This window comes from Malaya genurostris, chromosome 2 (assembly GCF_030247185.1).
Source record: "Malaya genurostris strain Urasoe2022 chromosome 2, Malgen_1.1, whole genome shotgun sequence".
Classification (NCBI taxonomy): domain Eukaryota; kingdom Metazoa; phylum Arthropoda; class Insecta; order Diptera; family Culicidae; genus Malaya; species Malaya genurostris.
In genome coordinates, this window is record NC_080571.1 from 227,500,086 (window position 1) to 227,572,174 (window position 72,089).

Below are 72,089 nucleotides of genomic sequence, written 5' to 3' on the forward strand. Positions count from 1 at the left end.
CAGTGAGGGTCCGCATGATCTCTCAGCATGTCCCACCTACAAATTGCGTGGAGATAAGCTAAAGCACTCTTTGAGGGAACGCTCCAAGCGCACATTTGCAGAAATGCTAAAGAGTGCTACACCACCAAGCCCATCTGCAAATCCCTATGCTTGCTTGTCAACAGACGAGTGCGATTCAGACGACCCTCTCGAAGGCACATCTTCGGCCATCCCTCGTAGCAACAGGAAAAGGAGAAATATTTCCTCTCATAAGCTACCTAGTAAGGGTTCGAAGGTTGCCCTTGAGGGGCCTCCAAAAGTAACAGCTAATGGTAGTGTTAGTAAAACACCGAAGCAAAGAATAGCTCCTGATCTAGAAAAACTGAGATCTGATAAGGAGTTTCCAACACTTCCTAAGACAAACAAAAACTCAATTGCCCCTAAAGACCAGTCAAAGAATCAACCAAATGCTGGATTTATTAAATTCTCTGATATAGTGGACTGGATTTTTAAAACTTTCAATATCTCTGACCCCTTGAAAGGTATTTTGATGACCTTTGTACCCGTAGCTGAGACGTTTTTGAAACAGTTGACTGTAAAATGGCCCCTTCTTTCAGCGATTGTATCCTTCGATGGCTAATTTATCCAATGAGGTCAAGGATTTGATCACTGTTTTACAATGGAATTGCAGAAGTATCATCCCAAAAATTGATTCCTTCAAACATTTATTATATACCACGAATTGCGATGCATTTGCATTGTGCGAAACTTGGTTAACTTCTGAAATATCTCTCAACTTCCACAATTTTAATATTATTCGTTTGGATCGAGAAACCCTCTATGGAGGAGTACTTTTGGGAATCAAAAAGTGCTATTCCTTTTATCGAATTAACCTCCTCTCGATACCAGGTATTGAAGTTGTCGCATGTCATGTTACAATAAAAGGTAAGGACCTTTGTATTGCTTCCATCTACATTCCCCCTAGAGCCTCGGTTGGGCATCAGCGGCTCAGTGATATCATAGAACTCCTTCCCGCACCAACGTTGGTTTTAGGAGACTTTAACTCACACGGTACGGGATGGGGTTGTCTTCATGACGATAACAGATCAGCTATGATCCATGATATTTGTGACAACTTCAATATGACAATATTGAATACGGGAGAAATGACACGGATTCCTGCACCACCAGCAAGACCAAGTGCGCTGGATTTATCCCTTTGCTCGACATCGCTACGGTTGGATTGCAAGTGGAAGGTAATCCCCGATCCCCACGGTAGCGATCATCTACCTATCGTAATTTCAATCGCCAACGGATTAAGACCATCGGAGACAATCAATGTTTCGTATGACCTCACACGAAATATTGATTGGAAATATTACGCAAATTCGATGTCTGAGAAACTGGAAACAACACAAGAACTTCCTCCGGAGGAAGAGTACACGCTTTTGGCTGGCTTGATTCTCGACTCCGCGATTCAAGCTCAGACGAAACGTGTACCCGGCGCGAAAACTAACATCCTTCCCCCCAATCCGTGGTGGGACAAAGAGTGCTCATCACTGAACGCGGAAAGATCTTTAGCATTCAAAAAGTTCAGAAAATATGGAACACCTGATAATTATAGAAATTACGCAGCGCTAGATAAGCAAATGAAGAACTTAGTTAAAGCAAAGAAACTAGGTTACTGGCGACGGTTTGTTGACGGATTAACAAAAGAAACATCGATGAGCACTCTTTGGAACACAGCCCGACGAATGCGCAACCAAAACACAACGAACGAAAGCGAGGAATATTCTAACCGCTGGATATTCGATTTCGCTAAAAAAGTATGTCCTGATTCTGTTCCGGAACAGAAGATATCCCGCGCCGCGACTTCGAATACAAACGAAACACCGTTTTCGATGGTAGAGTTCTCACTTGCGCTCTTGTCGTGTAACAATAAGGCCCCGGGGTTAGACAGAATTAAATTCAACTTGTTGAAAAAGCTTCCTGACTCTGCCAAAAGGCGCTTGCTGAATTTGTTTAACAAGTTCCTCGAGGATAATATTGTTCCACACGACTGGAGACAAGTGAGAGTTATCGCCATTCAAAAACCTGGGAAACCAGCCTCCGATCACAATTCGTATCGGCCGATTGCTATGCTTTCCTGTATCCGGAAGTTGTTCGAAAAAATGATTCTCTTCCGTCTAGACAATTGGGTCGAAACTAATGGCTTTCTTTCAGATACACAATTTGGTTTCCGCAGGGGTAAAGGAACGAACGATTGTCTTGCGTTGCTCTCAACAGAAATTCAAATGGCATTTGCTCGTAAAGAACAAATGGCATCAGTATTTCTAGACATCAAGGGGGCTTTTGATTCAGTTTCTATAAATATCCTATCTAAGAAGCTGCACCAGCATGGTCTTTCGCCGGTTTTGAACACCTTTTTATATAATCTATTGTCCGAGAAACACATGTATTTCGCACATGGTGATTTGTCGACAATACGATTTAGCTACATGGGTCTTCCTCAGGGCTCATGCTTAAGCCCCCTTTTATACAATTTTTACGTAAAAGATATCGATGAATATATCAACACATCTTGCACGCTAAGACAACTTGCCGACGACAGCGTTGTGTCCATTATAGGATCCAAAACTGCCGATCTGCAAGGACCATTACAAGATACACTCCACAACTTGTCCACGTGGGCTCTTCAACTTGGTATCGACTTCTCTACGGAGAAAACTGAGCTGGTTGTATTTTCAAGGAAGCGAGAACCAGCACAACTACAGCTTCAACTAAGGGGTGAAACCATAGCTCAGGTCTTCACATTCAAATATCTCGGGGTCTGGTTCGACTTCAAAGGCACCTGGGGATGTCATATTGGGTATCTGAAACAAAAATGCCAACAGAGAATTAACTTTCTTCGTACAATAACCGGATCATGGTGGGGTGCCCACCCAGGAGACCTGATCAGGTTGTATCAAACAACGATATTGTCCGTAATGGAATATGGATGCTTCTGCTTCCGATCCGCCGCGAACACCCATTTCATTAAACTGGAAAGAATTCAGTATCGTTGTTTGCGTATTGCCTTAGGTTGCATGCAGTCGACTCATACGATGAGTCTCGAAGTGCTTGCGGGCGTCTTACCGTTGAAAAATCGATTCTGGGATCTCTCATATCGATTGCTAATCCGATGCGATATCTTAAATCCGATGGTGATTGAAAACTTCGAAAGGCTTGTCGAGCTCAATTCTCAGACCCGTTATATGTCCTTGTATTTTGATTACATGGCTCAGAATATTAATCCTTCTTCGTTTGTTTCCAACCGTGCTCATTTGTTGGATACTTCTGATTCTACTGTGTTTTTCGACACATCCATGAGAGAAGAGATTCGTGGAATTCCGGAACACGTGCGCCCTCAAGTGGCCCCAAATATTTTTTATAATAAATTTAGAACAGTCAACTGTGAAAAGATGTTTTACACTGACGGATCAAACATCAACGAGTCCACAGGCTTCGGCATCTTCAATCAGAACATCACCGCTTCGTACAAACTCAGTGATCCGGCTTCAGTTTACGTCGCAGAATTAGCTGCTATTCAGTACACCCTCGAGATCATTGAAACGTTGCCCAAAGACCATTACTTCATTGTCACGGACAGTCTAAGCTCAATAGAAGCTCTCCGGGCAATGAAGCCAGGAAAGTATCCCCCATATTTTCTGGGGAAAATACGGGAACACTTGCGAACTTTATCTGAACGGTCTTATTCAATATCTTTAGTCTGGGTCCCTTCACATTGTTCCATTCCGGGAAATGAAAAGGCAGACTCATTGGCTAAAGTGGGCGCATTAGAAGGTGATATTTATGAAAGACCAATCTGCTTCAATGAATTTTTCAGTATTTCTCGTCGAAGAGCACTTGAAAGTTGGCAAACTTCATGGAGTAATGACGAACTGGGACGATGGCTACATTCCATTATCCCTAGGGTATCGACGAAACCTTGGTTCAGGAGGATGAACGTGAGTCGCGATTTCATTCGTGTTATGTCTCGGCTCATGTCTAATCACTACACATTCAACGCACATCTTCGGCGTATTGGGGTCATGGAGAGCGGTCTCTGCACCTGTGGCAACGGTTATCAGGACATCGAGCATGTCGTATGGTCATGTGTGGGGTATTGTGACGCCAGGTCTGTTTTAAAGGACTCCCTCAGGGCCCGAGGTAGACCACCTGATGTTCCGGTTCGAGATGTGTTGGCGAGTCGGGATATTTCATATATGTTGCTCATATATAAATTCCTTAAACACATTAATATACAAGTGTAATCTGCGTTAGTTACCCCTGTTCCTCGACTGATGCTAAGAAGAAACTCCACCCACAGGTTCGACACTAACATCCGCCCGAATCTCCCCATCCCTCGTCTGTCCACCATCTTCATTGGAACTAACAAGATCTTCCTGCTGTCACTAAATTTTCTGCTTCCCCCTCCCACGTTTTTTCACCATCTCGATGTCAACTAATTAGATCTTTGTCGTTCTTAGTCATTTTGTTCCCATATCCCCTTTTTACTCTGTTCTCCGTAATATTTACTTCTCTGTATATATTTCTTTTTTTTCATTTTCCTCCGTAACATCATCATCATTGCCCACGGACGGCCGCTGTAGTCTATGAGATGAATATGGGCCACCCGCCTGGTATTCGTAGCCTGGGGGTGTTCCCCGCGAACCCACACGGACAGAAAAAAGCGGCTAATACCAAGATACTTACCAACGTGTTACATTCAGTACGCCGGCCGGTGCCGATTGCCAGCTGAAGGCGGGATCTGCCAAAGTCATTACATTATCTTAATATACTATCCTAGTTTTAAGTTATTTGTTAATTAAAATTAGAAAAAGCCCTTGGCATCTTAGAGCTTAAGCAGTGTGCCTTAATAAATTATATAATTGAAAAAAAAAAAAAATTAATAGAGAGTAGATCTGGCTTTGCTATGAAAAATTTGCAAGGAAAACCGAAAATTTTACGATAAATTGTTTTATTTTGCTGATTTTGCGTGTCCACGCTTCATCTACGAAAACCATACAGCAGAGTGCTCACCGGCGTGTGCACCTCTGTGAAAGTATCTGCATCCACCTCAGAGAATTTATTAGCTAATACTCTAGCACTTTGGTGCGATTCAGTGGAAGAGGTAAAAGGAAATAAACAAACGCACTCTTGATGCGTGCACACTTACACAACAGTGGTGTATAAATGTGAAAGAAAAGAGCTCTCGTTGAAGTTGTCAGTGCGAGGGGAGAAATTTTGCTTGCTCTTCGTCACACAGAGGAGATAGACATCTCTGCCTGTGAGGACCAAGCTCACCTTGTGACGACCTTGATATTTAGTTAAAAGATTATTTTAAAAGTGATGACTTATAAAGAGAACAAATTTATATGTTGCGCAGTGGTACATGGTACTCATAATAAACCCTATAATATAATATAATACAATACAATATACTACAATATAACATAATATAATATAATACAATGTAATATGATATAATGCAATGCAGTATAATAATATACAACATATATAATAACATAAAATAATGTAAGACGATAATAAATGAAATAATATGCTATGATACAATATAACAGTAATAATAATAATTATAATAATAATAAAAATAAAAATAATAATAATAATACACGATGCAATAAACAACAGAATTATATGTTGTAATATACTATGATAAATACTTTAGGATCGGCTTTAACTTATAAGTCATTTCGCCCCCTCTCATTCTGCTACTAACGCAGAAGGCGATAGCACCCAGTCGATGCCGTTCTATTGACCAAATGTCATCATAGACACACGGGGAGGCATGAGATAGGAATTTGGGAGGACTTAGTTATCTCACCATTTGACGACCAATAGTCAAAACATTCAACATCCACATAAACTGAACGCGAAAACTGTTAGAGAACCTGATGCTTAGCGTACTTAACGTACCCCATAGAACAATGTTGACGTCAAATTTACTTCTCATATCTAGTTCCTGAAGATGGTCCTTCTGTGGCTGCCTATCACCGAGATGGAAATGCCCAAGCCGCTACTCGTCCTCGAAAGAGAATAAGACCTTTTGACTGGATCTGGCGATGTGTGGTTCTACACCAATAATCTCGTGATAAAAAATTATTAGTGTAAAAGCTGCAAAAATTTCAAAGCATTTTTATAAAACGTCACATAGAATTGAAGAAATAATTGTTCCATTGAAATTTACTTTTGCATTTTTGTTTCACCTTATGAAATTAGTCCTTTTTTAATGCATTCATGGGGTTGTTGCTTTTAATATTATCATTTCTGGAGTTTAAGTTCGTGCTCGCATCTCATTCGACACAGTTGAAAATTGCTTACGGTCGAGACGATAGAAACAAAGACAATACAGTGTAGTGAACAATAGAGTGTACTGAATGGTCAAATACGATTTAACAAAGCCTGAAACTTGCCCTACAAGACCAAATTCAATTTGTGTTGATTTCAAGCACTGCAAAGTTAGACCAGCAGCAACCGAAATTGAAATTTTGCTTAAGGAACGAATGCATCTAAACGTTAATGATGAAAGTGAGATTCAATTCAACAAGGCGTCGAACTGTGTGTACATTATGTTCAAACGTGAAAGAGATGCAATTGCATTTGCTTCGGTTAATAAGGGGGTGCACAGTGTTGATCATGATAATGTTGAATATAAAATCCCTGTGTACTTGGTGGATAATGCCATAGAAGTACGCGTGCATGACCTCCCCCGTTCGGGAAAGTATGTCGCAGTACGGTGAAGTTCTTTCCATCGAAAGGGAAGTATGGCGGAATTTTTTTCCGGGTATCCGGAATGGCGTGCGAGTGGTATGTATGCAACTACGTAAAGCAAATCCATCTTACATCATTTGTGATCAAGACGGGATACGCTGATTACGTATGAAAATCAACTGGTTACATGTCAGTTTTGTGAACAACCTGCACACTATGGCAAACCTTGCACTGAAACTGCGAAAAGGACATCTTCAAACAAAAACAAGGACAACCGCCCAACAATGGAAACTAGTGAGCGCAGTACTTATGTTGTACCATCAAACCAACCAGCAACTGCAATTAATGCACAACAAGGCGCGTCTACAGCAACTAACAATGAACCCAAGACTGCGAATTACAAGGAAAACGAAGAAAAAACGGAGCCAACAACGATACCACCGATGCGGCAATGGAGGACGAGACGAGCCACGGACAAAGTGCCCCTCAATCATCGCAAGATAAAAATGGAAGCTCTTCTCCCCCTAGAAAAAGGGTGACAATGAGATCCAACGGTAAAAAATTATTTTATCTAATAAAAACATGGCTCATTCGGCCACGTAAAGCTTGTACGCGAATTGGCCTGAATTAAAAAAAAATGTATAAAAAAAAATTTCTGGAGTTACACAAAACTTTTGCTAACCTAATGTAATATCAATTTAAACGTCTATGAGCTGAAATCATATTAGGATTTCCATCTGATGTTGCATCATAATAGAATTTCGATTTGTTCTCATTTTGATGTTTGACTTTACTCGGGATGTCAGTCAAGAAGCTCCCAGTCTGAAGTCTCTAGCGTTCTATAAAACATCCTTGGGATGTAGGTCTCAAATATTTATGACATTCGATTCATTGGTGTGTTAGATTTTGAACTTTCAGAAACACTACTTTTGAAAAATTTTATGTAGAAAAAAATTCCGTCTGTAGATAAAACACTTTTTTCCTAATTGTAAAAATACAATGCAATCAAAGAAATAGTTTTCGGCGATTGTCTGGTATGATGAGCTTAAACGCGACCGACGATGCACAACGCTCTGATTGTCCAAATAAGGAAGTTCCCGATTAGATGCACATAACTAAATCATAACACAAGTATATCAACAGTTGATATGTATAACAATTTGTGTTATTTTGTGATATTTAACAAATGAAAACTTTTGAAAGTTAAAACTTATGATAACAGTATAATAACAAATTCAGTTATGATGTGTTATTTTCACTTGCAAGACTCATGACAACGATAATTTTAAGAAAAAAATAGTTCTTCCGTTGCTTTATATCGAACAATAATGAACAGAATTTCAAAAAACTAATAGAAGAAATCAGATCACTAACTAAATTATTGCTAAAAGTTGGCTGTGATATAGTTTTTATGTGTTCAATTTGTTATCTAATTTATTACAACTATTGTTATAAATTCCTGCTTTCGGGCTTCTGTAGTTATATAAAATTCAATAATAATTGTGATACAAACGTTTCTGTTACGATTTTGTTCCCGCAAGAGTCTTTTTTGTTATGATTTTTGTTATTTTAACAGCTTACCAGCCAGAAATATTTCAAAATTTGTTACAAAATATTTCTGAAATAAATTACTCCAGTTGTTATAATTCTGTTATTCCCATCTGATCGGGTTGATCTGTAAATCGTCTCAATAGTCTATCCTAACTAGTTAATAGAAGTGAGGTTGCATGAGATAAGATAAAGATAGCAAAAGGAAGTTTATTCACATTTTTACATGAAAACTTAAACAATGCATGCCAAGAGAGTGCAGCGTTTTCTCACAGCTGATCTCAATCTCAGCTCCCAGCGACTTTTCTTCATTATCAAATTTCACTGAGAAGCTTGCTAGAAAGTGAATTGCATTGAATGAAGAGGTCATCTCTGAGACTGCGCCTTTTATGTTTGAGTCCAAGGAAAAACCGTTCTATAAAAGTAGTATTGAAATTTTGTATTGCCCTTGAAGTGATTTTAAACGAATTTTTACTCATGAAGAGTGATTTTTATCAAACAAAAATAGGTTGGAAAAGATTGCTCTTTAGATTTGCAAATCACACAGAAATTTCTTTTGACTTCTTCCATTAAGTTTTGCACAGACTCTCTGGTCCCTGTCCTCGTTGCAGAACTATATTTTGCATTTTGGTTCCATTGGACGATGTCCCAATATTTTTCCTATTGGACGGAGCTTTGGCGGGTTGGAAGGACTCATATCATTGCCATCACCTGAACATTGTTCCTAGTATATTATTCCATGGACTTTTTTCTGAAACGACAAGAAGCCAAATTCCACCAAAATAGAACGGAACTGTTTGGTTGCTCATACGCATAAATTTCCTGGTTGATGGTCCAGGTCGCTAAGCGAGTGTGACTTTTATTCGATGCCTTGATGGGCTTGAAAATCTCCGCCACCTCTCCTCTTCCGGTTGCCTTCCAGTATTCCATCTCAGAAAACTTTTCAAAGTGTCTTACGTAGTTGTTCCATCATCCCGTACAACATACTCAAACGTTGTAGGCATCTTTATATAGTTACAGCTATCGCGTTCGTATTCCAAGTGACTTATCATAATTAGTCGATAATTCGACTCGTTTTACCTTTTTTTATATATATAAAAAATAGGAATAGAATTCGCTCAAACTTCGGAAAAATTTTCCGAGGCCCGGAGGGCCGAATGTCATATACCAATCGATTCAGCTCGACGAACTGAGCAAATGTCTGTCTGTGTCTGTGTGTCTGTATGTGTGTTGTCTCAGATCTCAGAGATGGCTGGACCGATTTTGATCAAACTAGTCGCAAATGAAAGGTCTCCCTGTCACCCAAAACGCTATTGAATGATTTTGAGATAGGATGTTTACTTTTTGAGTTATACGGAATTTTATGTCAAAATTTTCAGTTTTTTGACAGTATCTGTCACAATTGACATTGAAAACAAAATATGTTTTTAGGCTTCGATTCCACACGATAATAGCTATCCAATAAGCCATAGTTTGTTAAAATCCGTCCATTATTAACGGAGATATCAATATTTTTGTGTAAACGACTTTTTCCCCTATTCCAGCAGTAGAAGTTTTGAGCACTGTATGACAAAGAAATGCTTGGGAGCAACGGAAAACACGATTTTTATACTGTGACATACAATTGTTTCTAAGTGCCCAAAATACTGTGTACAGCATCCTTTTTCATGACAATTTGCCTTGGACCGATTTTAGCACGGTTCGTTTTTGGCAACATAATAGTTCGAATATGGCATTTATAAACCAGATGATATCAGCATTTTCGAGTTGAAAGTAATTCCATAATTATATTGATTTAAACTACTTACAGCAATAAAAGCTGGAAGAACATAACTTCCATATACCATACGACTCAGTTCGTCTAGATCAGCAAATGCGTGAGTGACAAATAATTTCACTCAATTTTTTCGGAGATGGCTAAACCGTTTTCTACAAGTCAGATTCATATGAAAACTAGTATACTTCCAAATTTGGATCCGACTTCTGATTTCGGAACCACAGGATGACATGTGAAGCGAAATTAAAATAATGCAATTCATTTTTCTCGTAGATGGCTGAACCGATCTAAGATTCAAATGAAATCTAAGAATCATCTATGATTCAAATGAGAGGTCTTAAAATCCTATAAAAATTAGTCAGATCCGATTTCTGGTTTAGGAGATACAGGGTGATTAGTATAAAAATGTCCATTTCACATAAATTAATCAGGTTTATCGGGTTTGCAAATTTGGATAGTCGATTACCAAATAAATTTATTTCAGTTTAAGCGGTATTCTTTTTTGGATTCGGAATGTACCCCCAAATTTTAATTCGCACTACAATTTCTCAAAGATGTCTACACACTCCTCAGGTGAATTTATCTGATTTCGGCTACACCGATCTTAAAACTCCGGATCCAGTTTCGAATCGTTTCTCAAAGTTTAATCATTTTTTCAAAAAGGCCAAATCGAACTTCAAAAACAAAAATTCAAATTAAAGGACTTAAGGTCCCATACAAAATTGGTGAATTTTATCCGATTCTGGAATTACAGATGATGAATTTTTAAAATTCATACCGATATAGAAGATGTAAATTGTTTGGCGTATTAATTTATGGCCATTCGAATCATTTTGGGTTAGGCTAGTTCCTGAATACCAGCTCTGGAAGTACCATAAATAATGACGAAAAACTCTAAAGTGGAACTTACTTCGACATCTCATGGAATGTTCAATCGAATGTCACACGTTAAGATTGAAATTAGATACGATTTGCAGATTCGAAATTACAGGGATTAAAATCTCAATTTGCCGTTTGAAACGACGATAATTATAATAATGTCATGAGAACTAAAACACCTAAGAACAGTGTTGCATCCAGTATGCGTAAACAGATAATATTCACTGACGGACACAAGCGTTCCAACAGGCATCGTTTCTCTTGCAAGCTCTCTCACTGAGAAGCTGCATGTACTGTCGTTACTAATGTATGAGTTTCACTGAGAGAGATATTCCGTCAGTTCAGTCTGATGCTCACTTGGAGACGAATCAACATGACTGAAAACTTAGAATAACGGTCAATTTTCAAAATTTCCGTCGTGATCATCAATTGCAAGGACAACGTTTTCTCGGTTTGACTTAGTTCTTAGAAGGAAAATAAAAGTGCATTCGCAATGATTTGATGTCAGAAAATGATAATGATGATCGAAGTATTATCATTTTCAATTTTCTATAAAACTATAAACAGACCGTTTTAAAAACAAACAGAAAATGATCGATCTGTTCTCTCATTCGAAATATTTGACTCTCTGCGTGTTGCCACTCTCGCGTCACTGTTGTTCGTGTTCGCCATACGCTACCCATGGCATGAATTCGATCAACGTTGAATGACGATCATTTTGGTTCGTGACGGAACTACTTCGTATGATTTGACTTGTGGATGATGATCACGACTCAGTGCAACTCTGCCTAAGAATATCCATGCAAAAATACACATGCGGATTGATAAAAAAAGGTATCATCTCACTGCTAGGTGGATTAATCACGTTTTTCAGTATGATTCAGCTTGGTTATAGACGACTCTCCTAGCTAGCTTACGACTTCTCAAACGGAGATTATCACTACCCATTTTTGTCCAAAAATTCAATTCAGAGAGACCTGTAGAAAAGAACGGAATTAATAAAGTTCAACACACATTTTCATCCACATTAGAGCCATGTTTCCTTAAGGAATAGGTAGGTTGTAATAATGGCGAAATCGAATCAAATATTTCACTCACGATTCGAATCTCGGCGCTTCACAGCAATTTAGTGGGCTGGTTTTCAAGGAAGAAACCCTTAAATGTACACAGTTTGGGAAGCGGACTTCAACCTTCCAGTTATTTTGTTTTCGTACAAATCTACTAAAAAAATACTTCTAGGGATGTTCATTTCGAAAAAATTTCGGTACTCAGAAGGGCAAAAATATTAAAATCTGCAATTTATGCCTAATGGATGAATCCATTGTTGCATTAGAGTGCTAACAAAACTTGAAACTAATTGCGCCTTACTTAAGCATTCACAAAAGTTCAAATTACGAACCTACCAAACGACGTGAGTAAAGTGCATAAATTTGGTCTTTTTTAGCACATCCTTCCTAACTATATACAGAAAGTCGGAATGGTGTTGTTGCCGTTGAACTCCTTCCTTATGTTCTACCGTGTTGTTCCAGAACCTAGCCAAAACATGAGGGTGAACCAACAAGCTGTTTCCTCCAGACTACAGACGACGACGACGACGACGACGATCGTAACGACGAAGCTGCGGGGCAAATTAAGGGTTGCGCTATACGTGATGAATCTCGGCCCGGCATAGTCGCCAAACTGAATCGAAATGGAAGAAATTTTATTTCTCGTTTCATTTCGGACGATTTTGCCGGAGATGGAGAAAGGCCCAGGGAGAAAATGTCCCGAAGCCATATGAGAATTGTATTCCTCACGGTAAACACATTAGCCTTTCACCATTCAACATGGCTTCGAGTAGTGTTATGCTTGGTTGGTTTGTGCTGGTAAATTAAGGGTAGCGATAAAATTTGAAAACAAACAGAAAAATAGCCCGAAAGTGTTTTGAAAGTGCTGATGTAAGGCAAACAACGTACTTTGTGTGTTATGAGCTAGATTACAGTTGCCAGATTGGTTGTTATTTTTTTGTTTGTTTTTGTTCTATGCGGAGGAATTTGTGGAGAACTGAAATAACTTTCAAACGTAAACAACATTCTAATTCTTTTGAATTACCAACTCAAAATGTAGATGGGACAGTAAAATAATGTACACAATGCTTAAGGGGAAAATGCACCTATAAAATTTTTAACACTGATAGAAGTATCAAGTGATACAATTAACTCATTTGAGTTCCAAAATTTGAACCAAATGCATTGATTATATTTTGTATTGAAGATGGTGGGAAACAGAACATCTCTATTAGAAATCTTTTCCAAACGAAATTATCCTATGTATGTGTCTACCATATCTCAGGGTGGTGGAAACGGTAAAGCTCGTAGACCTCGGAACGTATCTTTGCTCCAAAAAATCATTGTTTCTTCAAGTTTTCCATTAATTTGATTGTTTCAATCTATGTTTCCACTCATTTCAACATTTTGACTATTTTCCTTGAAAAAGATTTACGCTAAAGACCGAAACGTCGGATGGTAAACAACGTTCCCTTTTTATCGGTTTTCTTGGAAGATTGCAACAAATTCGTCGCCACCGCCGATACAGGATGGTTTGAAATTGTTTCTTGCTGTTCGATTTGTTAATTGTTCGATTCCGCTCGACCACCCCTTCGTTCTCTCCACCATCTCCATTGAAAACTAATAAATTCGCTCGTTGTAACTAATCCTGTTGTATCTCCTCTTCTCCGCTCTTAATCGTTCTTCTCTTATCTTTTTGAACACTAATTAGATCTATATGTCGGTTCTAACCTCGTTTGCTAGCCCTCTTTTTTTATCCGTCTTCCACCATCTTTTCGACCACTAATTAGATCTACATGCCGAACCTAACCCCGTTTCGTTCGCCAACTCTCATTCACCACTCCCTCCTTCTACCTCCCATTTTAAAGCATATTTCTTTTCTTCTTTAGTTTTAATGGAAAATCACCATCGTTTACCCAATGGGTTTAGTGTCAGAGTTAGTTAGCTTGGATTAGTTTTAATTGATAGTATTAAGTACATACATGTATCTGTTGGATTGTTGTAATCTGTTGAGAGGTTGTGAGAGATTATTATTTCAGCTCCATTGGGCTTTTTCATGCTTCAAATAAATAAATAAATAAATAAATAAAGTATCATTTGATCTTGTTTGAACCCCCCAGCGTTTTTATGATACCTTTCTCATATAACTCATGGATTCGTTAATATTACTAAGAGATCCTTTAAAAAAAAACGTGTATTGAATATAAACAATAAACCTTGTTTTGGACATATACTAGTATAACCTTCTAAGTTTTTAATATATTTGACCCAAATTGATGGGAATATTTCGTTTGCTCTAAATGACTGCTTAAAACTTTAAATACATCTCACCCTGTTGCTCCGGAACCGGAAGTCAGATCCGAACAAAAGTCGAGAGCAGTCTAAAGTTTTATTGACGTAGACGTTTTTATTTGAGTTAATGTGATGTGTGCTTATGTGGCTCAGACGATTAACGGTCGTACTTTGAGATTGAATGATTCACAGTTCAAGACGCGGGAGTCGCTATCGGTGATTATTTATTTTTTGCAATGAATTTTCATGTCATGTAATTTTCAAATCACTCAATAATACATATTCTTGCACATAAATTTGCGTGAACTGCGACGCTCCATTTATGTGCATCTTATAATATGTAAAATCACAGGGTTTTTCCGAAGTGTGTTGTTCAAAATTAATAATTAAATATTATACTTAAAATACGAAAGAGATGTAACTTAACACCCTGGAAATTGGATCCGGATAAAATTCAACCTCATTCAATAGGGTAAAACCTTTTTTATCCACCTAGTGGTGTAATGATTCCTTTCTCATATTGCTTATATTTCCAAAAATATCACTAGATGATTTTGTCAGAAAAATTTAAATGACTAAAAGAACTTTACCCTATAGATCTGGAACCGGAAGTCAGACCCGGATGAAATTAAACAGCAACCTCTGAGACTATAGCAACTTTTATTTGAGTATAAGTTTGTGGAAATCGATCAAATCATCTCTGAGAAAATTGAGTGCGTCCGTTTTAGAGTTTTTGACTACTATTGATTTGTTAGTTTATGAGTGATATTATTTGACACATACTCATTGCTCAGCTCGATGAACTGTGTTGAATGGTACAGAACACTTAGCCCTCCGGACCAATTTTCACTAGTCAATTTTTCAAGTAATTGCATAAACTTTCTACATGAAAAAGGCAAAGAATGTACTTTTATAGAAAAGCATCGTTATCATGATTTTGTAATAACACTAACAAGTACTCAAAAATTGAATTAAAGTTTTTCAAATTTACATATTTTTCACCTGAAAAATATAAATTTAAATGTGACAACCCTGCACGCTATACAAAATTGAACAAAGCACGCTGCGAACGGACTGCGAAACCGCACGTACCATCGCGTACTAGTTTTGCATCGTCATTTTGAATGATGATCTGAATGTCTCGACAATCATCGCCCTATAATTTCGGAACCGAAAGTCGGATCCGGATGAAATAATTGCACAGCATATTTGTGGACAATTAGACCTTTAATTTGAATCATGATTCGTGAAAATCGGTTTACCCGTTGCTGAGAAATCGAAGTGAGTCGAAGCAACTATATAATGAAAACCGCGAAAATATTACCACAAAGACGGGAGTCGAACCCATTGCTAGCTCCTAACCGGGGTAATTGTTTTTCCAATTGAACTACCATGGATATGAAAACACACGAAGAGATAGCCTAATTAACAAGAAGAACCAAACATGCTTCGCTTTACTTGGCTGACACGGCATTCAATTAAAGTGGAAACCAATCCAATAGAAAACAAACACACAATGGTCACAGATCTATCTTTTCACTTTCTGCTTCGTCGTCGAACACTGATTTGAGTTTTGTTTTTGTCGCTTTTGCTGCCTATGGGGTACAACAGCGTCATCATCTACTTCCATGATCTCAGCTGATGTGTGGTAGCAGAGGTGACGATTGTGATCTCGAACACGATATGTTGAAGGGCAAATCAAACCTCCGATTGACTTTTGATGATTTGTTTAAATCTTTTTAAGACTTAGAACCGTCTTGAGCTAGTTTTAAATTTGATTAGTATCTAACGAGCAAAACATATTGAAAAAATGACCGCGAAAATGTTACCGCAGAGAAGGACTCGAACCAGTAGCTAGTTCCTAACCGGGAAAATTGTTTTGCGAATTAAACTACCCTGCATATGAAAACACACGAAGAAATAGCCTAATTGATTAGAATAATTGTGAAAAGATGAAAAGATAGATTTGTGGCGCAGTGTGTGTTTGTTTTCTGTTGGATTAGTTTCCATAGAGATAGGCTTATAATTGAATACCGTGACGACCAAGTAAATCGAAGCATGTTCTTCTAATCAATCAGGTTATCTCATCATGTGTTATCATATGCAGGATAGTATAATTGACAAAACGATTTCTCCAGTTAGGACCTACCTACGGATTCGAGTTCCGTCTCTGCGATAACAATTTCGCGGTTATCATTACATAGATGCATTCGCTTGTTATTTTTTCAATCTGTTTTCCTCGTTAGATATTGACCAAACTTAAAACTAGCTGAATACGGCTATACGTCTTAACAAGACCTAAACAAACCATTAATAATTTTGAATACTCATTATAGAGACAAAATCTTTGTTTTAATTCCTGTTGTTTGACTTACCTTTCATGCTCTATTTCGATTAAACTAATTATTCGAAAACAATCGAATCAAGCTAAATTCTGCACTTCTGTTACTTTTATATATGAAATTTAAGTTCAACAAGGGTATTGACTTTGAATCAGCTGCATAAAACATATTTCGTGATTGGATTGTTAATTGAAATTTTGGTAACATTATGTATGTAAACATTACTTACAGTTTTCATCAACATCACAACAACACCGGTCATATATTACGGTACTACCGGCTGTAAAAATTTCATATACATCGCAAAGCATTCAATTCCGACACATATATCTGTTCAAATGAACATGAATCCATTGAAATTATTACTTTCCTTCGTACGCACATCTCGTAAAGTAGCTACAATTTGTCTCTATCTCAACACCGTGTTCAACCAAAATCATACACCGGTAACAGACATTCGTACCTGCGCCGTGATTCTGATTTATTCAAAACGGTAAATAACTCGTGTACATGTGTGCTTGGTGTCAATGGACTCGCCTTGTTGTTTACAAACCGAACTTCGGTGTTGGTTATCCTTTTCTCTACCGAGTGTACGAAATCGAACACCCCACGCTGTGTGCTTCGTTCGTAGAGGCAGTATTTTTTTTTTGTTCCGTACAGGTGCGCTTCATATGAAGGTTTGAAATTTTTGACACTCGGAATCGGGATGAAATTCCGTATGGAATCATACAACCTTTCATTAGAATCTAATTTTGGTCAAGCCATCGCTGAGAAACGTGAGTTCGATTTCAAAGTTCATAATCAATGTTCCCGGTACTTCCGGAATATGAAGCCAGAGACTCGTATGGCCGAAGTCGATTCGCTTGGCCGTAAAGTGACAAAGCCTATCGATTGCAATTTGTTTGAGCCCATTTTGAAATATGTTTTCGTGTTTTGCATCACCACTCTGTAAAACTGTTTGAAATTTTAAAGACTCTTCATCCTGTAACTCCGGAACCAGAAGTCGGATCCGAATGAAATTCAAAAGTTTTGTATGGAACCATGAGGCCTTTCATTTGAACCTAAATTTGTTAAAACCTGAATTAAATGTTTTGCAACACTCGGCCCTCTGGGCCTCGATTCAAATGTCGGGTTTCACACTGAAAAAAGCAGAAATGCGAAGAGACAGGATTCGGCCTTGTGGCTATTCACTTATCCGAGCTAATCGTTTTGCCAATTAAACTGCTCTTCTTGTGAAACACGCGAAGGAACTGTCTACTTGAACAGAAGACGCACGAAAGCAACCTAGTAATCAGTCCACCTGTCTAATTCACTCTTCGCGTCTACCGCCAGACACTTATTTGAGTTTTTAGGATTTGCAAAATGAATTCTCATCGGATAGAAGAAAGCTCCCCGTCTCAGAGGTGCTTTTAGCGAATAATTTTATTCGTGAAATTGGCTATAATTTTATTCGTGAAATTGGCGACATTTATCACACCAATCATTTGTTTGTTTATTGCTCTATATTAACAAAGTCCAATATTCAAAAACATTACAGTATTTCAGCACGAAAAATTCGAAACATCTAATATTTGTTGAGACAAAAAAATAGAAACACTCCCCCGAACAATGGCTCCCTTGTGACTGAGGAATTTTCTCTTGTAATAGCTATGAATGGGTTGTACTTGCGATTCATTCCAAAGCAAAATAATTTATTTTTCTCATCGTATTGCAGACTTTGATCCCGGTGGATAATTAGACGCGACCATGGACCCTTGATGATCCCATCACATGAATATCCCACAGGAACACACGAGTTAACACCATCTGAAGGCGAACAGAAACAAAAGATGAAAGCACCTCATTTCCCACTTAGTTCATTATGTGCAAATCCCATTCCACAAGAGGAAATGTTCCACACTCTCACACACATACACACATGCACTGTTCGGCTTCTTGTTGTTTTGTGCCGTCTAGAATGAGGACGCTCTTTGCGCACAAGATTCCAGCCGTAGACCGCCCAGCCAAGATCCAAGGGCCTCTCAGTAAGTGTTCCTGGCGTCACGCTGTGGGTTCGTAAAACAAAAACCGTGGTGTTGAATCTGAATACCTGGAAAACTGTTTAATTGAGTTCAATTTTCCTTCTTTCTTTCTTTCTTCTCGTCACAGTTTTTCCTCGAGATTTCTGTTTTAATTATACGTAAGTGGAGGACCATTCGAGGCGTCAGCTTTCATCTTTGGCTGGTTGCTACTGAATATCACTTCTTGTACTGCAGCTTTCTACATTTTTTTCCTTTCATTTTACAGGGAAACAACCGCCGAACGAGTTGGTACTAGGCAAATTACACATAATTAATGTTATACTTTACGGTTATTTAGTAGCATCAGCTGTGAGGGTTAACGCCAAAAAGTAAAGGCGCTCTCAGGATGGTCACGAGCTGGAACTCAAGGGCCCAATTAGCAGTGTGAGATGCGTTGCAGTTCGTCGTTCTGTTATCCTTCCATCCATCCACCTAGCTAGCTTAGAGGTGTGATACCAGAACTAATTAGAATTGCTTGAACCACTGCCAGACTCGAACGACATCAAAGTTCGCGATTCGAAGTGATTGTCTGCATACTCATGGTGACACATGCGTCTTCAATGCATACGGTTCTCGAAATTGCGTAAATGAGATGTGGTATTGACAGACGTTACACAGAGAAACAGTTGCTGCTTTGCTCCTAATGAGATAATTGGGACGATGAATACTAATTAAGGGATCCTACAATGCTGTCTAGTGGATTGTCGATTGCATCAAATTAGAACATTGCCACTTGAATGCCCCTTTTGCAGCTCTGACGGACGGAATTTGCAATTATAGACAAACAAAGGAGTAATGGATCGCAGTCGGGTAGTAACAATCAAATATATCGCCGGTGGGTTAAAGTCAAGTGCATAAATTTGACTTTCTAACAACTTTAGGATATTGTGCTAATTATTAAAATTCTCTGTTGTTATTGATCCTGTCGACTGATAGTGTTGATTGGGTCCTCAATAAATTTAAACACTCCGAGAAATGTAATCACAACTTTGAAGCTTGTTCTGATATTCATATTCATATTCAAGATCAATTGATTTTCGAATTTTTTGGGCAATACCTGAGTCGAAGATATCACAACAACGCCGTTTAAATGGTTGCCTTTGTCGGTTTTGTTTATTGATATTTATTTCATGAATGTACCTAACCCACCGAAGCCCATGACAAGAGTTTTCCATGAGCAATGGTAATCAGAAATCAGTATCATCGATTTCTATCAATACAGACTGTGCGCTACAAGCATTTTACTGTGTCATTGTGTGTGTTCGATGGTAGACTATAGCTTCACTTATTTGTTGATTTGCCCGATACTGGAATTTCTTCCGACAGTGCGGTGCACAAATTTCCTAGATTCGATCCTCGTACACAACTGATGGGGCCGGGTGGCGCGATATCAATACGGGAAAGTAAAATCAGACCCACAGTAGAATGAACGGATAATGGGGAAATTCAAAGTGTCGACAATTGTTACCGGCGCGGTAATGTCGGAAAAGGAATAACGACAGATAATGATGACTACTAGCGCCCGGGTGTCGATGATAATGGCAGCGTAATGTTGACGATGATTTACACACCACAGTTTATGCCAGCTGCCTTCGCAGTCAGTGTGAACATATGGGGAAAACGTCTGGGGGGGGTTGGTAATCCATACGACAATAATCTTTCTGAACTAAGATTTTCGTTTTTGAACGAAGTTAATTCTACTATGAGATTTGTACAGAGTTACTAGTTAGAACTCACTCTGAAATGTTGAACGATATGCTGTCTGAAACAATTTCGATTTGACCATCGATACCCAGAAAGCAAATTTGTCTTAGACACCAACCTTCACCTTTTTAGCTATACCCAAAGAGAAATCAAAAGTTGTTTTAATAAAAAAGTGAAAAATAGGCTTCTCATTCAGTAATTGTTTCTTCATTTGAGTTGAATTTCTTACCGGCGTGCATTTCTTTGGATCAGCGAATAGCCGGTAGTCATTGAGGGCCAGATCTGGACTATAAGGTGGATGAGAAAGCAATTCGAAGTGTAATTAACCATCGTTGACATTTACTAGTTAACCAGCATTATGTGTCTAAATTCTGGACCTGAATTTTGAATCTGAATTATGAATCTGAACCTGTATCCCAAACCTGAACCTGAATTCTTAAATCTAATCCTGAACCTGAATACCGAACCGAGATTTTGGATCTGGTTTCTGAATCTGAATTCTGGATTCTGAACCTGAATTTTGGTTCTAAACTCTGGACCTGGATATGGACTTTGCACCATCACTTGGATTCAGAACCTCTCCACTCTTCTTTCAACGATTGTGCGATTGAAAAAGCGCAGTTTGCTTGTATGATGTGCAACAAATTTCTTCTTTGATATGTTTCATAGAAGTAATATTTGTTAAGTAGAAACCGAAAATGAAACAGCTCAAATGAACTTATTGTAGAATCAGTAAAATAATCCGATGTAAAATTCAATCCTTTTAGGTTTTTGATTTGGTTTCACAAGCAGTAATATGAATGATTTTTACATTTGTTACAAAAACATGTAAAATCTTTTTTCAAACATATCTAACATGAAGAACCGTTCGGTAGCATTGTAAAACATGCATATTTTAACAAATTTTAATTGCTACTTGGGAGATGACTCTAAATTCTAGACCAAGATTCTGGAACTAGATTCTATATATGAATTTGAAACTGAACCTTAAGCCTGAATTCTCAAACAAAATTCTAGAACTGAATTTGGGATCTGAGTTCTGAAACTCAATTCTGGAACTGAACTCTGAGGGGCTGGGGTTCACTAGGAGATTGATTCTTCCGGACAACACCAGCCTAGGTGTCGTGTGGATTCAGGTGGAAAAAATGAACCAAGAATAGATCCACTGGGTTCCTGCTTCCATGTCGTAAAAGGCGATAATTGATGGAGTGTCTTTTTTCCCTGCAGTTATCAGATTTCTTCAACGTTTCACATCTGATTACTCTTTTTTACTAAACTATCTCTTCATTCAACTTATCTGTTTCCGGTTAGCTTCGGAGAAAAGATTTATTTGGTATTTTTTCCATGTTATTGCTTCTCTTTCAAGATTATAAATTGAATGCTAAAAATCAACTATTACTCAAATCCGTTAATATTACTATGTTAATACCAGAGATAAAATATATCGGTATATTGAATAAATAGAAGTAAAATGCTTGATTGTTTGATAAATAAATAATTTTTCGCCCAGATCAACCAATAATAACCAATTAAAAAAAATTTTAATAATAACGTGAAAATAATAAACAATCAAGACGCGCGTGAAATCTGTTGACCTTTGTTTAGTGATTTGAAAAGATTTGATCTACTGTATAGAATATGTCACTATAATGAATCAACTATTTTATCTAAATCCTATTCACTCGTTTATTTTGTAGCAGGTAATTTCATTTAGAAAAACTAGAAATGTTTTTATTCGTTACGCGATAGTATTTCAAATTTTCCTTCAGTTTCTTCGAACGAGAACTGTGAAACAAAGTGTGAGTTTAGTGCTGCACTCGTGCATCTTGAAACCGGAGCGTACAAATATCCTTCTCTGCTGTGACACTTGTGGAGTGCACAGTAGTGTATACGGCTTCTAGTAACAAGTGTTGGACTAACATCGCTTTCCGTTCCTTAATCGATTTTCGTTCGGGTCTGGCCAGCACCGGTATTGATCAAGAAACTCTGGGGTTACCAGAAGTTGTACATTGAAGGTCATAGGTCCGATCATCTAGGAATTCTTTGTACAATTTCAGTTAATCCCGATCAGTAATGGAGTAGCTACCAGGGGTGGTCGCTCAAGCTCAATTCTGGAAGTGAATTCTGCATCTTGAATCTGGAACTGAAATGTGGAATTGAAGTCTGAACCTGGATTTTGGACCTGATTTCGGGAACTTATTCCTGAGCCTGCGAGCTGGACCTGAATTCAAAACCTGAGTTCTAGATTAAAACTTTGGAACTGAACCCAAAAGCCTAACTCTGAAACTATGTTCCGGACCGAGATTTAAGATCTGATTTCTGGATCTGAATTCTGAACCTGAACCGTGATTCTGGACCTGAATTTTAATTTTAAACTCTATGCCTGAACTTGAATTCTGTACCAGAACTTGGATTCAGGACCTGAATTCTAGACCGAGGTACTGGAACTGGATTCTACATCTGAATTTTGGTACAGAGTCCCGAACCTGAATTCAGAACCAATATTCTGGATCTGCATTCGGGATCTGTGTTCTGAAACTTAATTCTGGTACTGAATTTGGCATCTTGAATCTGGAACTGAATTCGGGAATTCCTGATTTGAGCAATTTATTCCTGAACCTGCCAACTGGCCCTGGATTCGAAACCTGAGGTCTAGATCTAAATTCCTTAACTTAATTCTGAAATCTAATCCTAAACCTATGTTTCGGACCGAGATTTTAGATCTGGTTTCTGAATCTGAATTCCGGACCAGGACCCTGATTCTGAAACTAAATTTTGGTTCTAAATTCTGTTCCTGGATTCTGTACCAGAACTTGGATTCAGCACCCGAATTCTGAAGGTGGATCTAAATTCCGACATACTGGAGCTGGATTCTACATCTGAATACTGCATCTGAATTCTGAACAGCGATGCCAACTCTACGGATTTGTCCGTAGATCTACGGATTTTTGCCTTTTCCACGGATCTTCGGATGAACCTCTTGAAATCTACGGATTTTTCATTATTTCTCCGGGAAATGATGAAATCTCGCGTTTTTTTCTGAAAATGACCAATGACTCATCTGTCAAAATTCACTTTGAAGAAAGATTCTGGATGAAAAATTATAACAGTAATAACAGTAATCGAAAAGGAAATGTTTTATCTTTCATCCAATAGATTTCAATATTTCTGAAATTGCTCTTCAAAGTAGATGTTGACAAATGACGTACTGGTCATTATCCGTAAAAACACTTGAAATATTGTTCCGCCATCTTCATAATTTTTTTGGATTGTCTAATTATTTAAGTAATCTTACCCCTATTCGCCACCGATTACTTTTTTTTTTTTGAAGTCTGTCTTTACGGCTCAGAGCCCCAAGCTATTAATTTTACGCATGGGATTAAATAAACGACACAATAATAATAATAATTTTATGCAAATATGTTAATATGAGTATACTTGCAACCAAATCTACGGATTTCACCTCAAGGGAAAAGAGGCATCATTGACTCTGAACATGACTTCAGAACCAAAATTCTGGATCTGGTTTCTAGACCTGAACTGATCTTGTTTTAGATTCTGAAGCTGAATTCTGAAGCTGAATTCAGGAACTGAACTGAGGACCTGGATCTGGACCATCCAAAATAATGTGCTTATGGTGCACTGGCTAAAATTTACTGCTTAGTCATCTGCATAAGCTAGAATTAATGTAACGGATCAAATTTCCGAATGTCATATACCATTCGATTCAGCTCGATGAATTCTCTGTATGTGTTACAAATATTGTTACTTACTTTTCTCTATTGAGATGATTGAACCGATTTTCACAAACTTAGATTCAAATGATAGGATTTATGATTCAATACAAAATTCCTGAATATCATTTGGAACCAACTTCCGGTTTTCGGAGTTACAGGGCGATATGCGCCAAAAATGTGAAAATAATGTCACTTACTTTTTTCGGAGATGGCTAAGTCGATTTTAACCATCCTAGTTTTAACGAAAACATTCACAGATGCCTACCTGAAGTGGAATAACCCAATTTTCATTCGGATAAAACCCCTGGCTTCGGAGGTAGGGTGTTAAGTGTAAAAACGTAAATTTCAAGAATATTTTTTTTTCATAAGTTACCTCTTTATATTGGCTAGTGAATTTCTCTAGTTTGCAGATCATGAGAGTCTGTATTCAAATAAACCATTGATCGTCCCATAAATGATTTTATTCAAGTCCCACTACCTATTCATTTTTTTCCAAATCGTTATAGAGAATGTGACAAAATGGATTTCACTTCACTTTCTCTACATATGATTGAGTAGATTTTCACTAGCTTAAGTTCAAATGTAGTTTATCAATGTAGCAGTATTATGTAAAAGAAATCTTCAAAACTCTTTAAAACTTTTTTGAATTGTAGTATTCCGGGGAATTTATTGTTGTGATATATAAGAGAAAATGAATAATATGAGAAAGACATCGTTTTTCAACTAGGTGGAAAAACAGGGTTTCTTTTTATTTTTGAAAATCAATAATTCGACCGTATCCCGTGTGGTAAAACCATTCTTGGAGACTCTGACGACCTGACAACGGAAGAAAAGCAGAGAAATGCAGCTCAGGGAACGCAAGGAAAATGAGTGATTGGTTCAAACACAAACCTAACGGGCCATGATCAAGAAGTGGAGTTTTAGAACTCAGGTCTCAAATTCACTTTCAGAATTTAGATTTTGAATTCAGGTTCAGAATTTAGGATCAGAATTAAAATGTATAATCCGGCTCCAGTATATAGGTGTAGAATTCAGGTCCAGGTCGAGGACTGAACACATGTTCAGAAACAAGGTTCAAGCCAATAATTCAGATCCAGAATCCAGATCTTGAGTCTCGGTCCAGAATTCATTTTCGGCTTAAAGTTTCAGAATTCAAGTCCAGATTTAAGTTTCAGAAATAAATTCATGAATTCCGTTCCAGGCGGAAAATTCTCCTAATTCGTCCAGCAGATTATAAAATGTATCGAACTTCATGTCTTCAAGGTAAGGAAGGCACCTAACCGAACCTATGAACAGAAAAACGGTGGCCAAATCCCGTGCCACTAGCTGTTCCAAAAAGCAGTTGGTCTGGCATAGAGTTAATCGGGTAAGCATTTTTTTTAACACGAAACCGATCCGTACCCGATCGAAAATAAAATACTTTTACCCGTACTCGGTCGGAACCCGAGATTAATTTCTCTTCAAAACCCGAACCCAGCCATTACCCGACTCGAACTCGAAAGAAGTCCCGAAATACGAACAAACCCGAACCCGACCAAATTTTTTAACCCGATCCCTACCCGTACTCGTCCTTACTATAGTGTGAAAACGATAATATTTGCCTACTGAAGAATTTTTGACACAGAACAGTCCTATGCTCCCATATAAGGTTTCTGAATTTCAGTTGGATCTGACTTCTGCTTCCGGAACAACAGAATAATTTATGTAATAAAATAAAAATAATGTCACTCATTTCTATAGTAGATGGCTGAATCGATTTAGTCCTTCTAACATTCCAATAAAAGGTCTTAAGGTCCCATATAAACTGAAGATTCGACTTCCGGTTCAGGAAATAGAGGGTGATTAGTGTAAAAATTTCACATAAATTTATCGGGTTTATCGGGTTCACAGATTTGAGAGTCGACGACCAAATAAACTTATTTTAGTTTTACTGGTATTCGGTTTTCGATCCCGGAAGATACCCAAAAATTCTATGTAGTATGCACTACGATTTCTCTAAGGCTACACCGGTTTTCAAAAATTTTGAATCTAAAGAATTGTTTAACAATCCATTAAGAGAATTTAACTGACTTCGACTAAACCATAACAATACAAAGAATCTTCAAAGTTGAGCTCAAAACTATTTCAAAATATTCGTTACGAGGAAGTACCATAAATAATGACCAAAATTTAAAGTACTTAAAGTTCTACATTTCATAGAATGCTTAACCGATTGTCACACGCTTAGATAAAAAGGCATAATTTTAGGATTTTATACAATTTCTATCTTCGATTCGTCTTGCAGTTCCAAAATTTTAATTACAATTCATTTATAACGACGGTCAATTTCATGAAAACTAAACATTACGAATAATATTCACGCGAAAAACAAATGCTGATTGATGAAAAAAGGTATCATCTCACTGCTAGGAGGATTAAGTACGTTTTTTAAAATGAAATAGCCATTTGAGCATTAGAATAGGTTCCTCCACATCAAAAGCAATAAATTTGCTCCAGAAGTAGCCGTTCACGTGATATTTTGAAATAAATTCTAAAGAACTGAAGGTTCTTGTTGACTTGTTTATCATATGAGCTAAAATATTAAAACTGATTTTAGAAAGGATATGAACTGCCTCTTACTGATAAGATGTTCTTTATAAAAAATACAAATATTCAGAATAGACACGCAAAACCAAACTTTATCAGCAGTCCTAAAAACATACCACTTTTTCCCAGGCCATATTTCTTGTCATAAAACCTTAACAAAAGGGTTTAGCTTTCAGCGTGCATGTTATGAGTTACAAGGAACGAAAAAAAGGGATTCGCACTAGATACCATTCCTATGTACGAACGTGAACCAAAAGAATACAGCATGCGGTATGTGGAACATGAATTGCGTTATTCTAAGTTGGCATGTAAGTAAATGTGCGCTATCATAAATCATGCGGATTCTGACACCGCGAATATTGAGAACCCGGCGGAAAGCGGCCTTTACAGGTTTCCCCGGCGGGTGTGAATATTAGTACAGCAGGATTATCTTGGCTCCGGTGTTGAGCTCAAATATTTAAATGGAAATCCCACCGGATGCCTATAATTTCTAGAAAAGCTGGCTTTAGAAATGTTCCTGCTCGTACACTTTTAAAATAACTGAATTGAATTGCGGACAAGCATGTCTCCAATGTTGTTATGATTTTATATCAAATCTCATGAGAACAAGGAAAAATCATTGCTCAAAGTGCTGCTTCAGTGTAAGTAGGAAAAACAAGAACCACTCATATTATTTCACTCTAATTAAACCAACCTGCAGCTTAGTGGTCTCTTGAGCGCTTGAGCGCTTGACGCAAATTAAAAATTACTTCTCGAAGAATGCTCGACACCACACAGCGCACAGTGCGGGGCAATGCCGAAACAGGACATTGTGAGGAAAACGTGAGTCCAATAGAAAAACAATTTTACCATATCTCGTGCTACTTTTTTTTCTCGGAGCACCTCTGACGGGTTATAAGTATATGTAAAGCTAAGTGTTTTATTATTTCACATTTTTCACTTTTCTGGCTGAGATACTTGCAGCATTTGTGTCGCGCATAACATCTAGCGCATTTTCCACACCGTTCGTTAGCGAGAAAAATATATCCTTGAACAACAAGATACAGGCATCCTCTTGGTCGTCCTTGTCGGGGTCCTGTTTTGTTGTTTGGTCCCTTGCTTTCCGTAGTCGTATGCGCATGCATGAGCTTTACCAAGTGCTCAAAAAAATGACATACGAATTTCAGCCTAAAACTGCTACTGGTAATGAGTGTATACATATGTAACGACATTGGTAACCATAAGCAGTAGCACCATTCGTGAACGACCCATCCGAGCCGGGTGTGGAAACTGTATTGTCGGAAGTTATTCAAAAGTAAATTATTTGATTATGTATTGCAGTGTAAATGCTTCGAAGAGGAAAGTTATCTTTCAATACCAAGAAGAATAATCAAGTATTCTGCCGGAGGTATTTGAAAGAAAGTTGCTATAAACTCGACTGAATTATAAAAGCAGTGGCTTTTTTACCGACAACGACAAAAACGATCCTAAAACTAGAAACTCAAGGATAAATACACGTGGTCAGGTTTTGAACACTTACAGCTCAGTAAACTTTGTATCAATTATTAATATTCTTCACCATTTGTTATGAAATATTTCTAAGTTTCGTTTGGATTGTATCAAGCCACGTATTTTTAATTATATATGATAGAAATTTTGATTAATAGCGAGCAGTGTCGTATTTTGTCTAAGACGCTATGCTGGCTTACTGAATTTCCCTTACGATGACGATGCTTTTGAAGGAGTAAGCGATCTATCAGCTGATTGGTCAATGGATGCAAAAGTGAAGCTGTAGGGAAGCACGCGAATCTATAAATATAAACGCGACACGCCTGAGAACCAATATTCTGCTCAAACTAACTAATTTGCCGAAGCAACATCGATTATTGAATAAAAAAGCGAAAAAAAACATATTTTGACATCAGTTTTCTATATATTGTAGAAAACTACATTTTTATGCATTTCGCTGATTATATTGAAGAAAATACTAGTTTCTGTGAAACGCTCGCACTTTGGACTTGACATTCTTCATTAAATTCTGCACAGTTACTTTTGTGACTTTCCTGGTGGCAGCTGTCCAGTTTTTTTAACTCCTGCATGTTTTAGGACACTGTACTGTACTTCCGAAAGTTCCGCTTGACAATTGCCCAATACCTTTCAATTGGCCGAAGATCCGGGCAGTTCGGTGGGTTGATGTCCTTTTCCACGAGTTGTACATAATTTTTTGGCAACCCCTGCAGAACTGAGTTGGCGTAGTGGGCTGAAGCCAAATCCGTCCAGAAGAGAGGAGGAGCCTTATGCTTTCTGTACAGTGGCAGCATTCTCTTCTTCAAACATTCTTCCTCGTACACCTTGGCGTTAATTGTGCCCTTCGTGAAGAAAATCGACGACCGCAGACCACAGGTAAAAATTGCTTGTCAGACCAACACCTTCTGCCCAAACTTTTCCATCGCCACCGTGGTGTCAGCGTCGTCCAGGTCCTGGTACACCGATTTCGTATAATATTGTGGTCCGGGCAGTGCTCGAGAGTCTTCCTTGGCGTAGGTTTCGTCGTCGATCAGGATGCATCCGTCTTTATTCTGTAAAATCCGGTTGTACAGTTTTCGCGCTCTTGTTTTGGCCTGAACTTGCTGTAGCAGAGACTTTTTCGGCACCTTCTGTTTCTTGTACGTTTTCAGGGAATTCCGAACTTTGATCCGTTGAATCATCCCGAAGCTGGTGTTGAACTGCTTGGCCAAATTCCGCGTCGACGCCGATGGGTTTTTCCTGATGTACTCAACCACTTTTAAGTCCCGGCCGGGCTGGCTGGGACCCGTTTTCCTACCGGTCGGGCAAATCCTTCATGAAAAAGGTCTTACCGAACTTCTCGATAATATTTCTGACACTGGTGTGGTGCACTTTCACCCGTTTTGCAATTTCGTTGTACTTTGTGACACCACTTTCTGAGCAACAAGTGTGCAGAATTTTCTATCGCGTTTCCGGATCAATTCGACTCATCATTGAAACGATAAACCGTATTGAAACCAATCGATTGCGCAGCTGTTATTGACATGTAAACAAACATGTCACCGCAAAACACGAATTCAGATTTCCGATTATGAATAAAAAAACGAACACCGTGAATTAACAAATTGAGTAACAACACTAAAATACCGGTGTATAAAGTGTGGAGGGAGTCATGCGGATAACTCCTGCAGTGGAGACAATGAAAAGTGTCTCTACTGTAAGGAGGGGCCGCATGACCTCTCTGATTGTCCCGTGTACAAATTGCGTAAGGATAAAATGAAGCGTTCACTCAAGCAACATTCCAAACGCTCTTTTGCAGAAATGTTGAAATGTGCTACGCCACCTACCGAAAATCCTTACGCTTACTTGTCAACTGACGAGAGCGAATATGATGACCCCCTCGAAGGTACATCTTCGGCTGTCCCTCATAGCTCATCAATTAGAAAGAGAAGAAATAAATCTTCTCAAAAGCTCCCTAGTAAGGGTTCGAAGATGTCCTCTGATGGGTTCCGAAAAATTACAACAACTGGTAGTGATGGCAAAAAACCAGAGAAAAAAGCTCCAGGCCTTGGAAAATTAAATTCCGAGCAAGAATTTCCATCACTTCCTGGGACTTCAAAACCCCCGAAAGTCCCTAAAGATCAGTCAGAAAATTTACCAAATACTGGGTTTGTTAAATTCTCTGATATTGTGGACTGGATCATGTCTACTTTCAATATTTCTGAACCTCTTAAAAGCCTGATAATGGCTTTTATTCCTACAGTTAAAACATTCTTGAAGCAGTTGACTGCAAAATGGCCCCTTCTTTCAGCGATCGTATCCTTCGATGGCTAAGACACCCACCGAGGTCACGGATACAATCACTGTTATACAGTGGAATTGTAGAAGTATCATCCCAAAAATAGATCCTTTCAAATTTCTAGTAAATAATCTGAAATGTGACGCATTTGCATTGTGCGAAACTTGGCTAACTTCTGAAATACCCTTAAACTTCCACGATTTTAACATTATTCGTCTGGATCGAGATGATTCCTATGGAGGAGTACTTTTGGGGATCAAAAAGTGCTATTCTTTCTATCGCATTAACCTCCCCTCGATACCAGGTATTGAAGTTGTCGCATGTCATGTTACAATCAAAGGCAAGGACCTTTGCATTGCTTCCATCTACATTCCTCCAAGAGCCTCGGTTGGGCATCGGCGGCTCAATGATATCATAGAGCTTCTTCCCGCACCGACGTTGGTTTTAGGAGACTTTAACTCACACGGTACGGGATGGGGCTGTTTTCACGACGATAACAGATCAACTATGATCCATGATATCTGCGACAACTTCAATATCACAATCTTGAATACGGGAGAAATGACACGAATTCCTGCACCACCAGCAAGACCAAGTGCGCTAGACTTATCCCTTTGCTCGACATCGCTACGGTTGGGTTGCACGTGGAAGGTAATCCCTGATCCCCACGGTAGCGATCATCTGCCTATCGTAATTTCAATCGCCACCGGATTAAGACCATCGGAAACAATCAATGTTTCGTATGACCTCACACGAAACATTGATTGGAAATGCTACGCAAATTTGATATCTGAGAATCTAGAAACAACACAAGAACTTCCTCCGGAGGAAGAGTACACGTTTTTGGCTGGCTTGATTCTCGACACCGCGACTCAAGCTCAGACGAAACGTGTACCCGGCGCGAAAACTAACATCCGTCCCCCCAACCCGTGGTGGGACAAAGAGTGCTCAGAATTAAACGCGGAGAGAACTTCATCATTTGTCGAGTTTAGGAAAAACGGAACACCTGATAATTTCAGAAACTACGCGGCATTAGACGCTAAAATGAAAAGCTTGATTGAAGCGAAGAAAAGCGGTTATTGGCGTCGATTCGTAGACGGATTATCGAGAGAAACATCAATGATCACTCTTTGGAACACAGCCCGACGAATGCGCAACAAAAACACCACAAACGAAAGCGAGGAATATTCTAACCGCTGGATATTCGATTTCGCTAAAAAAGTATGTCCTGACTCTGCTCCGGAACAGACAATCATGCGCGTCGCTTCATCAAACAGAAACGAAACACCTTTTTCGATGGTCGAGTTCTCACTTGCGCTTTTATCGTGTAACAATAAATCTCCGGGGTTAGACAAAATCAAATTCAACTTGTTGAAAAATTTGCCTGACTCTGCCAAAAGGCGCTTATTGAATTTATTCAATAGGCTTCTTGAGGATAATATTGTCCCACATGACTGGAGACAAGTAAGAGTTATCGCCATTCAAAAACCAGGGAAACCAGCCTCCGATCACAATTCGTATCGGCCGATTGCTATGCTTTCCTGTATCCGGAAATTGTTCGAAAAAATGATTCTGTTTCGTCTAGACAATTGGGTCGACACTAATGGCTTACTTTCAGATACACAATTCGGCTTCCGCAGGGGCAAAGGAACGAACGATTGTCTTGCGTTGCTCTCAACCGAAATTCAAATGGCATTTGCTCGTAAAGAACAAATGGCGTCAGTTTTCCTAGCTTTTGATTCAGTTTCCATAAACATCCTATCTGAAAAGTTGCATCAGCATGGTCTTTCACCAATTTTGAATAACTTTTTGTATAATCTGTTGTCCGAGAAATACATTTATTTCGCGCATGGTGATTTGTCGACAATACGATTCAGTTACATGGGTCTTCCTCAGGGCTCATGCTTAAGCCCCCTTTTATACAACTTTTACGTGAACAACATTGATGAATGTATCAACACATCTTGCACGCTAAGACAACTTGCCGACGACAGCGTTGTGTCCATTATAGGACCCAAAGCTGCCGATCTCCAAGGACCATTGCAAGATACCCTCGACAACTTGTCGACATGGGCTCTTCAAATGGGTATCGAGTTCTCTACGGAGAAAACTGAGCTGGTTGTATTTTCAAGGAAGCAAGAACCAGCACAATTACAGCTTCAACTAGGGGGTGAAACCATAGCTCAGGTCTTCACATTTAAATATCTCGGGGTCTGGTTCGACTCCAAAGGCACCTGGGGATGTCACATTAGGTATCTGAAACAAAAATGCCAACAGAGAATCAATTTTCTTCGTACAATAACCGGATCATGGTGGGGTGCCCACCCAGGAGACCTGATCAGGTTATACCAAACAACGATATTGTCCGTGATGGAATACGGATGCTTTTGCTTCCGATCCGCGGCGAACACTCATTTCATCAAGCTGGAAAGAATTCAGTATCGTTGTTTGCGTATTGCCTTAGGTTGCATGCAGTCGACTCATACGATGAGTCTCGAAGTGCTCGCGGGCGTCTTACCGTTGAAAAACCGATTCTGGGATCTCTCATATCGATTGCTAATCCGATGCGACATCTTGAATCCGATGGTGATTGAAAACTTCGAAAGGCTTGTCGAGCTCAATTCTCAGACCCGTTTTATGTCCTTGTATTTTGATTACATGGCTCAGAATATTAATCCTTCTTCGTTTGTTTCCAATCGTGCTCATTTCTTGGATACTTCTGATTCTACTGTGTTTTTCGACACATCCATGAGAGAAGAAATTCGTGGAATCCCGGATCACGTGCGCCCTCAAGTGGCCCCAAATATTTTTTAAAATAAATTTAGAACAGTCAACTGTGAAAAGGTGTTTTACACTGACGGTTCAAACATCAACAGGTCCACAGGCTTCGGCATCTTCAATCAAAACATCACCGCTTCTCACAAACTCAATGATCCGGCTTCAGTTTACGTCGCAGAATTAGCTGCTATTCAGTACACCCTTGAGATCATTGAAACCTTGCCCAAAGACCATTACTTCATTGTCACGGACAGTCTAAGCTCAATAGAAGCTCTCCGGGCAATGAAGCCAGGAAAGTATCCCCCATATTTCCTGGGGAAAATACGGGAACACTTGCGAACTTTATCTGAACGGTCTTATTTAATATCGTTAGTCTGGGTCCCTTCGCATTGTTCCATTCCAGGCAATGAAAAGGCAGACTCATTGGCTAAGGTGGGCGCATTAGAAGGTGATATTTATGAAAGACCAATCTGCTTCAATGAATTTTTCAGTATCTCTCGTCAGAAAACTCTCGAAAGTTGGCAAACTTCATGGAGCAATGGCGAACTGGGACGATGGCTACATTCTATTATCCCTAGGGTATCGACGAAACCTTGGTTCAGGGAGATGAACGTGAGTCGCGATTTCATTCGTGTTATGTCGCGGCTCATGTCAAATCACTACACCTTCAACGCACATCTCCGGCGTGTTGGGCTTGCGGAGAGCGGTCTCTGCACCTGTGGCGACGGTTATCAGGACATCGAGGAATCCCTTAGGGCCCGAGGTAGACCGCCTGAGGTTCCGGTTCGGGATGTGTTGGCGAGTCGGGATAGTTTATATATGCTTCTCATATACCAGTACCTTAAACACATTGATATACAAGTGTAATGTGTTATCCCTCGCTCAGAAAGTATAAACTCCACCTACAGGTTCGACACTAACATCCGCCCGATTCTCTCGATCCCCGTCCCTGTCCACCATCTTCATTGGAACTAACAAGATCTTTTTTTGTCACTAACTTTTTCGTTACCCCTTCCCTGTCTCTTCACCATCTCGATGGCAACTAATTAGATCTTTATCGTTTTCAAACATTTTGCTCCCACATCACCTTTTTACCCCGTTTCCACAATATTTACTTTTTTTTTCATTCTCTTCCGTAACATCACCATCATCGTCCACGGAAGGCCGCCCCAGTCGAAAACCAGCATGCGGGCCACCCGCCGGGCCTTTGTAGCCTGGGGGTGTTTCCCGCGGACCCACACGGACCGAAGGATGCGGCCAACATGGATCTTCGCCAACGGCATATGGAAGACCCTCATGCGATATTCAATTCACCGGCCACTACCGATAGCTTCTCGAGAATCCGCTACCGCTACATTACATAATGATACTTTTCTAGTTTTAAGTTAGTCGTAATTAAGATTAGTAAATACCCTTGGCATCTTAGAGCTTAAGCAGTGTGCCTTAAAATTATACTATAATATTGAATAAAAAAAAAAACACTAAAATTGCGATATATCTTAAAATTGTGGGATCTATCTTTTTTTGTTCTCATTCTCAGAAGACAACCATGCGCAGGCGAATAGCTTTAGCTGCTCTCACAATCACTCTAAAACTTTTTCACAAATATACTATATATCAATATGGACCACTCTTGCGATTCACGAGGGACATCACACTACACTACAAATTTTTCTAATGCACATATGACAGCTTTTCCAATCAGTACACTGAACCAAACAACTTCAAATATATGGAATATTTCTCGATATACACTACATGAAAAAATAAGCTGTACATACGGTTTAGAATTGCAATCTGATACTAACTCGGAAGAGAACCCATTGCACTTCGGTCCAAAACGGGAAATTAGCGTGACAAAAATATTTTCAATATTAAATATTAGTTTTTTGTAGTTGGTGTCTTCACAAAAGTTGTTTGTAATCAAATGGCGCTCCTTTTGATGAAAAATGTTACTAGGGTGGTCCTCATTTAGATTGAAATCTGAAATCTAACTGAATTATAATTCACCTCAAAAATGATTTTATTGTACAATAAAGTTGTAGGAAATTTCATTTCGAGCAACTTTGCTGAAAAAAGTACCTCCCTAGCTTTTCATTTGATCGAGTTACATCAATTTTCCCGAATAAAAGTAGGGTGGTTTCACTTTTTTTGTTCTAACTTTTTTGTGAAACGATCTACGGAAAAGTTGTCTTCATAAGAGTTGTTGTACTAATCTTTGCGCATAATTTTGCTCAACCAAGCTTTTTCATATGAGCTACCATTAAAAAGTTATGATTATTTTTTCATCAAAAACTAGTCAAGCTTCAAATAACAATATTCATTAGATGCCAGATCGATAAAAATGTATCCTATGCGGTTCTTGAAAGGTCATAATATAAGTAAAAGTTTAAGAGAAAATTGGAAGGGTGTTATTTTTTTAACTTATTTAAATTAGTTTTAAAAATACCTTCAAAAAACTCAAAAACATTGCATAACTCTTAAACACCTTAACGTATCAACATACTTACTTGGGCAAAATTATAGTATCAAATTAGTTCTACAAGTGTTCCATACATTGTCCATTCGAGAAATGAGACACACAAAAACATGCTTAGGTTCCGTCTAATCAATTGGACTTTCTCTTTATGGGTTTTTTTTAAACAACTATTCCCCAGTTAGGAGTTAGCTACGGGTTCGAGTCCCGTCTCTGCGGTAACATTTTCGCGGTTCTTATTACATTAATGTATTCGCATGTCAATTCACATAACTTCACGATGGCCCAGTAACGTTCGATGGGTCGAAGCTGAGGGTCATTTGGGGGATGGATATTGTTCTCAACGAAATTCATACCCTTTTCCGCAAGCCAATTGAGTGTGGTTTTGGCATAACGAGCCGACGCTAAATCCGGCCAAAACAGTAAAGATGTACTATGCTTTTTATATAAAGGCAGCAATATCTTCTGGAGACACTCAGATCGATAGATTTCTGCATTTATAGTTCCGGTAGTGTGAAAAATGGTAGACTTCAAACCACAGGAACGTATTGCTTGCCATACCAGTACCTTTCGACCGAATTTCTCCACTTGAATCAACCTGTCCCCATCGCTCACATCCTCCCCAACGACGACAGTTAAGGATCAAGAGTAAACCAAGTTAACTTGTGTTGGTAATTTGTGTATTACGTACATTTTTTTTTGGTACGTACGTGCAACCAGTTTATCAAAGTGGCTTGCACGATTGAGTTTCAAGGAATCTTTTTTAACAATAATTTATTCTCAAACGAACTTTAAGCCAGACTTTTTGGATGAAATATCAGTTTTGATACATTTTTTACCAACGTTTGATGGAAAATTGCTTACATTTTATGAATGTAGATTTCGTTTCCCTAATAAAACAATTAGCAACACTGCTTCAATGGATTTGTATTAGATTGCGCTACACAAAATAAACAAAACTAAATATTTTCTGTTACAAAAGCAGTTTGCCGGAAAAATAAATAGTTTTACGACAACATTCCATATCCATTGCCTTTCGCGTGTTAAATTCAAGGTTTCTTTTTTGTCGGATCACTAATAGAAGGTACGTAAATCTTTAAATCGCAATAATTTCTGCAAGAGGAAATCCATATAGGAATGCGTTTGTTGCTAATAAAATGTGTCAGTGGAAGTAAGCTGAAACTGAAATATTTTTTCTCGAGCAGTTTTAAGGAAAGCGGAAGAGTGTAAGACTAAGATTTTCGCTTTTCTTGAATTGTAATTTTAAGCAGAATGATCCGATTGGTTTATTTTTCAACCATATGGAAGATTTATTGATTAAAATCAGGAAAAGAAGCGCCGGAATTTGTTTTTACGCACACATTGTTGACATTACTCATACGATTGCAAGGAGTCTTGCTCCTTTAGTATTGTGGGCCTGGAAGGGTTTAAGAGTCCTCCTTTACATAAGTCTCATCGTCCATCAAAACGCATGCATCAAAACGCATCCGGACACTGCAAAAGACGCGAATACAATTTCCGGGCTCTTTGATTCAAGATTTTCTGTTTCTTGTAGGTATTCAGGTGATTTCGACTCTTGATACTCTGGATCATTCCGACACTCGTTCCTGCTTTTTTGGCCAAATTACGTATTGACATTGATTTGTTCTTCATGATTAGAGATACCACTTTCCGGTTCAGTTTTGGAAGAACCGGGTTTTCTGCCTCTTCCTGGTAGCTCATCCAAAGAATAGTGTTCCCCAAACTTATTAATGATGGTTTTAACACTGGCATGATGAATTCCAAACCGCTTCGTCAATTTTCGAACATGTAATACCCTTCTCACTTAGTCATATGTCCAGAACCATAATTTTCACTTCCTTTTCAATACGCGACATTTTGAAAACGCACAAACAAGTAAACAAACGAAAGCTGACAGCCAAACGCACAACATGCTGTGATCTGAGCATAAAATACTATCACAAATACATGCGTTCAACACAAATGTATGTGGAGAGCTTATTTTCAATACACTCCTTACGTTTACTTAATACATCAAACGACTTTATATCTGTTAGATAAAATACATAACATTCAATAAGTGGAATAAATCCCGCAGCCGAGGAAAACACGTAGAAAGTTTCCATGCAAAAATCATCACATTTGCTCTCTCACGAACTTAGATTCAAAGCAAAGTGATTATTAATTGAATTTCATTCAGATCCAACTTTATATTCTGGAATTCCAGAACTATGAGGCTTTTAACTTCTCCGGATCAGAAAAACTCCACAAAAAAATAAAACTAGCATATAAATGAACACAAAAAGGTTATAAATCTTCAAAACAGATCTCACACATACATTTCAAATTACCTTCTATGTCGAATATATAAACAGAATCAGAAATATATATAAAAACCTGTTTTAATCTACCTAGTGGTGTAATGATGCCTTTCTCATGTATATAATATTGTGGCATTCTATTCAAAATTTCTCATACAGAATAAAACAGTGCTTTGATTGAGTAAGTCATCCATAAGAAAACGAAATGGGTTCACTATTATATGCACTTCCGACACCGGAAACCGAGAACCGGTATAATCAAAGTCGGTTCGTAGGGCCACCAACTAAAATGACGTACAAACTCTTCTAGTACGCACTCTAAATTACGATTTAAATGCTTGTTGCATCCGAAAATATTTTAGGTGACGGTGTACAATATTGAACACACTTTACCCTATAATTAAGTCGGATCCGGATGAAATTCAGGAATTCCGTATGGGACCACGAGACCTTTCATTTTAATCTAAGTTTGTGGAAATCGGTCAAACCATCGCTGAGAGAAGTGAGTGAGATCCATTTTGGTATATATGACCACTATTTCCGGTACTTCCGGAACCGGATACCGGGAACCAGGATAGCCGGAATCAGTTTGTTTAGTTGCTCACTGATAATAACTATCGATTTGTGTAGTTTTGAGACCAGTTTAAATTTTTTTTTACGTTTTTTGTTTCGCCGGTGTACAATATGTAATACACTTTACCCTATAACTCCGGAACCGGAAGTCGGATCCAGATGAAATTCAGGAATTCCGTATGGGACCACGAGACCTTTCATTTGAATTTAAGTTTGTCAAAATCGGTTCAGCCATCTCCGAGAAAACCTAGTGAGATTATTTGACACATACACACACACACATACACACACAGAGACATTGCTCAGCTCGATGAACTGAGTCGAATGGTATATGACAATTTTCACTAGTCGGTTTTTCAAGTGATTGCATAACCTTTCTGTATGAGAAAGGCAAAAATATGACGAATTTGATTTTTATATTCATTTGATAGAACGTTTTGCTAAGAATCTTCAAATTTCAAATTTTCAAATTTTTGCATCTAATTAGAAAGCGATACCCATATGTAAAAGATACTGCAGCTGAATTCTTGGACTTTACAGGCACTTCGAAGATACTCTTTAATCAGGGCTGGAAAAATCAAGATCAAAATATCATCAAATCATAATCACTGGCGAAGATGATCGCTTCCCCAAATAAGATCACTACTGATCAAATCCTTTTAAGAATCATATAAATTAAAATCAGTACTGATCTTCCGTCTCACAAAATCGGTACTGATTTTGAGCTACTATTATCACTGATTCCTGTGAGATCAAATCACTGGACGATTCGATCAGCTTTGAGCATTGTGGAAGAAAATCACATATGAGCAAGATCAGATATGAGTGTCGATTGATTTACGTTTTAAATCGCTGATCCCGATGAGGGGTGTGAAAATCAGTGACAACAGTAATCCGACAGGAATTTTTAACTAAGGATAACGCGTATCAATAAGACTTTTAATATCGTGGAAAATTACCAATTTTGTATCTTTGAGAAGTTTAGTGAAGAATATTAAAGGATTTTTGGGGAAAATTGTCAATTGTGTTACTTTAAGGAATGCTCCTTTAACAGTCTCTATCACCAGAGTTGGGAAAAATACCGGTTTCGTTACGGCACGGTTTATGAAGTTTCAACACATGTTCTCGTTTGATACAAACCGTGTTCGATTTCGAAACCTGTTGTTTAATTCGCAAAAAAATGGATACTAGATGAAGGGAAATGAATGCTAAATGAATCACATTGATAATGTTAATCAATTTTCACTGCGAAATAGCAATACGCAATGCAAAATTAGTAAAATGAATATAACACACCAAACAGTGATTATAGCGACAAAAGACTTCGTTTTATTTCCAGCTGGTTGGTGTTGATAATGATGTTAATGCACTATTTAGATTATTTCTATTTGGCATGAATTTTATTTATAGCAGTAATAGGAGTGCATCATTTGGCACAGCGTTTGAATTGTCGTAGCAAAATCCTGCACACCTGTTACTTCTGTGCACGCTTTGTGATTAAACATGTTTTTCTTATCATTATAAATATTATTCATCGCAGTATGTATGTTAATATTATCAGCTGTTTTTATTGATGATACTACTCTACCACGACGGTATTACTGAATAGATTTCAATTACATCACGAAACATGAATCTTTCGATGCAACCGACGAAATTAGAGATGGGCAAAACAATTCATTTCAAAGAACCGTTCAGTGATGCAGAGTTCTATTAAAAGAACTAGTTTTCGAGATCCGTTCGTTCGTTCTTTTCATAGTTAATTTGCCTGTTGAATGACTAACCGAGATCTCAATTAGAACTGAGGTTTCATAGATTCAAAAAGGTTTGCGCGAGAAAAAAAAGGTCCACGACTTTGAACTGAAGAACAACCGTTCTCTAAAAAAGAACTATTGATCATTCATTCTTTCAAAAGATCTAGTTCTTTTGAACCGTTCGCGAACGAATTGCACATCTCTAGACGAAATAAACTCACTTAACGAGCCTAAAATAATCCAAATCCGAGAAAATTGAGCGGTAATCAGTTTGGACGTTTACGTCACTTATGCCATTATATCACCGGAACTGTAAGTGACAACCATTTGAACTTCAAACCTGTTTAATGAACACAGAGAAGCATTTAAACGAGCCTAACTTTGTTGAAATATCGATTCCGAATCAGACAGTGATACAGATAACGATGAAGACATTTTTAAATTCTAAATAAAAGCAAAATTTATCTTATTAAAAACCATTCGTTTCAAAATTCATTATAATATTTACAATAAATATATGATATGAAAAGATAAAACTGACTATTTTCATTAACTGTGAATCGAAAAGTTTGCATATTTCCACCCCTGCACTAAACCAAGCATCAAAACAGCATGTTTAGCAAGAAAATGTGTGGGCTCGATCAGTCTCACGCGGTGGATACGTGTTAAATATGCAGATGATAATAAGATCACAACACAATAATGATATATGAGCCGACGGAAAACGATAGCATTGCTGACGAATCGCTACTTGAAAAAAAATCGCACAAGGGATGCGGACGAAGTGAGCTCACCACCACCTTATAGTTTTAAATGAACGTCCGAATGAAACAATCGAATAAGTGCAACTTAGTTTAGAAAACCGGATAAGATCAACGAGTGCAAAAACCGGACACAAATGTTTATCAGATTCTTGCATTCACAGTTTTTTTTGTCGACTGCTGCTGGGGACGAAGTATGGTTTGCTAACCGAAAAAAACATTTGTTTCGAGAGTACCAAGTTTTTGTCCGGTTTTTGTATTCAATATTTTTGTCCGGTTCTTGCAAAAAAAATGTTTTAAACGATTTTTGTATTGCAAAATCCTAGAACAAGCATTCAAATACACCTAAACGGGTTTTTTTATGAAATGGCATATTATATATTATATTATATTATATTATATTATATTATATTATATTATATTATATTATATTATATTTTATTATATTATATTATATTATATTATATTATATTATATTATATTATATTATATTATATTATATTATATTATGTTTAATATATCATATGATATTGTATTCTATAGGTCGTATTTCGTCATGAATGTGAAACATCGTCCGAAAATTACTTTTGAGGGGATCGAGTCAACTATTATGCTAGTGAAACACAAGCTTCCATATAAATCGCTGGCATCCTGATGTACAAGTGCTTCGTGAGCACCTGAAACATACCAGCTTATTTAATGCTACAAAACTCGTTTGGATCCCCTATTTTTATGTGTCGTAGCATCGCACTCGGGGGTGACAAGTATCTCAACCGCAACGTCTCGGTATTCTTGCCACTCGAGAATGCATCTTCACCATGTACAAACATAGAAGGAAAAAAACGAGATTTTCAATTCCTCTAATGCTTGGTTCTCGCGAATTATACATTTTTATTTCAATTTTAATTACTACCTTTCACATCTCCGCAGTAACTGGCATATAGGGACAGTTTTTAGCTAGGAAAAGAGCTCTCATAAATGGATTTCATCAACACAAACTGTGCAGATGAATGACAGCTATTCAACGAATCTTCCCCCGCTCGATGGTTTACCTTCCTTTATCTATGCCGTCAGTCCGATAAAAACGCACTTATGTTTGCATGTACCAACCAAAGATCATAATCAAGGCTCTTCAACATATGCGTCAGTATGCATAAATTACATCCCTCGGAACTCCTTGAGCGTATCAAGTTTTCGTAAGAGGACCCCTTTGAATGGGAACCCATCATTAGAGCGACAGGATAAAAAAAAACTATGAGGGTGAAACATTTAATCTTTGCTTCGAATTCGTTTGGTACCCGAACGACGGCAGAAAACCGAGGAGCCTCTTGGATTTATCCATATAGTTCACAGCATAATCATATTTGACCTTTTTAACTATTTTTTTTTGCCTAACTTACATCTTACTCCTCCACCATCATTCGTGGTGCGGATAGCGGAAAAGGTACGATTTAAATCTCAACAAAAGGAATTTTTTCACTTCGTAGGTCGTTCGTCGCTCCCGGTTCAACAAAGCCGGCACCATTTAGAGACACCTGGACGGATGTTCCAATCAAAAACGTACGTCATGATCAAGACCGATCACTCATCGGTGTAGTCTAAAAATAAACGATAGAAAACCTACTAGGCTTGGAAATAATCTGATGCATGTGTGCCAATGGGCTTTGCACAAACTTTGCATGACTTCAGAACATGAGTCAGACAAAAAACATTTGATTTTTTACTATTTCTGGTTTAATTCACACCAAAAACTTAAAGGAAAAATACGCAAACAACTGAACTGCACAAAGGATAAACTTCATTCTATACGTAACTTATGTCGTTTTCGTTTTTAAATGGCACTACACAGGTGTAGCGAAAGCTGCACTGAAACCGTTCGTTTTTACCAATTGCACTACACCAGTGCTACACTTTTTCTGCACCGATGCCACTGGTGTAGCACTCATCAAAAGTTTGGTGTAGCTCTGTGCAATGGAATCGTTTATTGTAGTCAATGGTTACTGTTTATGTTTTCATCATTTTTGTTCGTTTATCCATGCCATGGTGTAGCACTCCACCGGTGTAGTGCAGTTTAAAAACGAAAACGACATTAGTAGAGAATCATTTCATATTGATTTACTATTGACACCTCCACCTGTTGATTTACTCCATACTAGTGATTCTACAACCAGAGATCAGCGGAGACATTGTTATGATTCCAATTAAACCAGTGCACTACGGTTTGAAACGGGAAATTAGCGTGACAAAAATATTTTCACTATTAAATATTAGTTTTTTTGTAGTTGGTGTCTTCACAGAAGTTGTTTGTTATTAAATGGCGCTCCTTTTGATATAAAATATTAATAGGGTGGTCCTTATTCAGATTGAAATCTGTAATCTAACTTTCTTAATTGAACTCAAAAACGATTTTATTGTACAATAAATTGGGCCTACGTATCGGTGAGCCATTGCCATAAAAAGGTAATTCCAACGACGGAAACACGGCCCGGAAATTTTTCAAGAAGTGGAAAGAAACAGCAGATATAACAGGCCTTGATGAAACACTGTTGGAAGGATTTCACGTTATCCTCAGTGTAATCAATAGCCGATAAGATAAACGTCGACGAATTCCAAAGTTACACTGAGAAAATACGAGCGTTGTATGTATCGTTGTATGACTGGTATCCACTATCACCAACTGCTCATAAATTGTTGATACATGGAGCCACGATAATTAGACACGCAATTTTACCTATTGGTATGCTTAGTGAAGAAGCTCAGGAGACTCGAAATAAAAGTATCCGGAACTTCAGAGAGCACCATGCTAAAAAATTCAGCAGAATCGCGAACATTGAAGATGTTTTTAAAAGGCTGCTTCAGACCCTATCTTGGCATTGTCGAACAAACAAAATAGGAGAAGTTCAGAAGACTTACCCGAATAAGCAAAATGTTTAGTTTTAGATAATAATTAGAATAATTCATTGCTTAATTTATTCAATACATACCAAACCGTAATCAACTGTTGTCCTATGTTTTATTTTGAATGTTAACGATACGATCATTACGATAACGGAATCAAAATCAATTGAATCAGTTATTTTGGTAATAAATTAATTAAAATTGTTCAGCAAAAAATCTATTTTCGGCTGTAGTTTTAGTGTGTCTCATTTCTCGAATGGATAATGTATGGAATACTTGTAGAACTAATTTTATACTATTATTTTGCTGAAAAAAGTATGTTGATACGTTAAGGCGTTTAAGAGTTATGAAATGTTTTTGAGTTTTTTCAAGGTATTTTTAAGACTAATTTAAATGAGTTAAAAGAAAAACACCGTCCCAATTTTCTCTTAAATGTTTACTTATATTATGAACTTTCAGTGGCCGCATAGGATACATTTTTATCGATCTAGCATCTAATGAATTTTGATATTTGAAGGTTGACTAGTTTTTGATGAAAAAACAATCATAACTTTTTACTGGTAGCTCATATGAAAAATCTTTACTCAGCAAAATTATGCGCAATATTTATTTCAACAACTCTTCTGAAGACAACTTTTCCATAGAACGTTTCACAAAAACGTTAGAACAAAAAAATCGATTTTTCGGGAGCCACCCTACTCTTACCCGGGACAATTGATGTAACTCGGTCAAATGAAAAGCTAGAGAGGTGCTTTTTTCAGCAAAGTTGTTCAAAATAAGATTTCCTACAACTTTATTGTACAATAAAATCGTTTTTGAGTTCAAATAAGAAAGTTAGATTACGGATTTCAATCTAAATAAGGACCACCCTAGTAATATTTTATATCAAAAGGAGCGCCATTTAATAACAAACAACTTTTGTGAAGACACCAACTACAAAAAACTAATATTTAATAGTGAAAATATTTTTGTCACTCTGATTTCCCGTTTCAAACCATAGTGCTGTGTTCGTGATTGCCGAAAATTTGACAGAAGCTGTTCGAGCCCCGAGCTGGAAGGATTCTTAGTGTCAGTAGGATCCATTTTGTCCCGGGTTGGTGGTTCAATGCATAGGGCGCTGGTCTTACAACCCAGTTGTCGTATGTTTGAACCCCGACCTGGAAGGATTCGTAGTGTCAGTAGAATCGTAGCACTAGTCATGCAATGATTCTGTACACTTTGAATCGGCTGCGAAGTCTGTTAAAACAGAAGGTCAAATTCCACTACAGGAAATTAATACCAAGGCTTTGCTTTTTTAGGATCCATAGTACTAGCCATGCAATGATTCTGTACACTAAGAATCGGCTGCGAAGTCTGTTGAAACAGAAAGGCCAAATTCCACAAAAGGAATGTAATGCCAAGACTTTGCTTTGCTCGATTTTTATCTATATTGTATACAACATTTTCAATGCGGTAGAAGATGCTACAAGAACTCGAGTCTCTTAATGCATGAACCGCGAGAGAACTTTTCTACATTTCTTCGCTCCACTTCATACTCTGAGTATTTCACGGCCCTTGAAAAATTACAGTCTAATATTGATTGTGTGGAATTTACCAAGAGAGAATCGCAAGTTGACAATTATCGCAGAAAATCGAATCCATGATTCGACTTGATAATTCTCATACTGTCAAAAGCGGCTCCCATCTGCTTGTTTGCAATTGCCTTGTTGTTCGTTGGTAAGTGGGGAGTATTGACACAGACTAACAGACAGGACACTCAAATCGGATTCTTTAATAATGTTAACGGTCATTTCGAATATTCCTTTAGTTGGGATAGTACTCTCATACGTCGTGATGGCGCCACGTTACTCTATCAAAAACATCCAGTCTGTCATCAGCGGCCCTTACAGGAGTCATTAAAAATGTCATTACTAAAAAATAATATCATTTCAATGAACGTGTAATGGTGCACTAATGACGAGATTTCTAACAAATTTGAAATACATCATTACTTAGTCATCATTTGAAATGACATTTTTAATGCTCGTGTAAGGGCCGCTATCTAGACTGTGTTTATTTTTTTTTCATTCACCAACAAAGTTGCCATTCATACAGAACTATCTGTAATGTATTGATTTCTATACGCCCATGCGAATTTCATACAGGATACAGATTTAATACATATTGTCAGAACTAAATACTGAATTGTGCCTACTCCTCATCCTCCAACGCAATATAGAACCGAATCCATGTTTGTTTACGATATTTAATTGCTTCTGGTCGGCCGCCACTTAATTTCGGGTGAATATTACCAACACAATAAAAAAACAGTCCAGATGAACAACGCTGAAAAAAATAAATGGTTAGCTTTCAACATCGCTAAAAAGGTTAAATATATTATCAATGTAATCCCATAATTTATTTCGACAATTCATTTTCAAATTTTATACAAAGCTTGATGATATCAGGCATCCCTGCTAGCAGCTGATCGGAGTTGTCAAACGAGGTGGAACCAAATAGTAAAAAAAAACTTTTACATAAGACAAGGGGTGTACCGATAGTAAATAGTTCGCACAGTTCAATATAGGTGGAACTAGTGCATCACGAAAATTTATTTTTATAAGAATTAACCGTCCCACGACAAAAGGGCCTTACTGCAAATGACAGTTTCTCTTTGTTTACTTTTTCTTTCCCGATTTACTGAACTATAAAATCTATAAAATGCTATAATCTATAAAATGCTTTACTCTTCGCAAACTTTCAAGGTAAAACTACAAGCTTTCGATTTATATTGGAAACTTTAGAGAATTTGCAATAACGGCTTCGTAATAACCAAACGAGAACCTTTTGTCGTGTGTCTACCGAATTCACAATTTCTTACTGAACTTGAGGAAAACTGATGGATACACTGCATGTTTTGCTACAAATGTGATACTTTACAAGCAAACAAATCCGAACATTCAAAAAGTCACTCGCATACAAATGCAGGCGGTGCCAGAAGCTTTGTTATATTTATCTCCCTGCCAGATCTACGATTTTTCTCTCCACTGATCTCTGGTCGTAGGGTCACTTGTTGATACCTAAATAAATATGCGATATATGGATTTCGTCAACAATTAGATATGTTTTAGACTTCCGGTGAAATTCTTAACGAGTGAGCACGTCGTGCGGTGAAAATTCAATTTTATTCGTACTTTGGTTACTCGATGATTCGTACTTTGGTTACTCGATGTTGCAACACAGCGAGTTCTAGAACTGCACTTTGAACATGTGTTTTGGAACTGAACTCGAGAACAGGATTCCGGTTAGACACTGAATCCTAAACCTAAATCCTAGCACTGAACTGTGGACCCAGATTTTGGTTTGCTTCTGGATTTTAATTACAGAGTTCCGGTCTAATATTCAGTTTTCAAATTAGGATCCAGAATTCAACTCCAAGGTTTAGTTCCAGAATTCAGATCCGGATTTTAGTTCAAAAATTTTCAGAATCTAGTTCCTGAATTCAGTTACACTTCTAGAATTGTGGAATTGACATTTGAACCCAAATTAGAGTTGCTTTCTGGAACTGAATTCTGAACGTGGATTTTAAATGCATTTTAGAACTGAATTCTGGAAATACAAATCGGATCTGAATTCTGGTCCTGGATTTCGGTCTGAAGTTCCAGAATTCAGTTTCAGAATTCTAAACCAAAATTCTGAAACTAAATTTTCGACCGAATTTCGTAACTAAACTCTAGTTTCAGTTTCAGAATTCAGTTTCAAAAATCATTTCCAAAATTTAGTTCCAAAGTCCAGGTCCAGAAACAAGATCCTGATCTCAATTTCAGATTTTGTTTTCAAAATCTAGGTTTAGAGTCGAGTGCTGAAATTCAGTTTCAGTTTCAGAATTCGGGAACTAGATTCTGGCCTTGGATTAAGGACGAAGAACTAAATTTGGAATCAAGATTCCAAAAATGGAAAAAAAAGATCTGATCTTGGATTCTGAAACCAAATTCCAGAACAATACTCTAGCATGGGATTCTGGTCTGAACTGAAAAAATACAAAGCATACAATTTTGACTTTCCATACATATGAAACCTTTTATAAAATTTAAATTTCAAGTTATTAGCTAAAATTTCACCACAAATTACTGATCATATCTCCGAAGACGTTAGATACAACAAGATATTCTTACGATCACAAACTTATCACTCTCCAAGAAGTTAAATTTTGAAAAAGCGCCTCATAGTAACGTAAGTTGTATTCACGGCATAAAATTCCCCTGATTTTGTATGTACAGTGCTCATTCAAAAACTGATGGCTTTTTGCCTTTCTCTATAGAAAGGTATTAGAATTGCTGGAAAACCCGACTTTCGAACGGAGCCTCGGAGACCATAGTGTTATATACCATTCGACTCAGTTTGACGAGATCGGAAAATGTCTGTGTGCACTTTTCGAAGACATTTTTACCGCTCAATTTTCTCAGAGATGGCTGAACCGATTTTAACTTAGGCTCGTTTGAAAGCTACTGTCGGGCCATTGATCAAGTTCGAAGATCAAATACCTGTGGCTTCTTGTTCCGGAGATATAATGGAATAAATGACGTAACCGACAAAATGTGTTTTTTTACCGCGCATGTTTCTCGTAGATGGTTTAACCAATTTTAACAAGTCTAGGCCCGTTTGAAAGCTATTGTTAGACCATTGATCAAGATTGAAGATCAAATGACTGCGACTTCTGTTTCCGGAGATATGATGGTATAAGTGACGTAACCGACAAAACACATTGATTTCTACCGCTCTTATATATAAGGGTACCAACATTTAGGGATCACCTCTATTTTCGTAAAGCTCTAGTGCTCAAAAGTTTAAGCACCTCGAAAAAAGTCCTCGTGCAAAATTTTAGCTAAATCGGACATGGGTAAGGGGTGCTGCCAGCGGTAAAATTTTGAAAATTGTTGATCTTGAAAAAGCACCATAGAGGGAAGTACATGAAATTTCCAAAATCGAACATTTTTTTTGATGCCGAAACTCTTAAAACTGCATGAAACATCGAAATTTCATTACGATAAGTGGCCGGCTAAATACGAATTACATTGATACGGACACCAGTGTTTTAATGTAACAAAATATCAAGCAGTTTTTCAGGATCGATTTTTGTTCTTAAAAAATCGAATTGTCCATTTCTTCCAAATTAAGCAAGCTCGAGTGCATTTTCTTTTATTGCTATTGTTTCTACTACTATGAATACTACCATTGGTTTAAGTGCGAATAGTACGTAGAATCTAATCATAATTGACTGATCATATTTCCGTTTATATGGAGAAATAATAATATTTTTCTTCGGGATTTCAACAGTAAAGACAGTGAGCTTCGGTAGATATAGGTGTCTCAAGTAGAGATAACTTTACGTATGCTTAGCGGTTCATGTTGAACTGCTGAGCGGCGTGACAGTTCAATTTGAACTGCTATGCACTGATGAGTTGGAGACGAAACGTTGAAAACTTTTAAAAAATAATTTAATCTCTTTGGTACAACTCGAGTTATTCGCGAGCATAACCTTATTGAAAATGCGCCCATAGTATAAAGTAAGACGTATTCACATCGAAATCTTGTTACTATAAGAATAACTTCGTATCTCGCACAATAATTTTGAGCAAAATCATATACCACTACAAAAAAAGTTAATATTTAGTAAAAGAAATTGATGCTGTTTCTATATGTTCCACATGAAAGCGTAGAAAGCTGAGTTATATTCAATCAAAAGTTGATTTTTATCATTTATTCTTAAGGTCATGTACATTTAAACTCATTCAAAGTGATATCCGAACATCAATTTACAGACTGACATAATGTGTCAATCGTATTACCGTTCATCAAATATAAAGCATTTGAAATTCAAGAAATTTCAACTAAACTATCATTGCTAAGCAAAAATTCGGAATACACGTTCCAAATTCTATCCCGTCCATTGAGTCAATGTATGTAACAAAAATAATAGATCCCACTCCAAATTTATGACCATATTTCTCAATGTTGCATCTAAATTAGTAAAACATTACACATATACGAACACTTTTTGTTATGCTTTGACTAAAAATCTATAACTTAGCTTATATTTGAATCATATTCATTTAACAAAAAATACGAATTGTCGGTGCTGTACCAATGATGCCACGTGCCAGACATTTGAGTTGTGATTCAACTTATGCTGCATCTCGTTCCACCTATTACCAAGAACCCTACTTCAGGCATATTCAGATTCACCCTAACGCGCACCTGGGACCACAAAACTACTACTCTCGGATGTTTATTGTGATAGAGGAAAATAACTATCGCCGAGAAGTTTTACCAAAATGTCTTGCTGTAAATTTTCTTTGTTCCTCGCAAAGGGTCTTGATTTTATTTTGAGGGATTTATCGTTGCTTTCCTTTGCACGTTCGCTCTGCCAAGCATCCCGTAATAAATGCATGTCCAATCGACCATTGTCAAATAATAGATACCGGTCCAAGTTAGTCGTCACCTTGCCATGCGAAAGTTCCGAGATATTGATACAGCCGCACGTGTACATTCCAAGATCTTAGAGCTGAAAAAGGAACACCTTTCCCAAGTAGCGTTTGTCATGATTTATTTTATGGCCTAATGCGCAAACAGCTGGCAGGGAGCTGATTTTTAAGTGTTTGTTATTGGTAGGACATTTTACATTAATTTAAACTTGTATTTAAGTTGACTTATCCCCAAGATTTGATTTGAAGCAACCGTTCAATGCCGTGATTCTACCAAGTAAACTTTTTTTTCAATTTCGGATTTAAAATTTAAATCAATTTATACTAGCAACCAAAAAAAGGTTTTCTCTTGTGTGCAATTGAATTGGAAAATTAAGGATCACCAAATGTAAGCGATGTTTATTGGTGGTATTTATTAGTATATTACGTATTGTATTCGTAGTAGTACCCGAAACCCGACCCAAACCCGAACCCGACGGGTACTGGTCGGATTCGTGTTCAGGAAAAAATATGTTTGACCCATGGGTTACGGGTGACGATTTTGTCATTTTTAGCGGGTACGGGTTGGGTATAAAAATCGGATACGGGTAAAGATTTTTATTTTTTATCGGGTACGGGTCGGGTTCGGGTTTGTAAAAAAAATATTCTCAGGTTCGGGTCGGAGTTTTTTATTTTCGATCGTGTTCAGATCAGGTTTAAGAAATTGCTAATGCTAACAAATGCAAATGGTAAGTTGCGATGTGCGATTATCGATCGATTAATCGAATAATAGTTACAAACATTTAGTAGTTTTTGATTTACCAACTTAAATTAATCATTTTTCGGTTTCAATTTGACAAAATGCGGTTGTGGTTTCGAAAAATGAAAAGTTACTTAAAATTACAGTGTAGTTAGAATTTAAGGGAAATCGTATCAATTTTTTTCTTCAGATCCTATGAAGAATTTGCTATTGTGACTGATTTTTCGTCAAAATTTACTTCATAGGGTGTTACTTGACACATTTGGCGGTCATGATGGCGCCGCGGAAACAATAAATATGTTATCTAGTCTGTGTTTAGGGATGTCTTAATATTGAAAATTACCAATACATAAAACTAGTTATCAAAAGTTCATTTTACATCAAGTTCGATAATCAATTTTTTAAACATTCCAAACAACTTAAAAACTAAAAACTAAAATGAGTAAATATTACAGCTATGTATACCACAAACCAATAATCGGTTTCACGTACCTGAGAAGCCATTTTTTCATTTATCCCTAAAAAAGTTAAATATATTATCAACGTAATCCCAAAATTTATTGCAACTGCTCATTTTCAAATACAATACAAAGCCTGATGAAATCCCTGACAGCAGCTGATCTGTGTTTACAAACGGGGGGAAACCAAATAGTATAAAAAAACATTCACATAAACAAGGGGTGAACAGATAGTAAATAGTTCACGCAGTTCAATATAGGAGGAACTAGTGCCCCACGAAAATTTATTTTTAGAAGAATTTAATCATAGTGTCATGTTTGTTAGTTTGTGTTTTTAATTTAATTTAATTCATCAGTCTGTGTAAAATTTCACAGTATTTATGTTGATGAAGTATTTCCAAAGATATACGTATCCAGATTTTGTCGCAAAAAAGCTTTAGGGTGCTGTAGGAGTGAGCGTGTAACGCGAAGCGTCAAAACACGCATGTGAGCTAGTTCCATTTGATCAAAACAAACCTGTCAGAGTGAATGCGATGCGGAAACAGTACATCGCATTGAATCGCTTCGCATCGGCCAGCGTTCCGCGCTCACCCTGACTTCAACCTTAGAGCAAATTCAGCAGCTGCAAGATTCATATGGGGTGTTCTATAATATAATTCAAACTGAAACAAACGTATCCCCAGCAAGCCGTTTTAGTTTTATTTATTCGAACAGTTTTTCTGTCACTGCTACGATGCCGTTCTATTTTTGTATATTTGAAACACGAGTAAAACGCTGCTGGGCTGTAAGTTTTTCTTGTTATCGAATTCAGGTTTAAACTTTGTAATTGACATAAATTATACATCTAGAACTAGAACACTACTGAACATGCCCTTAGGTTGATGTCAGAGTAAACGCGTAACGCGGAGCGAAGCGATTCAATGCGATGTATTGTTTTCGCATCGCATTCACTTTGACAGCTTTGTTTTGATCCAATGTAACTAGCACTTTTGCCGCATCACGTTCACTCTGACAGGTTTGCTTTGATCAAATGTAACTAGCTCACACGCGCCTCCAGACACTTTGCGTGACGCTTTCACTCTGACAGCAACTTTAGGATGAAGTCAGAGAGAAAGCGACAAGCGACGGGAAGCGAAATCAATGCTAAACTTGACAGCTCCGTCAACTCATGTTTAGCAGAACAATGACAAGTATGCAGAGTTGCCAGGTTATTTTTTCAGTAATCTGTCTCTGACTCAAAAATTTATCTGGATTTGTCTGGGTCTAGTATATACAAGGAAATTTTGACCGGGCTTTATTTTCAGCGGACAAAACACAGCTTTCACCACCTATCGTGTAGAGGCCAAAACCCGTAAAGAACTGGGAAATCTGACAAAATCTGGGAAAATTTTGTAACATCTGGTAAAATTTGAAAAATCTGGCAAAAGATCTGGTTATTTAGAATTTCTAGGGAAGCGAGAAAAATCTGTCGAAAAAGTCGATGCGTTGCGAAGCGACTACTGCCCGATCGCCAGATTTTTCTCGTTTCGACAGATACTATAACAAACCAGATCTTTTGCCAGATTTCACAAATTTTACCAGATTTTGTCAGATCTCTCCAGATCTTTACGGATTTGCCTCTAGACGATAGGTGGTGAGCAGCGTTGCCAGGTTGCCAGATTTGTCTGGCAAATGCCAGATTTTCCTCGTTTCGCCAGACACTCAAACTAAACAGATCTTTTGCCAGATTTTTCAAATTTTCCCAGACTTTTCATTTTTTACTAGATTTAGTCAGATCTTACTAGATCTTGACGGTTTTGGCCTCTATACGATAGGTGGGGAGACCTTTTTTTTTTGCTCACTGAAAATGAAGCCCGGTAAAAATTTCCTTGTATATAGTAGACCCAGACAAATCCAGATAAATTTTTGAGTTTTGACAGATTTTTGAAAAAAAACCTGGCAACTCTGGTGGTGAGACAAAAATTTCCTGGTACATAGTTAGACACAGACAAATCCAGATAAATGTTTGAGTCAGAGACAGATTTTTAACTACACAGTTAAAATAAAATACCCATTTATAAATACCACAGAATCTCATTTTCGACTTAAATTCGAACTGTCAAAAGTAGAGTACTTTTTAACATGTAAAACTAAGTAAAATACTGCCCGTATTGCTGATCAATGAAATAAAGATAGTCAAATAACACCCATTAATGTTAGTTGAAAATTCTTGAATGACATTAGTAAGCAAGAGGACGGATTCTTAAACATCATCAGCATTAGCGCATAACCTGTTCGTCTAGTTTGAGTAAGAAAAGTAAGAAAAAATAGAACCATATGATTGTGTTGTCGTTTATAGGCGTCAGAGTTCTGTCTGTACAGAGCAGTTGCAGTTTTTTGCTTTAGCACACTTTCATACTGTGCAGTTCGATTTGATGAGAACTGTGCAATAAAAATCAAATAAAATTTCCAAATGATTTTCATACACTTGCTATTTTCAAGCCATGCGAAAATACGTCTTGTTTGATTTCTGAAGCTTTTTAAAAATGGGTAATTTTATCACCCATTTTCGGTGCGTCTCCTCGTACCAAATTGTGTAATAAAACATTAAAGTTTTTACCTATATCAGCTTTACCAAATGTATTATATATAAATATAGACCTCTTTAACGAATTCAATACAAATCGAAAAAGACATCACAGTAACACCATCTCGTGGAAAGGCTGTTAGCTCAGTCATGTTTAATAGTTTTCGTTTCGCGTGCAACCAGAAGTGAAATGTCAAAAATAATTGATCATAATGCCTACATAGAGGTGCGAACATTTTCATGTTTAAATGAGTTTTTGATGACGAAATATCGCCTGTAAATAATGTATAATTACGCTCTTTTAGACCTATCGCCTTCACTTTCAAGAGTTATGAAGTAGTATTTAACTTTGCTCATCACGCAGAGAAATTGAGCTTGTTTAAAATAACAAAACAGTCAGTAGATTTTAAAATATGATTTCTGTTGATTTCAAGCTAGAATATGATTGTTTGAACCAACTTCTCCCTTGTACATCAACAATTATATCTATTTGATTTGAAGACAAATTCTCATCGTGGCTAATGAAAAACTGGTTTGTTTCGGCAGATTTTATCGTTGAAATAAATCAGCCATTTATTACACGTCAACAAAAGTTGAGTTGAAGTTATTGGCAACGTATTTGTTGATTCAATCGTGTTTTACAGTTATATTAAGAAAAAAATTGGTTCATTTTATCTATGATCTCATTTGTGTACTGACAACTAAATTTATTGTTTGAATTAACCATATCAGTTTTGTTTCTTATAAACCAGAAAATTTTTTCCTTTGGATAATCAAAAAAGTTTGCACGTATTTTAGAAGCAAAATTTCAGTGTTTCTTTCTTTTCTTTGAGGTCTTTTAATAGTTCAAGTGTATGTATGGATAATTGAAAAACTTCACTAAACTTCTATCTTGACCAGATTAATGGAGCACCGAATCATTGATTGTCGCGTTTGAAAAATTTAATCGACAAAAGGGCCCCAAAGACAATTTAAAATGGATAAAAATCGAAATAAAATTAGTTTAAAAAATTAACCTGAAAATTAGTTTGAAAGAAATCTCTTTTTAGGAATAATGACAAACCAAAATGTATGATTTTAACAAACAAAAGCGTTTGTTGAAATACGAATTATTTTAGGTTTGAATCTTATCGTTCATTTCAACTGCCAAATTTATAAATTCAAAGAACTAATAATATTATAATTATCTAAAGCTACTTCATTTTAAACTTATTTTGAAAGTTAAATTTACCATGGAATCGTTTGTCAAGGAATTGCCAGGAACGCGCAAGTAAAATATTTGTTATTTTTAACAAAATATTTCTTGAAACAAACTAATGCACTGAGCAAAATCCAATATCTTGTTTTGTAGCTTCAAGCAACAATATTTGCAATTTCAAATCAGATTGTCTTTTGTCACTATTTCAACAAAATAAATCGTTGCGTGAAAGCGAAATTTAGTTATTTTTACAATATTTTTCTCTGCGTGATGTATGTTATGAATAGTGCTGAAAAGACGAAACCTACCCACTTGTACGCGGCGGGCAGATTCCCCCCCAGACGGCTGGCTATGGCAGTGTTTCTTCTCCGAAATCACTGGTTACTGTTAACAATGCCAGCCGTTCAATATAGCACCAACGAATATAACGAACCAACGGACAAAAGGTACTTTCTTTAAACAATGAAAGATCACGGGTGCTGATCTAAAACACGACCGATCGAAACGAGAATTTTATTGCTACTACTGTTACATGCTTTTTGATTGCCTTATATGCTATCAAACTTATCCTTTTTGTTTCTACCTGCTACTATCACATTGACTTGGTGATAACTAGAGAGAATGAGATCCTCTTCTCGCGATCATCAGTGAGGCTGATGATCGTTGTAGGGTGGTTGATTATTTAAGGTACCAGATTATTTTACATACCGGCCGCCTTGAAATACGCGGGTAATTTCAACATATCTATCCATTTATACATACTAACTAAACTAACAGCACTAAAACTAGCTTTACATATATACAATGTTTCATTCTGAGGAATTTGATTCTGTGGCAAGGGATGGAATCCTTCTGTTACTGTTGTATTGCTGACGATCCAGATGATTTATTTACACGGTGATCGATTGAACTGGTACTGTCCCGATGGATGCGGGTGCACTCCGATGTACCGTACCGATGGATGGATGGTCCACTCCAATATTTTGAAGCTGAATAACGACGATCCTAGCCGCTGTGACGTGATGACTGACTGAAACAGATGAGAGACGATTTTTTACCAATATTAACCAATTTTCTAACGACTTCCCTGAAGCGGAGGCTTGCGCGCCTCCGCGGGCGCCTTCTCGCCGATGACGTTGACTACACGTTGATGACACATGGAGCCTTGTGAAGTAGTATCCACGATGTGACGAGTTGATCTACCATAAGATCATGACAACGACTCCACTTCGAAGATTAACTGAAGGGTTGATAGTTGCTGATTTGAGTGAGACGCTTGACGAATGATGAGCAGCAATTGTACGACAGTTCCAAGGGATCAGCGATCCCGCAAGGGTGGATGAGCACTATAGGAGACAAACATTCCATAAGTTTTTTGCAGTTAATTAAAACACAAACACTTAACTGGTCCGCGGGAGCCAGTTGACTCCCGCAGGCGACACTGCGCCTTCGTTGGAGGAAACTCAATTTTCCCCTCGTACAGATGTGTTATCATTATCGCAAATGGGCAGAGGACAAATCTTAGAGATGCCTCGGGAAAAGCTACCATACTTTGTTTTGACAGTAACAACCCTGATGTTTCCATCGTTTTCACGAGTGATACTTGTTACACGTCCGAGAGCCCATTTGAGTGGAGGAAGGTTTTCGTCCTTAACTAAAACCATCGTTCCAACGAAAAGAATTTCTAGCTGTCTTGTCCATTTAGTTCTACTGTGCAGATTTGATAAATATTGTGTTGATCATTTATCCCAGATATGCTGTAGACATTCCTGTACTCGTTGCCATCGTGATAATCGGGGTTTCGGAACTTCGCGGAGGGCTGGCTCTGGTATAGCGGTTAGCGGGCGTTGTATCAAGAAATGCCCGGGCGTCAATGCTTCGAAGTCTGATGAATCGTTACTCAACGGCGTAAGTGGTCTCGAGTTTAAACAGGACTCAATCTGCGCCAGGACTGTCTGCAACTCATCCGGGGTTAGGATTTTCAAACCAATGACTCTTCGCAGGTGCTGCTTCATTGATTTTACAGCAGCCTCCCACAGACCACCAAAGTTCGGAGTTCTTGGTGGTATAAAACGGAATTCCAGACCGGAATCCGCTGCTTCAGATAAGATTGATTGCTGAGATTGCTGCGATAAAAAGGTTCTGCGAAGCTCGTCGAGTTCTCGTTTGGCACCAACAAAATTGCTGCCATTGTCACACATTACGATTTCGGGTATGCCGCGTCTTGCGACGAATCTTTTAAGAGAGGCCAAGAACGCAGATGTTGTTAAATCGACTACCATTTCGATATGCACTGCTTTCGTTACCAAGCAGACGAATATTGCAGCATAATATTTCACAGGAACCCGTTGTCGATTAGGATATTTGATCAGAAACGGACCACAAAAATCAACACCGACACGAGCAAAGGGGGGAGCTGGAGTCACACGCTCTGAAGGTAGGTCCGCCATCAGTTGATCGTGAACCGTCGGTTTATTTCGAAAACAAATTACACAACGGTGTACAGTCTGCCTTGCAAGACTACGAATGCTAAGTGGCCAAAATTGATCACGAACTCTAGCAATTAGTAGTTGTTGGCCTGCATGCAGTAACTTGTGATGATAGTGCAGCATTACTAGCATTGTGAGTGGATGATCTTTATCGAGTATAATCGGATGTTTTCGTCCGATTGAAATATTAGCATTCTCTAGTCTGCCACCCACGTGAAGAACACCATCCTGTAGCCTTGGGTGAAGAGAGTTGATGCGAGATGACGAACTCACTTGACCGTTTCTTTTTTTTTTTTTTTAATAACGTATTATAAGGCACATTGCGTTAAGCTATAAGATGCCGAGGGCATATGTTTAAACTACTTAAACTAGATTTTTTTTTATTTTCACATCATATGAGCTTTGGGAGATCTAGTCTTCAACGGGTGGTCGGCAGTGGCTGGCTGGATCTTGTACGCTGGAGTAAACTGGCACGACGTTGGTACGTATCACTGTTGGTCGCATCTTTTCGTTCGTGTGGGTCCGCGGAAAACACCCCCGACTACGGGGAGGCGGCTGATGGCCCGCATAATCATCGACTTGAGCGGCTCTCCGTGGTGGTGAATTTTGTGGAAGAGAAGGAAAGAAACAGAGAGAAGTTTATGTTGTTGAAAAAGGTGGTAAGGGAGCGAAACTACTTAGGTCAGCGATAAGATCTAATTAGTTGACATCGAGATGGTGAAGAGACGGGGACGGGGGAGCAAAAAATTAGTGACAGCAGAAAGATCTTGTTAGTTTTTCGATGAAGATGGTGGACAGACGACAGTTGGGGAGGTTCGAGCGGATGTTAGGTACGAGGTTGAAGGAGGATGTTGTGGAACCCTTCAGCAGATCAGACTTGTAAGTTAATGTTCTTTATGAACTGATATAATAGCAGCATATAGGGAAGGTCTCGATGGGCCAACACGTCTCGTACTGGGACCATGGGTGATATACCTCGGGCCCGAAGGGAGTCAATTAGCTGTGATCTGGCGCCACAATACTCGGTACATACCCAGACAACATGTTCAATGTCGTGATAACCCTTACCGCAAGTGCAGAGACCGCTCTCCACGAGGCCGATACGCCGGAGGTGTGCATTCAAGATGTGGTGATTAGACATGAGCCGGGACATCACACGAATGAAATCCCGACCCACATTCATCCCTCTGAACCAAGGTTTCGTCGATACCTTTGGGATAATGGAGTGTAACCATCGTCCCAGTTCCCCATTACTCCATGAAGTTTGCCAACTTTCGAGCGTCCTTTGACGAGATACACTGAAAAATTCGTTGAAGCAAATTGGTCTTTCATAAATTTCACCTTCTAATGCGCCCACCTTAGCCAACGCGTCTGCCTCTTCATTGCCTGGAATGGAACAATGTGATGGGACCCAGACTAAGGATATTAAATAAGACCGACCAGATAAAGTTCTCAAATGTTCCCGTATTTTCCCCAGGAAATATGGGGGATACTTTCCTGGCTTCATTGCCCGGAGAGCTTCTATTGAGCTTAGACTGTCCGTCACAATGAAGTAATGGTCTTTGGACAAGGTTTCAATGATCTCGAGGGTGTACTGAATAGCAGCTAATTCTGCGACGTAAACTGAAGCCGGATCACTGAGTTTGTAAGAAGCGGTGATGTTTTGATTGAAGATGCCGAAGCCTGTGGACCTGTTGATGTTTGATCCGTCAGTGTAAAACATCTTTTCACAGTTGACTGTTCTAAATTTATTATAAAAAATATTAGGGACCACTTGAGGGCGTACGTGATCCGGAATTCCACGAATCTCTTCTCTCATGGAAGTGTCGAAAAACACAGTAGAATCAGAAGTATCCAAGAAATGAGCACGGTTGGGAACAAACGAAGAAGGGTTAATATTCTGAGCCATGTAATCAAAATACAAGGACATAAAACGGGTCTGAGAATTGAGCTCGACAAGCCTTTCGAAGTTTTCAATCACCATCGGATTCAAAATATCGCATCGGATTAGCAATCGATATGAGAGATCCCAAAATCGATTTTTCAACGGTAAGACGCCCGCAAGCACTTCGAGACTCATCGTATGAGTCGACTGCATGCAACCTAAGGAAATACGCAAGCAACGATACTGTATTCTTTCCAGCTTAATGAAATGCGTATTCGCGGCGGAGCGAAAGCAGAAACACCCATATTCCATTACGGACAATATCGTTGTTTGGTACAGCCTAATCAGGTCTCCTGGGTGGGCACCCCACCAAGTTCCGGTTATTGTACGAAGAAAGTTGATTCTCTGCTGGCATTTCTGTTTCAGATACCTAACATGACATCCCCAGGTGCCTTTGGAGTCGAACCAGACCCCGAGATATTTAAATGTGAAGACCTGAGCTATGGTTTCACCCCCTAGTTGAAGCTGTAGTTGTGCTGGTTCTCGCTTCCTTGTAAATACAACCAGCTCAGTTTTCTCCGTAGAGAACTCGATACCCATCTGAAGAGCCCATGTTGACAAGTTATCGAGGGTATCTTGTAATGGTCCTTGAAGATCGGCTGCTTTGGGTCCTATAATAGACACAACGCTGTCGTCGGCAAGTTGTCTTAGCGTGCAAGATGGATTGATACATTCATCAATGTTGTTTACGTAAAAATTGTATAAAAGGGGGCTTAAGCATGAGCCCTGAGGAAGACCCATGTAACTGAATCGTATTGTCGACAAATCACCATGCGCGAAATACATGTATTTCTCGGACAATAGATTATACAAAAAGTTATTCAAAATTGGTGAAAGACCATGCTGATGCAACTTCTCAGATAGGATGTTTATTGAAACTGAGTCAAAAGCCCCCTTGATGTCTAAGAAAACTGATGCCATTTGTTCTTTACGAGCAAATGTCATTTGAATTTCTGTTGAGAGCAACGCAAGACAATCGTTCGTTCCTTTGCCCCTGCGGAAACCAAATTGTGTATCTGAAAGTAAGCCATTAGTCTCGACCCAATTGTCTAGACGAAACAGAATCATTTTTTCGAACAATTTCCGGATACAAGAAAGCATGGCAATCGGCCGATACGAATTGTGATCGGAGGCTGGTTTTCCTGGTTTTTGAATGGCGATAACTCTTACTTGTCTCCAGTCATGTGGGACAATATTATCCTCAAGAAGCCTGTTGAATAAATTCAATAAGCGTCTTTTAGCAGAGTCAGGCAAATTTTTCAACAAGTTGAATTTAATTTTGTCTAACCCCGGAGCTTTATTGTTACACGACAAGAGCGCAAGTGAGAACTCTACCATCGAAAAAGGTGTTTCGTTTCTGTTTGATGAGGCGACGATCGTCTGTTCCGGAACAGAGTCAGGACATACTTTTTTAGCGAAATCGAATATCCAGCGGTTAGAATATTCCTCGCTTTCGTTCATGGTGTTTTTGTTGCGCATTCGTCGGGCTGTGTTCCAAAGAGTGCTCATCGATGTTTCTTTTGTTAATCCGTCAACAAACCGTCGCCAGTAACCTAGTTTTTTTGCTTTAACTAAGTTCTTCATTTGCTTTTCTAGCGCCGCGTAATTGCGATAATTATCAGGTGTTCCATATTTTCTGAACTTTTTGAATGCTAAAGATCTTTCCGCGTTCAATGATGAGCACTCTTTGTCCCACCACGGATTGGGAGAACGGATGTTAGTTTTCGCGCCGGGTACACGTTTCGTCTGAGCTTGAATCGCGGAGTCGAGAATCAAGCCAGCCAAAAACGTGTACTCTTCCTCCGGAGGAAGTTCTTGTGTTGTTTTGAGTTTCTCAGACATCGAATTAGCGTATTCTTTCCAATCAATATTTCGTGTGAGGTCATACGAAACATTGATTGTCTCCGATGGTCGTAATCCGCAGGTGATTGAAATTACGATAGGTAGATGATCGCTACCGTGGGGATCAGGGATCACCTTCCACTTGCAATCCAGCCGTAGTGATGTCGAGCAAAGGGATAAATCCAGCGCACTTGGTCTTGCTGGTGGTGCAGGAATCCGTGTCATTTCTCCCGTATTAAGAATTGCCATATTGAAGTTATCGCAAAGATCATAGATCACGGTTGATCTATTGTCATCATGAAGACAACCCCAACCCGTACCATGTGAGTTGAAGTCACCTAAAACTAACGTTGGTGCGGGAAGAAGCTCAATGATATCGCTTAGCCGCCGATGCCCAATCGAGGCCCTCGGAGGAATGTAGATGGAAGCAATGCAAAGGTCTTTGCCTTTAATTCTGACCTGACATGCGACAACTTCAATACCTGGTATCGATGGGAGGTTAATTCGGAAGAAGGAATAGCACTTTTTGATCCCCAAAAGTACTCCTCCGTAGGGATCATCTCGATCCAGGCGAATTATGTTAAAATCGTGGAAGTTGAGGGTTACATTTGAGGTCAGCCAGGTTTCACACAAAGCAAATGCGTCGCATTTCAAACTATTTAAAAGAACTTTGAAGGAATCAATTTTCGGGAGGATACTTCTGCTATTCCACTGTATTACAGTGATTGCATCCTTAACCTCGTTCGATGTATTAGCCATCAAAGGATACAATCTCTGAAAGGAGGGGCCATTTTGCAGTCAACTGCTTCAAAAATGCTTTAATTGTTGGCATAAATGTCATCAACAGACTCTTGAGAGGATCAGTGACGTTGAAGGTTCTAAGAATCCAGTCCACAATGTTAGAGAATTTCAGTATTCCAGCACTTGATTGATTCTCAGTTTGTATTTTAGGGGTACTCGGGGTTTTTGGTGTACCGGGAAGTGCAGGAAACTCTTGGTCTGATGCTAAGTTCGCTAGACCAGGAGCCTTTTGCTTCGGTTTTTGGGAAGCACTTCGAGTATTTGTAATTTTTTTGGTCCCCGCAATGGATATCCTTGGGCCTTTACAAGGCAGTTTAGGAGATGAGATCGTTCTTCTTTTCCTAGAACCGCTAGGCATAGTAAAGGATGATCCCTCTTGAGGGTCATCGGAATCATTCTCGTCGGTAGGCAAACAATCAAAGAGATTCATCGATTCGACAGGTGGCATGGTGTTCTTCAGCATCTCTGCGAAAGTTCGTTTGGAACGTTCTTTAAGAGATTGCTTCAATTTTTCTCCGCGCAGTTTGTACGCGGGACATGAATTCAATTCATGTGGGTTTTCCCCACAGTAAAGACACTTTGAAGCTTTTTTGCCACATGATTCGTCTGCATGTTCCCCTCCACATTTAATGCACCTTTGCTTATTGCCGCAGTAGGTGGCTGTGTGACCCAGCTGCTTGCAATTGGTACAATTCATTACCCGCGGGACAAATAAGCGTACAGGTAAGCGAACCTTGCCCAGAAGGACGTAATTGGGAAGAGCAGATCCAGCGAAAGTTACCCGAAATGAGTCTGATGAAGAATAAGTTTTTGTCTTATCTTCTGCAATTTTTACTGAACTCAATTGCTTGCAGTCCAGTATTTTAACATTCTGAAGAGCAGGATCTCTGAAACAGCCAACCCCACTCTTCAGAAGGTATTCGCAGGTCAAACTCGCCTCACTAACCACGCCGTCAATCTCCACTTCCCGAGCTGGTATGTAAACGCGGTAATTCCTCGTAAAGGCCTCATGGCGAACGATCTGATTTGCCTGCTCGAGGGTTTTCACGACAACTTTCAACTTTTTCGCTCGAACTTTTGCTATCTGGATAACGTCCGAGTAGTACTTAGCCAGCTCACTTGATATTTGCATCAAATTGAGTGATTGTTCTTTTTTGGACCGGAAGTATACCACATAGGGCCCCGCAGAACCGGTTGGCCACACGCGTGTGCGAGAGGGGTTATCAGGGGAAGATAAATTATCCAGGAGTTCTATGCCATCCATTTTTATGGAGAGATTATCATTTGAGGGAGGACGCCCTCCGCCCTCGTTCATAGTAAAGTAAACACACGCTTTATTGAGATATGTTGAGATAAACGGGTAGAATGATAAAAAGAAAACACTAGGATTATACTTAGCTAGACACCACTAATCCAGTTCAAGGTCAGCAAGATGATTGTCTCTGCTGCTAGTGTGCGGAACCTTCGCACGGGAACAATCACTAGCACCGCAACAAAGAGCTAACCCTCTTGGATACACAATAGAATAACGGCAGTTTTTGATGATAGGCACCGTCTGATCACTATTATACCAGTCTGGTAAACTATCGAATGTGTGAGAAAAAAAACCTTTAGCAAGGAAAAACACACACGGCACTGCTTAAGAGCACGAAATAACGTCCGATCGATCCGAGAGATGCGGTACGAATGACCGTTTCTTTGTAAATCTTTAATTTCTTGATGAAAACGTTCTCGCTGTGCGAGCCTTACTAGATGGAGAAGAGCCGTATCTAGTTCAGCACGTGTTATAATCCCATAACGACGTTTGTTGTGGTCAGATTCCTGTGCGTTATGTTTGAATCGGAGTAACCAAGCTGTGATTCTTATAAGACTTGACAACGATGATTTAAGACCGAATATTTCACTTGGTGAAACAATATTGATTGTCATGGAAACGCTCACGTTTTGTTCCAACTCCGAAGGATCGATTTCATTTTCTGTCACATTTACCACACCTGGCCAGCTGGTTTCATCCTTGCGTAACCACAACGGTCCGTACCACCAGAGGTAATTTCCGCTTATCTGATCTGCAGTTACACCTCGCGATAACATATCGGCTGGATTCTCTGTACCAGGCACATGATTCCATACACCATCTCGAGTTGCGTGTTGTATTTCTGACACTCTGTTTGCAACAAACTGCTGCCACCGTGACGGACTAGAAGACAACCAATATCGAACTATCATTGAATCAGTCAAAAAGTACGGACGTGCAATTATTTTCAGAATAGTAGAAGACTTTTCGTAGAGATGAGCGAGTAACAAGGCAGATGATAATTCCAACCGAGGAATTGACTGTTTTCTTTTCCGTTTTCCCAGGTCCTCCATTGGGGCAACTCTAGAATTTGCCACTAGCAAATGTGATGAGAAACTTCCGTCAATCTGCTCACTTCGCAAATATAAACATGCTCCATAAGCCTTTGAGGAGTCGTCGCAAAATCCGTGAAGTTCAATGGAACGACAATCTTTGCTGAATGCGACCCAGCGGGGAACCTTTACGTTAACTAGATCGTCCAAACTTTTCCGAAAATCTGTCCATTGTTTCTGGAGGTCGGCTGTAAGAGCATCGTCCCAAGATACCTTCTGCTTCCAGAGGGACTGGACGAATATCTTAGCCGAAATGACTATTGGACTGACTAGTCCAAAAGGATCAAATATTCGGGCCAAATCAGATAGGACAGTTCGTTTGCAAATTTCAGAACAATTCCACGTTGGAATCTTGAATTTGAAACTATCTAATCTAGGCTCCCATACGAGACCAAGCGTTTTTATGGTTGCGCTTGAATCGTCGAGCTCAAATGATGTTCGATCATCCTTGAATTCATCGGGTATCCGCTTTAGAATCGTTTTACAGTTGGAACTCCATTTTCGAAGTGTGAATCCACCGCCACCAAGTAGTCTCTGGATATCCTCGCACAAACGAATACCATCTCCGATGTTGTCCACACCAGATATCATATCGTCGACATAGAAGTCATTTGCTAATACTCTAGCCGCCTCTGGAAATTTACTTCCATCAAGTTCAGCTAGTCGGCGTAAACATTTAGTTGCAATAAATGGAGCCGAAGCAGTCCCGTAAGTAATGGTGCTTAACTCGAACATACGAATAAACTCATTCGGAGTGCTTCTCCAAAAAATACGCTGCAGACGACAGTCGTTGGGCTGGACTTGTATCATCCGATACATTTTCTCAATGTCTGCAACTATTGCGAATCTATGCAGTCTAAATCGCAACACGATTGATACGAGATCGTCTTGTACTGTAGGCCCCACCATCAGGGCATCGTTGAGTGACGGTCCATTATTGGTCGAACACGAAGCGTCGAACACCACGCGCAACTTGGTTGTCATGCTGTCCGGTTTGAGAACACAATGGTGTGGTATGAAATATTGAGGTGCTATGCATTCTTCATCCTCTAGAGTTTCTCGCATATGTCCAAGTCTATGGTATTCCTCCATAAACTGTGTGTACATAAGCTTAGTTGTAATGTCGGTCGCTAAGCGTTTTTCTAATGAGAGGAACCGTTTAAGAGCTGTCTGTTTTGAATCTCCCAATTGAGCAATAACGTTGTCTCTTTTAGGCAGTGATACAACAAATCTTCCAGTACAGTCTCTTATAGTGGTGCGGTCAAACCAAGTTTCGCAAGCCGATTCCTCAACGGACAGTATATCGGTTGAGTGGCAAGTTTCTAGCTCCCAGAACTTGGTTAATAAATCATTAAGTCGTTCACTACATGTGTTAGCTACCATTGGTCTACAATGATTTAGGTTATCCGACACCTTACCACTTATTATCCATCCAAGTTCTGTGTTTTGCATTACAGGACCCTGGCTCCCAAGCCTGATCTTATCCGTTGTCATTAAATCAAAGAACAAGCCAGCACCAATTATTAAATCGATCGAACCAGGTTCAGAAAACCTTGGGTCTGCTAATACTACATCTTTGGGCAATACTAAATCGTTCACAAGAATCCTTGAAATTGGAAGATTTTGCGTGACTTGCGGTAAAACATAAAAAACTTCCTCTTCTGTGAAACAGGATACTCGGGATCGAATACGAGCGATGACGGATTGTTTGCAGTTTTTCGTAGCTTGTCCAATCCCACTGATCGAGAGGATTTCACGGGAGCGTTTGAATCTAAGCTTCTGTGACAGATTTTCCGTCATAAAACATAGCTGTGAGCCACTATCAAGCAAGGCTCTAGCTAAGGTGGAATTCCCATAATGGTCTTCAAGTATCACGAGAGCAGTTGCGAGTAGTGTAACAAGATTGATTATTAAATAATTGGCAACACTTATATTTTAGAGTCAGTCAGTATAACTCATAGTCAAGTATCGGAAGACGCGTACGTTAGTTAACACCGTGAAATACATATTATTTGTAATACTGTACACCTGCGTATTATTACATTAAAAGTTCAAAACTCATTACATGGTGTCAGAAGTAAAAAAAATACTGTCGTGAAAACGAAATAAACATACATAAAGTTGTCGTGAAAATCCACGCGGAATCGAATAAAATCGTCGCCATTGTCGGAAGCGTTTGTGAAAAAAAACCGTTCACACAAGAATAGTTTCAAGCTGTTAGTGTGTGCGTGAGATCTATACCATCCTCGAGTGTACTCACACAGTGAATGTGAAACGTCTGACAGTAATAGTCAAATATAAAGATGGCAACTGGCGCTGATCGTCTACCGCAGTCTTTAGATTGCACAAATTTGGCGAAGGAATGGCCTCGATGGAAGCAGAAATTCAACATCTACATGATTGCAAACAACAAAGCAGACGAATCGGAAAGGAACAAGATTGCCACATTTTTATGGTTAGTCGGTGAACACGGTGTAGAAATTTACAATACATTGTTTCCAAACAATGGAGACACAGAAACTATGTTCGGAGAAGTTGCAGCTCTAAACAACCAGCCTGCTGCCGAACCTATCGCGGGTGTTGCTGTTGTACAAGAGCGTACTCTAGCAGAAGTTATAATTGCATTCGACACTTATTGTCTTCCTCGAAAAAACTTGGCGGTAGAGGCCTTCAAGTTTAATACGATTGCTCAAAAAGAGAAACAACCGTTCACCGAATTCGAAACAGCACTTCGAACTCAACTGGCATTTTGTGAGTTCGAATGTGAGGCTTGTCATGTACCATTTGCGGATAGAATGTTACGAGACAGAATAATAATCGGAATTCAAGACAAGAAACTACAACTTAAGTTACTGGATGGAAAAAACGAACCGCTTGTAAATATCGTCGAAATATGTAAAACGTACGAAGCTGCTGCAGAAAACAAACAATTGTTGGAGCGAAACGAAGTGCACACCGTAATCGAAAATCGAAAGGAAGGGAACGTAGTGCCAACAGCGATGTGTTTCAAGTGTGGACAACCATTCAACGGGCGTCACAGTCGCTATTGTCCGGCGAACAATGTAGTTTGCGATGGATGCGGACGTCGCGGTCATTTTAGGAAGTACTGCAAGTCAACCAAATATGATAGTAAGAGAAACTGTTATATCGAGGACAACAAAGGGAATACTCAGTTCGCCACAGAGCGACTGCCCAGGACGTCGAAGCATAATACAAAGCAAGGCAATAACGTTCATATGCTGAATTGGGCTGATGCAGGTAAATGTCGTAGTGAGGATTCAAACAACATACTACGTGAAGAGAAATTGTTCAATAACACGTCCTCTAATTATAGAATAAATTCGAATACTGTATCAAATGGCAGAACAAAATAAAAATGGACCAAGCAATATCTAATTCAGAATCGAACTGTGGAATTTAAACTCGATACCGGCGCTGATGTAAATTGCGTTCCTTTGAGCATTATTAATGAATTCAACATACCTGTTTTATATAAAGATTGTTTTAATGTAGTTGATTATAGCTCTAATAAAGTACGAATACATGGGCAGGTAACATTAGATTGCAAAGATGTGAAAAAAGGAACTATACATTCGGCTGACTTTCTCGTAGTAAACGATTCGTTTGAACCGTTACTGGGACTTGAATCATGTATTGCTTTTGGGCTTATCGAACGTCTGAATAGCTTGCAATCTGTTTCGTTTCCAAACGAAAGAGAAAAGTTCATTGATGCCAATGCTGATGTCTTTGACGGATTGGGAAGAGTTCCAGGCACCTGCACTATCATACTTAAAGACAATGCTGTTCCATCGTTGCATTATAAAAAACGAATTCCTATGAGTTTACATGATCGTCTTGAAAAGGAACTTAAATCCATGGAAGCTCAAGGCATTATTAGTTCGGTCGATTATCCCACAGACTGGGTTAACAATATGCAGATTGTAGAAAAACCAAATGGATCCTTACGCATTTGCTTAGACCCAAAACCTTTGAACGCTTCGATTAAAAGGGAACATTTTCTCATTCCGAAGTCTGAAGATCTTCTTAGTCGTATGTCTGGAAAGCGTATATTTACTGTATTGGATCTTCGCAATGGATTTTGGCAAATGGAATTGGATCGCCAAAGTTCTGATCTCACCACATTTATGACTCCATTTGGTCGGTTTCGTTGGAATCGCCTTCCATTCGGAATAAGTAGTGCACCTGAACTTTTTCAAAAGTGTATGGTTCGTATTTTTGGAGATATCCCAGGAGTCGAAGTTTATTTCGACGATGTTGCGATAGCTGCTGAAAATCTTGAAGAGCATGATAAAACCTTAGCAGTGGTTCTCGATCGAGCACGAGTGAATAATATTAAGTTTAACCCAGATAAAATACAATACCGTACAGACAAGGTTAAATTCATGGGTCACGCAATGACAAATGGCAAAATATCGCCTGCCGAATCATATATTACTGCAATCACCGATATTCCCAAACCAAAAAATAAATCTGATGTCCTAAGGCTCCTCGGATTATTGAAGTATCTAGGAAAATTCATTCCGAATTTGTCCAAACGCACAACCGCATTAAGAGAATTAACACGAAATGATGCCTCATGGTCATGGACGGAAATGCATGACCATGAACTAGAAGATCTCCTAGGCTCGTTAACAACTACACCTGTTCTGGCTATTTTCGATCCACACAAGCCAATTGTTGTACAAACCGATAGTTCGAAGGATGGCTTGGGAAGTGTATTAATCCAAGATGGAATGGCTGTGGCGTATGCGTCTCGTACACTTTCGAAAAGTGAACAAAAATGGGCACAGATTGAAAAAGAGCTGCTCGCAATTGTTTTCGCTTGTGAACGTTTTCATTATTTCTTATATGGTCGCTCTTTTGTAGTACAATCTGACCATAAGCCCCTCGAGTCATTAGCCAAGAGAGACATTGATGACGTGACACCTCGTCTTCAAAGGATGTTTTTGCATCTATTGAAATACCCTGGAATAAGTATACATTACACGCCTGGTAAGGATATGCTGGTTGCTGATTGTCTGTCTCGAGCAGCTCTTCCCGGAAATACTGGTTCATGTGAAGAGTTGACCGGAATGATTCATGCAATATCACAAACCGTATGCCTATCACCTGATAATTATAAGCTGTATTTGGAAACGCTAAACAACGATGAACGTTATCGTCGGATCATTGGATATGTGGAGCATGGATGGCCATCATATCATCAATTGGATGACCTTAGTCAGTTGTTCTATAAGCATCGTCACTCACTACACTATGAAAACAGATTATTATTGAAAGAGCATCGTCTAGTTATCCCGTCGTTGTTGCAAGCAACAATATCTAAGTGGCTGCATGCGCCTCATTTAGGTGTGGAAAAAACTCTCGCTCGAGCTAGGAATCAATTCTTTTGGCCTGGAATGACGAACGATGTTACTGAACTCGTAAAAGGATGTCGTGTTTGTGAAAAATTCACTCGTAATATTCAAAAAGAGCCCCTACATCAAGATGCTTCTCCAAGTTATCCTTTCCAACGTGTTGGAATTGACCTATATGAGTATGCGGGCCATGATCATGTCTCGATCATAGATGCTTACTCCGGATACGTCATATCACGACAATTGGGTGAAAAATCAGCTCATCATGTGATCAAAATTCTAGATCGCGTATTTAGTGATTATGGATATCCTACGCAAATCAGATGTGATAACGTCCCGTTTAATTCAGCTGCATTTGACTCGTTCGCTAATGAATGTAATATTGAATTCGTGTTCTCTAGTCCTCGATACCCTCAAAGTAACGGATTGGCAGAAAAGGGAGTGGCTATTGTAAAGAATATTTTGAAAAGATGTTATGAAACAGATGGTGCTGAATCATTTAGATATCGTTTGCTTGAATATAATACTACTCCTATAGCTAGTATGGGTCTGTCTCCGGCTCAACTGTTTTTTGGGCGTCAACTGAAATCTCGCCTTCCTATATCCAGTGAATTACTTCTGCGGAATATTCTCGATGAATCTCATGTTGCCAGAAAGATAGAACGCAAACGCCAGTATCAAAAGCATTATTACGATCGCTCATCGAAATCATTACCAGTCTTGAATGTTGGTGACAGTGTGATCTTTAAAAAGAATGGCAAAGAATGGCACTATGGACAGGTGGTTCGGATTGCTAATAGTAGATCTTATATTATTAGGGATAGTTTCGGAAATCACTTCCGAAGAAATAGACGATTCATTGCTAAAACGAGGCAAGGGGAAAATGATAATGAGTTGCTATACGAAGACCATATTCAAAAGTATTTAAATCGTTCTGATCGTCCAGCTAGAGTAATTAGTCAGCCGTCGTTTCGTACTAACAAAACGAATCAACAATTACAAGCTAATCAAAGTGATGATACAGTCATAGCACAGTCGCCTGAAGCATCGTTAAGTCTTGAGCCTGATAACGACAGCTCCTATTCAGTAAGTGATTCCGAAATACCGATTGACGATGAATCAACCAATTCAATGTCGGCTATGAACGAGACGTCTTCCAGTAATCCATATCATACCCGTAGTGGGCGTATAGTGCATCCTCCTAAGCGATTTGATCTTTGATCATATAATAGATTAGCTATTTGAAAAAGAAAGCGTGTAACAAGATTGATTATTAAATAATTGGCAACACTTATATTTTAGAGTCAGTCAGTATAACTCATAGTCAAGTATCGGAAGACGCGTACGTTAGTTAACACCGTGAAATACATATTATTTGTAATACTGTACACCTGCGTATTATTACATTAAAAGTTCAAAACTCATTACAAGTAGAACCGTTCGTGATGCCTTGGTTTCAAAAGCAGAGAGAACAGCGTTGTGACTAAAGGTTGTGTCTGGATTGGGTGGCGTCTGAGCTTGTTTGCTTGACGTAGGAAAGTGCAATGAATTGGTATTGATTCGATTAGATAATTGCTGATGAGTTTGTGTTGGGTTCTGTGTGTGAGGTTGATGGTGTCTGAGTCGTGTGTGGGTTTTGCGAGGTCAATTGCGGTTGTTTGTTCGGTAGTACTCCTGGTGCGTTGCTGCCAGGCTGTGTTGAACCTTGATGCAGCATCGTGTGATGTTGTTGAC

General features: G+C 38.6%; 1 protein-coding gene across 1 annotated transcript in view; it reads right to left on the bottom strand.

Annotated features, from left to right (window-relative positions):
- Nucleotides 1–71,919: 71,919 nt before the first annotated feature.
- Nucleotides 71,920–72,089, bottom strand: part of LOC131429139 (uncharacterized) — a 1,398-nt gene continuing 1,228 nt past the window's right edge. Inside the window, exon 1 of the mRNA XM_058593187.1 lies at nucleotides 71,920–72,089. This exon is cut by the window's right edge and continues 1,228 nt beyond it. Within this exon, the coding sequence (XP_058449170.1) occupies nucleotides 71,920–72,089 (170 nt within the window).